The sequence below is a fragment of the Salvelinus fontinalis genome, unplaced genomic scaffold (assembly GCF_029448725.1).
Source record: "Salvelinus fontinalis isolate EN_2023a unplaced genomic scaffold, ASM2944872v1 scaffold_0225, whole genome shotgun sequence".
In the NCBI taxonomy this organism is placed as follows: Eukaryota; Metazoa; Chordata; class Actinopteri; order Salmoniformes; family Salmonidae; genus Salvelinus; species Salvelinus fontinalis.
This window is the reverse complement of record NW_026600434.1, coordinates 202561-273493: the sequence shown is the minus strand read 5'-3', so window position 1 is coordinate 273493 and position 70933 is coordinate 202561. Positions and strand designations below refer to the sequence as shown.

The following is a 70933-nucleotide window of genomic DNA, read 5'->3' as shown; positions in this document are numbered from 1 at the left end:
CCGTATGTAAATCTCAGGTTCTTTAAATTAGAATGAATGGCCAATGATACACAGAAATTAGGCTCTTTAATCAGCTGAAAGAACTGAAGACAGGTCAATCTGACTGGATGCAGTGCTTTTTCAACTTGGGCTTTTTAGTGCTATTGATTCCTCCAGGAAATGGCAACAGGAGTCCTGCTCTGGGAGCCATTTGGGTGTCTGAGAAATCACTTAGAACATGGGTTGAGAGCTGGAATCAATGTGGGCTCTCCTCCACTGCAGGGCCCAGGGTGAGGGAGCTAATGGCTGAGTGTGGGGCCCATCGGGGTGGAGCAGAGTTTAGGATGGAACATCACACTCACAGACAGATGGTAGGGAAATATTAAGCTGTAAATGAGAAATAGACAGGCTAGATGACTCGTAAGAACTTGGTTTATGTCCTATGGAGGAATATAGGTTTGTTTGATGGGGGTTATTTTATGCGTGGGTTCTACTTGGAACCAAATTTGGTTCTAACTTGAACCAAAAAGGGTTTTCCTATGGGGACAGCTGAAGAACCCGTTTGGAACTGTTTTTTCTAAGAGTGTATAGCCTATAGCCTTTGGATTGGATAGAGGACACTGCAGTTATGATGTCAAACTGCTGCACTTTCCCTGCAACGCCTAGTGCAAAGGCAGGCTGGCGGCCATTTTCTGTTTCGAACAGGGACTGTGTTGCATAGCCCAGAAACCCATGGGTGACCGTGAGACCCATTGACTGGCTGTCAACACACACAGACCGTTGTCTCTGTTGTGGACAGAGGGCACTGCAGCGTCCTGAGCTTGGCGGCACACTCACCATAAAGGACTATGCTCATTGCCTTATAAAGGAATCTATGCATGATAACATTATGCTGGAGGTTTTCTCTTTATAAATCGATTACCGCTGCAATATGTATGTTGTTTGTCTGTGCTTTATAGTCAAGGGAAAGGTTTTAAGTGTGCTGGTATCATAGAACAGTAGGCTATTTAGAAATAAGGGCCTATTTGGCACAATGGAAAGGGAAAGGGGGATACCTAGTCAGTTGTACAACTGAATGCATTCAACTGAGATGTGTCTTCTGCATTTAACCCAACCCCTCTGAATCAGAGAGGTGCGGGGGGCTGCCATAATCGACATCCACGTCTTCGGCGCCCGGGGAACAATGGGTTAACTGCCTTGTTCAGGGGCAGAACGACAGATTTTTACCTTGTCAGGTCGGGGATTCGATCCAGCAACGCAGGATGTTAGGGAGTCAGGGACATCGTCTGTTTTCCGGATCTTTCCATTGCAGCCATGTGTCTCTAGTGTAAAAGCTGGTGCAACAACAACCTTGATGAAAACAGTTGCAGTTTGGCAGGGCACAACAGCTCCCGTGGATGTCATCCACAATATTGTTCTATTTTGAATTTTGGTTTAATCTGTGAAGATTAAATGATGGAAATATTTTAGCTGCTGGGCAGAACAGTCAGTTCCTAAAAGAGGCCTGTAAGCCTCTATGGATGATACATTTGCCTTCTCTCTGGCCTGCCTGTGCAAAGACCCTAATGTGTCAATGTATCAATGGGTAATCTATCTGCCAGGCCAGTATAGCCAATTAAGATGTCAGTTGGAGGGCGTCATACCGGACGATATTAGCATTTCTCTGACAGAAGAGAGTAGGGGAACAGAGGTAGATGTAAAGAGATCACCTAGCAACCAAGGGTCGTGTTCATTAGGGTCCTCAGGACCACTGCTGTCACAACCAGGGTCGTGTTCATTAGGGCACGTGGTGCCAGGTAGTCCCTCCCTTTTCCAGTACATTTTCTTCCATTTTGTGCTTAATGAGCATGACCCACCCTTAAACTTGAGGGAAAAAGGCTTATAGGTAAATGTTGGATGCTTCTAAGACGGGCTCTTTCTCAATGAGTCTCCATGCAGACGGTAATCGTCTAGATTCAGGTGGAAGACTTCAGGTTACTTCAGGGTTTGGTGCTACTGCCATGCTATTTGGATAACCGAATGTTGGGCCATTGACACCCTTTGGAAGGTTAGAATGGTGGTTAGTGTGAGAGGATGACTGGCATATTCTGTGTCCTTATTAATAGTTTTATGTTGTGCCATCTTTTTCACTTGCGGTGTTATTAGGTGAAGATGGTGTTATAAGTCGTTCTGAAGGTCGTTCCCACTGGGCACAGATGTCATCAGTTCAATGTCTAGTTTTGATTTACATTTGGTTGAGATGTCAACTAACGTGAATTCAACGTGAAATCAACATAAACATTTACCATGTCATTGGATTTAGGTTAAAAGTTGGGTTAAAAAAATACCAAATTCCCTTACTTTGAAGACAAATCAAATTTCCATGTTGATTCAACTTCATCACATGACTTTTTGTGGTTGACATGGAAACAATGTTGATTCAGCCAGGTTTTTGCCCAGTTGGTTTTGTGTTTCTGTATCCTGTGGTTGTATAATGATGCCTTGTTATATCAATGTGTTATAACAGCGTAATATATATATTTTTTAATGCTAAGGATATTAAGACCCCAAAACAAATCCCAGACATCTAATAAAGATGGGTGAATACTGATGTTGAACAGCCTTTTACAACATTTACAAGATGACTAGCTTTGGCCAAGGACCATCTGGCATCTTTACCAAAGGGCTGGGGTAATCTCGTAGTCCTCTTCATACGTTGTGTAAAAGTACTGCATATCTTCCAGCTAAATTGAAAATATTCAAACTAAAGATGCCGGTTTTGTAACAAATGATTGACACAAGAAATGCCCTGTTTTCAAACTTACAACTCAAGTGAATGAAGTGTGCTGTAACATCTCGGAAACAGTGAGATTTATGTTATGAATGGATTACACATTATTACACATTTACCTCTTCACTGCACTAAATGTAGTGACTGTGTGATCACTCGCTCTGTTGCTCACACACAATTGCCAGAATTGCCAATATCACACAGCCTTTCCCAGAAATCCAAAGATGGCAGCTCAGGGCGATTAGCGGGGAGGAATTAGTCGTGGCGGTCTACTATCCCAGGAAGTGGACTTACGGTCAGTCTCACATCTCCAAGGCATGCTGACCATCCATTTATTTCCTCGAACGCCATTCCATCCACTGCAGCAGGGCTTCTTTGGCTAAGCTGCGTCACTCCATTCAGGTGGGAAAAACATTGAGTTTTGGAATGTTGCCACCTTTCTCTCACTCGGTTTACATCTCTCTTTCTACAGTCTCCTCTCACCTGTCTCCCTCCCTCCTCACATTTTCTCTCTGTCTCTCTTCAGTGTTCTTCTTCTTCCCTCTCTCTCTCCTGTGGTCTCTCGTTTCCTGCAGAATTTGGCTTTACAGGGCTGGCTGACTGGCTGGCTGGCTGGCTGGTTCTCTTATATGTGTTGGGGTGATGATGACTCCTGTTCTGTGTATGGCACTGGTAGAATTCACTGTGAAAGCACACTATCAGTGAATTACCATAGGGCCATAAACAGAGCAGAGAAAGAACCACTGGATGACGCCCGTCCATTCCCAGAGCTAACTAAACTCTCCCTTGTCTTCTTCTGCTTGGGGTGAATGTGATGTCTCTGTTTCGGGTGGTATGAGTACTGCTATGGATCTTTGATTGGGTACCTTTGGGCCTTTGGGATCTTTGTGGGTCAATCGAGCTTTGGTGCGTCCCTCACGACAACCGCATCGACTTACATTGGGACGTCTCCGCCTCTGCTTTTCTTCTTCGCCCATTTTGGCACTAGCACATTTTTGCTTCTGTATATATGCTTTGAGCAATCATGTGTAGTGCCAATATAGGACAAGATAGATTGACGTCGTTTTTTGGGGGGGAATTCAACATTCACTGTGTACTAATACTACCTTGTCTTGTCTCCTGCATTGACCATTGTAGGACTTTGACTTGATTGATCTGTCTTCTCCCTGCTCCCCTGTCCTGTGTAGGTCATTTTCTATTCTCAGTACAATGGAATCTGAGCCTCATTATCTGAATGGATCAACAGAAAATTCAATAGACCAATGGACCACTTTCAAAATATTTTCTGCTGACTGCAAGTGTGTGGGAGTCTCGCATGCCATCCCCTCTGAAACCATTCCTTTTAGCATTGGCAATGATGAAGATGAAAGTCATGGGTTTTTATTGCCTAAACTCAAAAATATGTATTAAATATAATAGCAGAGTGGAATGTTGCATGACAGCAGATAGGAGCAGATTGATTATTGCCTGTACCTTCTTCCCCCTGTAATAGCCGTGGTTTTAGAGACAATGCTAGACGCAACCTTAAACCATCCATGTCCCATCCATCGGAGGTACTGGTTCGCTTTTCGGACGGACAGGCCTGGATTGGCCAGGCAGCTCTCTGGCGGTGTTTGGCAATGGTAGAACTCACACTGGTGAGGTAGCTGGATCCGGTGGTTCTAGACTTGCCAACTACTGCTCCAGAGCTTCAGCTCAGCCCATCGAGACCGGTGAAGACATCAAGGCACTCTCTATGGTGTAACTCTTCAATGTTTCTATAACGTATCTCAACATTCTCCAAATGAAGACACCTTCTGGATGGCTAGGATAGGGATAGCTTCCTCCCTGAGTGAGTGGCTGTTGGTGGTGAAGGGTGGGGTGAGTCTTCTGTATTCCTCCCCTCCACACCCCAGTCTCACAGCTCCATTGAACCAACCTTACAGGCAAGTCTCAGAGCTCCATTGAACCAACCCTACAGGCAACAGTCTCAGAGCTCCATTGAACCAACCGTACAGGTAACAGTCTCAGAGCTCCATTGAACCAACCGTACAGACAACAGTCTCAGAGCTCCATTGAACCAACCGTACAGGTAACAGTCTCAGAGCTCCATTGAACCAACCATACAAGCAACAGTCTCAGAGCTCCATTGAACCAACCACACAGACAACAGTCTCAGAGTTACATTGAACCAAACATACAGACAACAGTCTCAGAGCTCCATTGAACCAACCAGACAGACAACAGTCTCAGAGCTCCATTGAACCAACCATACAGACAACAGTCTCAGAGCTCCATTGAACCAACCATACAGACAACAGTCTCAGAGCTCCATTGAACCAACCATACAGACAACAGTCTCAGAGCTCCATTGAACCAACCAGACAGACAACAGTCTCAGAGCTCCATTGAACCAACCATACAGACAACAGTCTCAGAGCTCTATTGAACCAACCAGACAGACGACAGTCTCAGAGCTCCATTGAACCAACCATACAGGAAACAGTCTCAGAGCTCCATTGAACCAACCATACAGACAACAGTCTCAGAGCTCCATTGAACCAACCAGACAGACAACAGTCTCAGAGCTCCATTGAACCAACCATACAGACAACAGTCTCAGAGCTCCATTGATCCAACCATACAGGCAACAGTCTCAGAGGAAAAGAGGGTTTGTGTTCCAACTACAGGAATATCAGTCAGGAAATGTGACAAGATCTGGTCTCTCCTCCGTTGGACGTGACTGTGTATGTAATGCACCCAGACTTTTCTTGAGTAGTTATGCTAGTAAAAAATAGCTTTTGAATAGAGAATGTTATTTGTCATGCCTGCTGGTATTTCACTGTGAAGTCTGTGTATTTGTATATCGCTGTGTGTTTAGAATGAGTAAGTACTGTTTTCTTGCTGTTGCACTTAACCTTGCTTTACTAGCCTGGTCCCATATCAGCTTGTGCTGTTTTGCCAACCCCAATGGCCCTTGTCATGCCAAACAACCATAAGACGGCAAGACAGCAGAAACAGATCTAGTGCCAGGCTATAGCTCCATCATAGTTGAATAGAATGCGAGTCCAGTTCCCAAGTCTGTATAATGAGCCCCCTGTCTGTTCTGCCCATGGCCAGCCAACAGGGGGCCATGCCTCCCTCTCTGGAGTCCCAGACAGAATTAGCAAACTGTGTGGTGTCGTCTTACAATCTCTTTCAATGCACCTCTTTTTCCTTCCCATCCCAACCTGCTTGAGAAAAGAGTGAGAGAGTAGGAGTCTGTATTTTCAGAGAGAGAATGACTTTGGTTGTTAGAGAAGCCCGTAGCCAGAAAGCTAGTGCAGTGCTCTGCTCAGTAGATCAGGGTCAGGGTATCTGCTAGTGTAGGTGACAGGGGGATTGGGGGGGGGGGGGGGGGGGGGGTTAAAACCCTTCATCTGCTTTTGCATAAATCCTTGCTATACACTTCAGCGTCGGCTTATATGATTTGTATCGTCACTCATTCAGCCGGGGGCTGTGTCTGTTCTGTGAGCATGCTGTCATTTGACCTGCACCGCGGTGGTTTTAGCTTTGTGTTTGAAAGCCATTCAAATTTTAAAAGAAGGGAAGTGGTAAGATTGTGGTCGAGAGACAGCCAGTAAGCCTCGAGAGACAGCCAGTAAGCCTCGATAGACAGCCAGTAAGCCTTAATAGACAGCCAGTAAGCCTTAATAGACAGCCAGTAAGCCTCGATAGACAGCCAGTAAGCCTTAATAGACAGCCAGTAAGCCTTAATAGACAGCCAGTAAGCCTCGATAGACAGTCAGTATGCTTCAATACAGCCAGTATGCCTCGATAGACAGCCAGTATGCCTTGATAGACAGCCAGTATGCCTTAATAGACAGCCAGTAAGCCTCGAGAGACAGCCAGTACGCCTCGATAGACAGCCAGTATGCTTCAATACAGCCAGTATGCCCTTAATAGACAGCCAGTAAGCCTCGATAGACAGCCAGTAAGCCTTAATAGACAGCCAGTATGCCTCGATAGACAGCCAGTAAGCCTCGATAGACAGCCAGTATGCCCTTAATAGACAGCCAGTAAGCCTTAATAGACAGCCAGTAAGCCTTAATAGACAGCCAGTAAGCCTTAATAGACAGCCAGTAAGCCTTAATAGACAGCCAGTAAGCCTCGATAGACAGCCAGTATGCCTCGATAGACAGCCAGTAAGCCTTAATAGACAGTCAGTAAGCCTCGATAGACAGCCAGTATGCTTCAATACAGCCAGTATGCCCTTAATAGACAGCCAGTAAGCCTCGATAGACAGCCAGTAAGCCTTAATAGACAGCCAGTATGCCTCGATAGACAGCCAGTAAGCCTCGATAGACAGCCAGTAAGCCTCGATAGACAGCCAGTAAGCCTCGATAGACAGCCAGTAAGCCTTAATAGACAGCCAGTATGCCTCGATAGACAGCCAGTAAGCCTCGATAGACAGCCAGTAAGCCTTAATAGACAGCCAGTAAGCCTTGATAGATAGCCAGTATGCCTCGATAGACAGTCAGTAAGCCTCGATAGACAGCCAGTAAGCCTTAATAGACAGCCAGTAAGCCTTGATAGATAGCCAGTATGCCTCGATAGACAGCCAGTAAGCCTTAATAGACAGCCAGTAAGCCTCGATAGACAGCCAGTAAGCCTCGATAGACAGCCAGTAAGCCTCGATAGACAGCCAGTAAGCCTTAATAGACAGCCAGTACGCCTCGATAGACAGCCAGTAAGCCTTAATAGACAGCCAGTAAGCCTTGATAGATAGCCAGTATGCCTCGATAGACAGTCAGTAAGCCTTAATAGACAGCCAGTAAGCCTTGATAGATAGCCAGTATGCCTCGATAGACAGTCAGTAAGCCTCGATAGACAGCCAGTAAGCCTTGATAGACAGCCAGTAAGCCTCGATAGACAGCCAGTAAGCCTCGATAGACAGCCAGTAAGCCTCGATAGACAGCCAGTAAGCCTCGATAGACAGCCAGTATGCTTCAATACAGCCAGTAAGCCTCGATAGACAGCCAGTAAGCCTCGATAGACAGCCAGTATGCCTCGATAGACAGCCAGTAAGCCTCGATAGACAGCCAGTAAGCCTCGATAGACAGCCAGTAAGCCTCGATAGACAGTCAGTAAGCCTCGATAGACAGCCAGTATGCTTCAATACAGCCAGTATGCCTCGATAGACAGCCAGTATGCCTCGATAGACAGCCAGTATGCCCTTAATAGACAGTCAGTAAGCCTCGATAGACAGCCAGTACGCCTCGATAGACAGCCAGTATGCCTCGATAGACAGCCAGTAAGCCTCGATAGACAGCCAGTAAGCCTCGATAGACAGCCAGTACGCCTCGATAGACAGCCAGTAAGCCTCGATAGACAAATCTCTGGTGAGTGGTGTAACCTGTTTTCTGCTTGACTAACAGATTCAGATTCACTTGACTCTATTTTAGTCTCATATTGCCGAACTTAACATGCATGGGCGACATGTTCATTATTAAGGAAAATGCATTTTTATCTCTTGATAATGTGATGATTATGTGACTTGTGAAACCCAGTCCTGACTTTGTAATGTAAGTGCACCTGTTGACATTCTAGCTTTTACATTTTTCCTCCATAGAAAATCACAGTCTCTCTCATGCAAATAATAAACTTATTCAAAAGACTAGCCCATTGTCTCAGACTCCTGTAACGATTTTCTCTGGTGTAGTATAGTGCATTGTGGGAAAGTCATCGTCAATGCAGGGGCCTTCTCCAGATGGGCTGCACCTCTCAGGTTACACCACATTTTTCAGCCCCCTTTCTCTCTCTCTCTCTCTCTCTCTCTCTCTTTCTCTCTCTCTGTATCTCTTTCTCTCTCTCACTCTGTCTCTGTCTCTCTCTCTTTCTCTCTCTCTCTGTGTCTCTCTCTTTCTCTCTCTCTCTGTGTCTCTCTCTACCACCAGCCCCCCACCCCGGCCCTTCTCAATCTCCGTCTCTCTCTCTGTCTCTCTCTCTGTCTCTCTCGCTCTGTTGCTCTCTGTCTCTCTCTCTCCCTCAGAGGCGTGATGAGTGGTGCTCAGGGTTAGATTGGGAGAGTTGGGCTGAGGGCAGAGACAGCCGTGCCTGTACTCCTCTAATGCACCCAGGGGCATTAGTGAAATGAGATTAGGACCCATCGTTCTTACGCCAGTGTCTGGGCCGGAGGGAGGGTAACAGAGGTGGTGTGAGTTAGTAGTGTTGCTGGGGAAGGTGTGGAGGCCATTATTGGGGCGTGAAGGGAGACTAGAGGATGCAGCATCAGCACATGCTGATTGGCTGTCAATATCTTTGGGTGATCTTAAGGAGAGGTTAGAGAATAGATGAAATGTGTTACACGTTGGTGCAATTAATTCAACCCAATTCAAAGTTTATACAGCTGTACGTTAAGCAAAATATGCCTTTCCATTGAAATATTTAGTCTAATCTATGATGAAACAGGTAGAGCATATGCTAACTATCATAGTTATAACCCACTATGTGACAGAGTAGAGCACTTAGCATACTGATAGTAAATGTTGCTATAATTCAGAATTATTCCCTGGTTCATCCAACACATTGTGTGTGTGTAGAAGTGTGGACAGTGGAGTCTTGTTCAGCCCCTCCCCGTCTCCCCCTATCTCCACCCACTCTCTCCCACATTCTATCAGCCCTACCCCCTCTCCCCCATCTCCTATCAGCCCCACCCCCTCTCCCATCTCCTATCAGCCCCACCCCCTCTCCCCCATCTCCTATCAGCCCCACCCCATCTCCTATCAGCCCCATCCCCTCTCCCCATCTCATATCAGCCCCACCCCATCTCTCCCATCTCCTATCAGCCCCACCCCCTCTCCCCCATCCCCTATCAGCCCCACCCACTCTCCCACATCTTCTATCAGCCCCACCCCCCCTCCCCATCTCCTATCAGCCCCACCCCCTCTCCTATCAACCCCACCCCCTCTCCCCATCTCCTATCAGCCTCACCCCCTCTCCCCTCAGCCCCACCCCCTCTCCCCCATCTCCTATCAGCCTCTCCCCATCTCCTATCAGCCCCACCTCCTCTCCCCATCGCCTATCAGCCTCACCCCCTCTCCCCTCAGCCCCACCCCCTCTCCCCCATCCCCTATCAGCCCCACCCCCTCTCCCACATCTTCTATCAGCCTCACCCCCTCTCCTATCAGCCCCACCACTCTCCCCCTACCCTATCAGCCCCACCGCCTCATCTCCTATCAGCCCCACCCCCTCTCCCCCATCTCCTATCAGCCGACCCCTTCTTCCCCCTGCCCTATCAGCCCCACCCCCTCATCTCCTAAGGCTGGTGCTGGGACGAGGGGAGGGAGTGGAGATTATCCCCTGTGCTGGAGTATTAAGAAACGATTAGTGGAGATTAAAGGCCTGCCCCAGAGTCTGCACGACTCCAGGCAACAAGAATGGAGCTGGCTCAGCCAGAGAGAATCAATATCAATACGCCTCCTACTACTACTACTGTGTGTGTAGGTACTGTGTAGGTACTGTGTACAACTGAGTACCAGCACACACAGCCAATGATGTCATATGTAATAAAATGATATGCTATTGATATTACAAGGCTTGACTGCAGTGTATTGTCCTGAGTGGTATTCCCTTGGACAGAGTAGCTTAGTGCTGAAACATAACTGGGTCGTGTTCAGTTGTCACGAAAAGGCAAAAAAACGGTCAGAAACAGAGGTAAACAGGGAGGTACTATCTGAATCCAATAAGAAATGCACGTTTTTGCTTTCCGTTGCAAATCACTTTATTACGGTGTGTCCTTTTGAAAAAGACCTTGGTTTCCGGGGGCATGTAGAGCAGTCAGGATTGGTGGACAGGTGATTTGTCACCACAGATGCCCCCTTCTCTTCAGCCTTTACAGGTCAGGTCACACACCTCACCGCATCACCGAGCCCCCCGACAGGCATCCGCGTGGATCCATCTGCTGCCACCATTAGCTGATTACATCACCAGCACCCACCTCACTGATTGACCGGCTTACCACAGAACCTTTCATCAGTGAGCCTGCCTTCATCAGACCCTGGACATGAAACAGTTAACATGAAGGCTGCGTCCTAAATGGCTCCCTATTATAGTGCATCACTTTTGACCAGGGAACATCCACTATAGGGAATAAGGTGCTGTTTGGGACGCAGGGTGCTGAGAGGTGTTAGGTGTATGTCAGGGCGCGTACACTGCTGCTCATGTTGAGTTACTATGTGCACTTAGTGGTTACTTCCTGCTACTTTGTTAATTCCTATTTTGTAGTGGATACTTCATTCTATAAATCCCAAGAATATGTTTGGATGGACAAAACAACAAACAGGCATGGTAAGAATCAATCTCCACACGCAGAACCAAATCTGGTGTCTGCCACTGGCCGGCTACTCCATTAGAGTCCATTCATTTATGTAGCAGTATGTCATGAGAGACGAGGTAAGAACGAATGTGGCTTTAAATTCCCTGTATAGGTGGATATTTTCGAGAGAGAGGGCAAGGCCTGTTTCTCAGAAAGCATTCTGAGGCTTTTTTAATCTGGTGCTACAGGGTGATGCACACGTGTCACGCTCCTACCATCCCAGTGGCCAGCTGCCCTCTAACCCACAACATCACCCACCCACATTAACACAAACACCATTTAGACATCCTCTCAAAATTATCTCCTTAAAATGTCTCATAAACAAGCGCTTCAATACAGAGAAGACAGCAAAGCAGGAAACAGGACATGGTGTATCTTTCCATCCATGAGGTTGTAACCTGCTTCCTCTGCTGTAATCTGGGAGGCAGAATGGGATGTGCGTTGACGTCTGACGGATTAGGGCCCGAACCAACGTCTCTCTCTCCCACTCCGCAACAGAAGGACCCAGCTAGCAAATCCCAGGCTTTAACCACGGGGAGGGCTGCACAGTGCAATACAGCTTATGATGTAACCAGGACCCTGACCGTCCGTCACGACAGGCTCTGAGTGTGTGTGGCGGGTAGGGGGATGACAGTGGAGTGTATAGAGGTCATGGAGTTTTCATGGCAGGGTAACTACATCGGTAAACCATGTAGAAAAAGAGGGGCATGGACCAACAAGTCCCACAACAACCAATATAGTGTATGATGTGAAGAATAATAGTAGGGTTTTGGAAAGGAAGTATTTCACCTTCAGAGTTCAATGATGACACTGGCTAGTGTGACCGGTGAACAGTAGTCACTTTATTGGGCGATCACATGGACTGCATGCTTGGTGTAATTCAGTCACCTCATGTATTTCCTAAATCATTAATTCTACGGAGAGGATTCTCTGTAATGAGCTGAATTTATTCATACCGTCATATCAAACCAGACAAATGCACACGTATTCTGTACAAATACAAAAGTCATCGAATGCTCTGTAGTATACAGTACAGTCCCCCTCAATTTATAAAATTATTTAGAATACGTTCCTACCACTGACATCAAAAGGAGCGTCTTTGTTTAAAATTTAAAAAAAAACACTCAAAGGGACAGCTACTCATGCATTAGAGACACCAATTGTGATATTCTCTGGAGTCAAAATGGCTGCCTAGCCAGGTCGTCAAATATCCAGCACAAAAAAATACCTTACTAATAAATCCTGAGTCTTCACAAATCCCAGTATGTGTGTGGAGTGGACTACAGTACAATAAACCACACAACAACAGGTAACATATTTCATAAGTAATGTTTCATTGGAATCATTCTAGGCAGTGAAGTGTCTTACAGTGGACAGTTGATAATTGGGATGCTTCGTAGACATCCAGGGTACAAGAGGAACATTGACTAATATAGCAGGGGGTGGAATTAGTGGAAAGGTTCCAGGGTTTCAGCACAACCTGATTGCATATGAAGTCCATGACAACAGAGCAGAGAGTGATTGTGATTTGGTAACCGCATTCTATAACAAACATGGAATAACACTCACACACATCGTACCAAAACATCATTAATGGGACTGTGATATAGGTTCAGAATGAAAGGTGAATTGGTGGTGGTGGTGGCGTCCTCCTTGGCTTTTTGGTTATTCTTTAAGTAAATGTTAAGGTGTGCAGAAATAAATACTAAATACTCTCTAACCCATGTCACACAATGCTCAACATCAAAGCTAAAAATGGACATTCAAACAAAAAACATCTCCTACTATATACACACACATAGTAAACAATGCATTGATAAATCCGTCACTTTTTATTCCCCTGCAGATGTACATAAAAAATATATTTTTTTACATTGTACAGAGCGCAGCATGTGGAAACCATAGAGAATGATAGAGGCCTCTACTGGCCAAAAGGCTGTATTAGCATGGGCAGCGCCATTTAGGGCTTCCACCATTTTAATGCAGTCAACTGGTGGGGGACTTCCAACTTCATTGGCTGATCCTCCACTGACGGAGTAATGTCAAACCGGGTTATCAGGAGGGATCAGTCAATTGTGAAGAGGAAAATGGAGTAATTCAAAATGGAGATGGCCTCAATGGCACTGCCCATGCTGTCATAGACGCTATAATGGCACAGATACAAAGATGAGCCCTCTATCTATCTCTATGGTGAAAACGGACTATCCCTCCCTCAGCTCCCGGCGGCGGCCATTTTGGGACTTTGTTCCAGTGGAACACACCTGCCAAGGGAGGATTCAGTGTCACTGCTCCAGAGTCACTACCTCTACTGCCTGGCCGTCCAGTGTGACCGTGTTGTCGATGCGTGTGGCCACGGGCGCCATGGCCACTTGTACGGGCCGGTTCCCCTGGGCTAGGCTGGTAACCACCGTCTGGTACATGCTGACTGGGATCTGCACCAGGCCTGGAGAGAGACAGACGGGGGGGATACAGGCTTAGACACGTTTAAATAGTAAAAAGTAGCACTTCTGTTCTCCATCGACCTAAATGTCTTTTTATTCCATTTATTAACCAGGTAGGCCAGTTGAGAACAAGTTCTCATTTACAACTGAGACCTGGCCAAGATAAAGCAAAGCAGTGCGACAAAAACAACAACACAGAGTTACACATGGAATAAACAAAAGTACAGTCATTAACACTATAGAAAAGTCTATATACAGTGTGTGCAAATGTAGTAAGATTAGGGAGGATGTGCAGAATATGAATGTGCAAGTGGAGATACCGGGGTGAAAAGGACCAAAAAAATAAATATGAGGAAGTTGGGTGGGCTATTTACAGATGGGCTATGTACAGGTGCAGTGATCGGTAAGCTGCTCTGACAGCTGATGCTTAAAGTTAGTGAGGGAGATAGAAAACTCCAGCGTTAGCGATTTTTGCAATTCGTTCCAGTCATTGGCTGCAGAGAATTGTAAGGAAAGGCGGCCAAAGTAGGAGTTGGCTTTGGGGATGACCAGTGAAATATACCTGTTGGAGCGCGTGCTACAGGTGGGTGCTGCTATGGTGGCCAGTGAGCTGAGATAAGGCGTGGGTTTGGTGACGAATATGAAGCGATGGCCAGCCAACGAGAGCATACAGGTCACAGTGGTGGGTAGTATGTGGGGCTTTGGTGACAAAACAGATGGCACTGTGATTGACTGCATCCAGTTTGCTGAGTAGAGTGTTGGAGGCCATTTTGTAAATAACATCGCCGAAGTCAAGGATCGGTAGGATGGTCAGTTTTACGAGGGTATGTTTGGCAGCATGAGTGAAGGATACTTTGTTGCGAAATAGGAAGCCGATTCTAGATTTAATTTTGGATTGGAGATGTTTAATGTGAGTCTGGAAGGAGAGTTTACATTCTAACAGGACGCCCAGGTATTTGTAGTTGTCCATGTATTGTAAGTCAGAGCCGTCCAGAGTAGTGATGCTGGACAGGCGGGCAGGTGCGGGCAGCGAACGGTTGAAGAGCATGCATTTAGTTTTACTTGCATTTAAGAGCAGTTGGAGGCCATGGAAGGAGTGTTGTATGGCATTGAAGCTCGTCTGGAGGTTTGTTAACACAGTGTCCAAAGAAGGGCCAGAAGTATACAGAATGGTGTCGTCTGGGTACAGTTGGATCAGAATCTCTAGCAGGAAGAGCGACATCATTGATGTATACTGAGAAAAGAGTCTGCTCGAGAACTAAACCCTGTGGAACCCCCATAGAGACTGCCAGGCCCTCCAATTTGACACACTGAACTCTGAGAAGTAGTTGGTGAACCAGGCGAGGCAGGCATTTGAGAAACCAAGGCTGTTGAGTCTGCCGATAAGAATGTGGTGATTGACAGAGTCGAAAGCCTTGGCCAGGTCGATTAAGACGGCTGCACAGTATTGTCTTTTATCGATGGCGGTTATGATATTGTTTAGGACCTTGAGCGTGGCTGAGGTGCACCCATGACCAGCTCGGAAACCAGATTGCATAGCGGAGAAGGTACGGTGGGATTCGAAGTGGTCGGTGATCTGTTTGTTAACTTTGCTTTCGAAGACCTTAGAAAGGCAGGGTAGGATAGATATAGGTCTGTAGCAGTTTGGGTCTAGAGTGTCTCCCCCTTTGAAGAGGGGGATGACCGCGGCAGCTTTTCAATCTTTAGGGATCTCAGACGATATGAAAGAGAGGTCGTTCAATGCAGTACGCTCAACCAGCCTCACAACCGCAGACCACGTGTAGTAACCATGCCAGCCAAGGACCTCTACAATGTTTAATGTCGTTAATTGTAATTGTTTGAACATTTATTTTTAGTTATGTGTCAGACCCCAGGAAGACCAGCTGACATCATGGCGTCAGCTAATGGGGATCCTAATAAACATTTATATTCCATATTTTCTTGTCTGATGTTATAAATGTAATTCTTGAAGTGAAATATTCATTTCCCAGAATGAGAGGACAATCCATTTTTCTATGCTATTCTATATTTTGGCCACACATACAATGCAGTATTGACAAAGGGACTGATGAAATGGATAAATGGCCATTTTAGTTCTGCTGTATTGTGCCTTGGTCCATGAGGGTCTTTAAGGTGGGGTTAGGGCCTGAGAGAGAGCCATGCTAGAGTCAAACCGCGTTAGGCAGCCATTTTAGAGGCTGCATTGCAGAACAATGGTCCAATTGAGCCTGACTGCCTCTCCTCCCTGCCCAGCTGTGTGTGAGTGTGTGTGTGTGAGAGAGACTCTGCCTGGGGATTACTACTGCAGTCACGTGGGTCTCTGCCCAGCCCCACAAGCTGTCACAGTGTCACAGGCTAGGGGAAGGAGGTCATAGCTGGGTATGGTGGCGGGCGGATGCTCGTGGTCATTCCACATTTTAGTGACACACTGGCATAATGATAACTAATGCGGGCATTTTGAAAATGATGCATAAATGTGATCAACAATATGATAACCCACACCTCTTTACCTTATCCACCAGGTCCAGACCCCTCCTCCATAACATGTGTTTAAACACCACATTTTAGTGTTAAAATGTAACGTTAGAAACTCAATTTAAACAATGTCTGTCTAGACACATTAATAAAGTCTCAATTATGTTTCATTTACAAAATCACTAAATGTAATGCCAAGTAAATCCATTTGGTCGACTCGTATGATGCTCTCTCTAAATGAGGCCACAGGTCCCCCTCTGTAGTAGTCTAATAAGCCCCCTCGGTCCAGCTACGTGACAGAATCAAGTTGTGTTGATTGACTGGCTGTGATGATTGTATAGTAGCAGGGCAATACAATACGGTGGTGGGGGCAGTCTGGCATAGTAAGTTTACCATGTCTTGACTGATTTCAAGTCAATGCTAATATGGCACAATTAGCTAGCTAGCTGACCAACAACTGTAACACTGTATTTGAGAGACAAGCGCTCATTGTGCAAATGTAATTGTTTTCAATAAACATTTGGAGACTAATATAGTTTACATGTTGTCAATATGCGGCAGGTAGCCTGGCATTCAGAGAGAGCCCGGTGCTTACTGAGTCAAGTACCAGGCCAAGCCGCTCACACTTCACTTACTGTGACATTGAGGGCCATGGTCGACGAGTGTGTGCGAGTGTGTATGTGTGCTAGGTACAAAGCTAGCCAATCAGGCAGCACTTCAAACAGTGGCCCCTCCACTCCTCCATTACGGTGATTAGGTAAAGGTCAACAGGCTCAGGAGAGGAGCAGTACTGGGCCAACAGGTGAAGGGGCTGGTTGTTAGCTGAGTGGGGCCTGCTGCTAGCTAACAGACTAAGGATGTGTTCCAAATGGCATTCTATTCCCTATACAGTGAACTACTTGTGACCGCTTTGGACAAAAGTAGTGAAATATATAGGGGATAGGTTGCCATTTGGGATGCACCCTAACAGCAGAAGCTACAAGGGAGGGAGGTTTAGCGCTGTGGCTTCTACCAACTGGCTAAAATAACCCACTTGTAGAATGATGGGGCACGGAAGGGGCTCCAGCTATCCCACAATGCCTTTTCCTTTTCCAGTCTCCTGGGTTCTGCTGCCTCCCTCCCTGTCCATTCACCAAACAGAGTTTTTGATGGCTCACAAAAAGCCACAACAGATGGGGTTTCACTAGATAACACAGCCACAAAGTCTAAATGGTGTTTTTGGTCTTAAAGTTAGGTTTAAAATCAGATTTGATGAGGATACATTGCAGAAAGGGGTGGGTTTAGCCATAATTACGACGTTGTGGCTGTGTTAACTAGTGACGACCCAACAGATGGGCATCTTAAAAAGGGTAGCCATTTTGCAAATGACAGTATGATGCATGTCCAAATCGGAACATGTTTTTCGTGTGTCATACTGTCGGTCACTCCTGTGAAACATACCACATCCAATAGGGACAGCTTTAACTTCACTTAGTTAACTTCACAGAGAAAAGCATTAGATTCTCATTGCAATGCAATGCAGCGACTGTAAAATGATGGGCAGGCACATTGTGGGGGGGAAAGAAGGCTTCCCGATGTCCATTTCTTTAAATGTAGTTGTAATGCTTGCTAATCAGCTTTGGGTGTTTAAAGACACGCCTTTGCTAGTGGCCTTCTTCCTAATGCAGCCTGTGGGCAGTGGTAGAGGAGGGGACAGTGTGTGTGTCACCATGAGGCCGGTTGCTGTCCGGTCCCAGGGCGATGACAGCTGGCCCAGTGATTAGACTATAGACTGATAATGGAGTGGATCAAAGCCTCTTTAGCAAGAGCACTTCAGGGAGATGACAACGCCCCCGTGCCTGGGGGGAAGGGGGTAGGGATTGTCACCAGCAGGGGCATGGCCCACTGTAGGACAGGGGAGTGACGTGAAGAGACAGGAAACTAGCCCTGAAGGCAGAGAGGGCTGGCTGAAGGATGGGAGTTGGGTTGAGGGATGGAGTTTCTGGAATGATGGAGGTGGAATGTTACGTGGATAAAAGCTGCTGCTGAGATCATGATGTAACCATCAGCTGATGAGAGCTGGTATCATACGAACTGAAATAATTTAAATAACTAATCAGTATGTATTGTAAATGTGCATCTACAGTATGAACGGTCTGCTGCAGAGTTGTAGAGACATACTCATATGGGTCTCTCGTGCCCACGCCCACCATCTGTGGCATCAACACAGAGTGGACTAGAATAGAGAAGCTCACTGGCAGCTCCTGTCCTATTCCCTCACATACTGACCAGACCTGGGTTTAAATACATATGCCTATTTAACTATTTGAAATACTTATTTTCTTGTTTTGAGTACGAGCCACACACACAAACAGCACAACTGGGGAACCTGGGTTATCCTAGCGAGAGCAGGGGGACAGGTGTGTGTTTGTATGTGCTGTTTCACCTGTAGCTGACACTCCAGACAGGTCATCATGATATGGGAGGATTATGTTCAACTGAGTGATGTAGTCGTTTTGTATGCATGGCGTATATGAAACAACGCGTGGGTTCAAACGCTAGGGCTGCGTGGGCTCAAACGCTAGGGCTGCGTGGGCTCAAACGCTAGGGCTGCGTGGGCTCAAACGCTAGGGCTGCGTGGGTTCAAACGCTAGGGCTGCGTAGGTTCAAACGCTAGGGCTGCGTGGGTTCAAACGCTAGGGCTGCGTGGGTTCAAACGCTAGGGCTGCGTGGGTTCAAACGCTAGGGCTGCGTGGGTTCAAACGCTAGGGCTGCGTGGGCTCAAACGCTAGGGCTGCGTAGGTTCAAACGCTAGGGCTGCGTGGGCTCAAACGCTAGGGCTGCGTAGGTTCAAACGCTAGGGCTGCGTGGGCTCAAACGCTAGGGCTGCGTGGGCTCAAACGCTAGGGCTGCGTGGGCTCAAACGCTAGGGCTGCGTGGGCTCAAACGCCAGGGCTGCGTGGGCTCAAACGCCAGGGCTGCGTGGGCTCAAACGCCAGGGCTGCGTGGGTTCAAACGCCAGGGCTGCGTGGGCTCAAACGCCAGGGCTGCGTGGGTTCAAACGCTAGGGCTGCGTGGGTTCAATGTTAGGGCTGCGTGGGTTCAAACGCTAGGGCTGCGTGGGCTCAAACGCTAGGGCTGCGTGGGTTCAATGTTAGGGCTGCGTGGGTTCAATGTTAGGGCTGCGTGGGTTCAATGTTAGGGCTGCGTGGGTTCAATGTTAGGGCTGCGTGGGTTCAATGTTAGGGCTGCGTGGGTTCAATGTTAGGGATGCGTGGGTTCAATGTTAGGGCTGCGTGGGCTCAATGTTAGGGCTGCGTGGGCTCAATGTTAGGGCTGCGTGGGCTCAATGTTAGGGCTGCATCGGTTCAATGTTAGGGCTGCATCGGTTCAATGTTAGGGCTGTTGTTTGAATTGACATTTAAGCCATTTAGCAGACACTCTTATCCAGTGCAACTTACTGTTGCATTTATCTTCAGATAGCTAGGTGAGACAACCACATATCACAGTAAGTACATTCTCCATCAATTAAGTAGCTATCAGCAAAGTCAGAGCTAGAAAGGGGGGGTGCCAGTGTTAGTTCACAAAAGGCATGATTATTATTTTATGTTAGGGGTGCGTTGTAACGTTAGGGGTGCGTTGTAACGTTAGGGGTGCGTTGTAACGTTAGGGGTGCGTTGTAACGTTAGGGGTGCGTTGTAACGTTAGGGGTGCGTTGTAACGTTAGGGGTGCGTTGTAACGTTAGGGGTGCGTTGTAACGTTAGGGGTGCGTTGTAACGTTAGGGGTGCGTTGTAACGTTAGGGGTGCGTTGTAACGTTAGGGGTGCGTTGTAACGTTAGGGGTGCGTTGTAACGTTAGGGGTGCGTTGTAACGTTAGGGGTGCGTTGTAACGTTAGGGGTGTGTTTGAATGATATGAGGAGTGTCAGTGGTCTATTTCACATTGATTTATACAGGTGAGTATATTACCTGACAATAGTTGTTGAGGGGTTGTGTGGTACGTACCGCTGCCATCTTGCACTCCAGTCAGTGCTCCTACAGCAGCCGCCGTTTCCCCGGCCAGAACGATTTGACCTCCTCCCTGTAGGGTGGCCTCAGCCAGCGTCGCCACTGCATGGGCCGCAGCCTCACTGCAACACAATCACACACACCTTAGAGATGGAAAGGAGGCGATGCGTGGCTATTTGTCCACCCTACGCATCCAAACAACGTTGACAGACTGGTGGACATTGACAATTATAGGGAGAGGGGACAACAACCCAAGCCCCAACCCTGACTGTGTGGTGGTGCCAGAGGCCCAACATTAGCCTACAGTTGACTGTATGGTGGTGCCAGAGGCCCAACATTAGCCTACAGTTGACTGTATGGTGGTGCCAGAGGCCCAACATTAGCCTACAGTTGACTGTATGGTGGTGCCAGAGGCCCAACATTAGCCTACAGTTGGCTGTATGGTGGTACCAGAGGCCCAACATTAGCCTACAGTTGACTGTATGGTGGTACCAGAGGCCCAACATTAGCCTACAGTTGGCTGTATGGTGGTACCAGAGGCCCAACACTCTCACCCAAACACCCACGTCAACTCCCCACATCTGAAGGTGAGTAGGCAGCGCACCATTGCACATATTTGGCTCTGCCTTGGGAGACTCTTTAAAACAATACACCCATCCCCCCCTCATGCTCACATGAGGTAACCAGGAGGGAAGAGGACTCCTGTAACAAGCCCCAATGGGAACTCCAAGACACTGGAGGAAATGACTCCAAACTACCGCAGTGTCGACGAGTGCACCGCCAGCATCTACCGTAGTGTCGCCGAGTGCACCGCCAGCATCTACCGTAGTGTTAACAAGTGCACCGCCAGCATCTTCACACTTAGTACACACAATAGTTCCAAAAAAGCAAATTACTTTAAACCAGTTTTACTGTTTAGTTCAAACACCCGTTACCACACTTTTGTGAAAAGCGCAATCTCATTCAGCAGTGGTTTTATGAGGAATAAATGTAGTGGCTGATTGGTTGGTTCGCAACCACTTAACACTCCCAGAAACCAGGCGAGGCAGTTGAGTACAAAGGTAACGGCTAATTAATTAACTAAAATGAAACACTGAAATGGGAGAAAAAAGCAGCTGACCCCATGTCCCTATGGAACCCTTAGTTTCCTGCTCCAACCGTCCCCTCTTTCTGACATCACAGGTGTAACACAACTACCTATGCAATTAGAGACTATGGGAATAACACTTCAGCCTAGTTGCCTGCCCCTCCCTTGTTACGGCTCAGACCCCAGGGCCTTGTGTCAGCACTTGCTGATATGAATACACCTAGATGCATTTTGTTCACGCTGCAAGATGCCTCATTGCCAATGCAAGCACTGTCCTTAAAGGCCCAATGCAGCTGTTTTTATCTCAAATGTTATCCAGAAATGATTTGATATTAAGTACCTTACATGATTGTTTTCAATTAAAACGGTTTAAACTAAAATAACTTCTTAATAAAGGACAATTTCTCAAGCAAGAACTTTGCTAGGACTGTCAGAGTGGTCTGAGTGGGCAGGGGAAAATGTTAATTCAGCTGTTATTGGCAGATGTTAGGAAGCCTCTTTCTTATTGGTCTATTAACCAATTTACTGCATGGCGAAATTTCAGGTAGTCTTTTCAAACAGCTCCAAAACTAAAATGGCATTATCATCATTTATACAATTTCACAGTATTATTCCAACCTCAGTGTGGAAATACATAAAACACTGGAAAATCACCCGTTTGACTGCACTGGGCTTTTAACCATCAGTGGGGGACATGCTACACTGACCCAAAATCAGCCTCTATGGGCAACTTCATCCTACTCCGTTATAAACAGAGAGGAGAGAGCATTTGGGCGGTGACCATACCTCAATCCCACTGCGGCATTCTGGGACAGCAGGATTCTGACTCCACACCCTTGTACCAGCCTCCTGCATTAAGCTCACAGAGAGCCCCACCCCTAAGCAGTGCAGCAGGAGATGTGTGCATTGTGCACGTTGTTTACAGAATTAGATTTCTCCCAATCTCAAAATGTTTCTGCAGGTTTCATTCAGTTTGGATGGTTTTAGATTGACACAGTGTGTTAGGTAATGACATTCTGTAACATTGTACCATGATTACAGAGTTTTTATTTAATTTAACATTTAAATATACAGTTTAGTCTCACTGACATCAAATCTATTTCACAAGAGAGATCTGTTAGAGATGACAGCAGTCACTGATGACAGTCAGTAGCTCAAAACATACACACTGATGACAGTCAGTAGCTCAAAACATACACACTGATGACTGTCAGTAACTCAAAACATACACACTGATGACAGTCAGTAGCTCAAAACATACACACTGATGACTGTCAGTAACTCAAAACATACACACTGATGACTGTCAGTAGCTCAAAACATACACACTGATGACTGTCAGTAACTCAAAACATACACACTGATGACTGTCAGTAGCTCAAAACATACACACTGATGACTGTCAGTAACTCAAAACATACACACTGATGACTGTCAGTAACTCAAAACATACACACTGATGACTGTCAGTAACTCAAAACATACACACTGATGACTGTCAGTAACTCAAAACATACACACTGATGACTGTCAGTAACTCAAAACATACACACTGATGACTGTCAGTAACTCAAAACATACACACTGATGACTGTCAGTAACTCAAAACATACACACTAATGACTGTCAGTAACTCAAAACATACACACTGATGACTGTCAGTAACTCAAAACATACACACTGATGACTGTCAGTAACTCAAAACATACACACTGATGACTGTCAGTAACTCAAAACATACACACTGATGACTGTCAGTAACTCTTGGGTAAAACACAGTATTGACAAAGGAAGGCCGCTGTCCTGCAGTCCTTGCCAGTGAGTATCTTTACTCTCAGTATTCAGCTAATGGGTCCACAGGTCATGAGGACATCATTCACCAACTAGCCTACAGTAGTCGAACCAATAGCAGTCCGCTGTGGAGCCTGGGGGAATTGAGATGGTTTATAAGTACCAGGGGCACAGCCCACTGGTCACCTGACCAACAGGGCTCTGCCTTGTCCTATCAGAAGGTCTGTATGAGGTTGTGCATTACGTCATGAAGCCAGGCCCAGTTGGTCATATTTTTGACTGCACTAGGCCTTTAAGTAAACATGGATGGGTCATCCAATGGTTGTGGTATCTGTGTGTTGTCCTTATGAAGGCTGGTCCCCCAGACTAAGTACTCACAATAGTCACCTACTCCCAGAGTCAGTGCAGATACAGCATTTGGCCTGATTGTCCACAATGCTGTTGAGTTGCACATTTTCTTCACCTGGCTGGACGACCCTGCTTGTCCCTTGAGACCAACCCCCAACCCTCCTGAACACGCCCTACCCGTTAAGTGCCATGGTGACGATGTGCCCTAATGAACACTCCCTACCCAATTAAATGCCATGGTGACGATGTGCCCTAATGAACACGCCCTACCCGTTAAGTGCCATGGTGACGGTGGCTCCCTGCTGCATCTCCTGGGAGGCGGCGACAGCGGCCTCGGCGAGGGACGCGACCGCCTGATTGGCCTCGGACGCCTGTGTGGTCTGTATGGTCATCTCCCCACCCTGCAGAGTCGCCCAGTTCTGCTCAACCTGGCCAGTAAGGAGGGATGGAGGGGGGAGGGAATAGGGCAAGAGAGGGAGGGATGGAGGGGGAAAGAAGAGGGAGGGATGGAGGAGGGAGGGATGGAGGAAGGAGGGATGGAGGAAGGAGGAAGGAAAGGGAGGAAGGAGGAGAGGGAGGGAAATATGATAGAAGGAAGAGGGTAAGAGAGAGGGAGAGAAAAAAGATGGTAAGAGGTGGAGAGAGGGGGATGAGAGCAAGTGAGAGATGGAGAGAGGAAGTTGTAAGAGAGATGAGAGAGGAAGAGAGGGGGAAAGGGACAGAGAGAGGCAGAGTTAGGGTGTTTCTACACTACGACAAACAAAAACAAGTATGATTGTGATCCTTCGACAAACATTTGTCGTAGTCAATTAACATAACATGTGACGTATATCTGCCACTTACAATAAACTGTGGCGACACCTCCATCGGTAATGTGCGACACACCGACATATTCTGGTGAAGAGTAGAGAGAACGTGGTATTCAGCAATGATATTGAAACAGAGTATGAAGTTGCATTTCAGGGTTACAGAACAGTAAATATGACATGTTCCTCAACAAGAGAGGAAGGCATAGTGATTTATGACAATCCTACAAATACCACATCATGCACATTTCAATAAAAAATGTTTTGTTGGCTAACATATTCAGACAACACATAAAAGCATTTTTTTGTTGTTGATTAAAAGCTTTTTTTCTCCCCAATTTCGTGATATCCAATTGGTAGTTAGCCTTGTCCCATCGCTGCAACTCCGCTATGGACTCGGGAGCGGCGAAGGTCGAGAGCCATGCGTCCTCCGAAACACGACCCTGCCAAGCCACACTGCTACTTGACACACTGCTCGCTTAACCCGGAAGCCAGCCGCACCAAATGTGTCGGAGGAAACACAGTACAACTGGCGACCGAAGTCAGCATGCATGCGCCCGGCCCGCCACAAGGAGTCGCTAGTGCGCTATGGGACAAGGACATCCCGGGCCGGCCAAACCCTCCCTTAACTCGGACAACGCTGGGCCAATTGTGCGCCGCCTCATGGGTCTCCCGGTCGCGGCCGGCTGCGACACAGCCCGGGTTCGAACCCGAGTCTGTAGGGAACGCCTCTAGCACTGCGATGCAGTGTTTTAGACCGCTGCGCACCTGGTAGGCCGGAACGCACTAAAGTTTTGAGTAATATAAAATTCTGTTTAAAACCAAAGCCTTGTATTGATCATCTCTTGAAAATGAAATAGGACTATAAACCAACAGGATGATTCATCCATGCGTGCACATCTATGGCTAGCAGTATCGCCGGATCCCAGAGTGTAAAGTACACCACAGAGTGTTGCATGTTCCACAACACTTAACATAATGAAACAAAAACAAGACTGATTTCTATGGCGCTTTTTACATCAGCGCAGGGTTTTTTCTGGATCAAAAAAGGGCTTAGGTGGTGGGCGTGGCAACGGGCGCGGCAACGGGCGCAGTCAGCCCGTAGGCGCAGCTGAATTTAAGAGGCCCTCATCTTGATGGTGTACAGTATTATTTGCATTTTAAGCCAATTTCCCGCAGTTCTACACATTTCTCCATGGAGCCGAGATCATTTTCAGGAGGTTTTAAAAGTTAATTTCCTGCAGTGCTCGCTCACATTTCTCCATGGAGCGGAGATCATTTTCAGGGGGTTTTAAAAGTTAATTTTCTGCAGTTCTACATATTTCTCCATGGAGCTGAGAGAAGATTTTGCAGTTTTAAAGCAAATTTCCTGCAGTTCTGCCATGGCTAATGCGGTGTTATTTTGTTCAAGCATAATAACAAAATCAATACTGCTAAATTTATTGTTTTTACTTTGGTGATTGTTAGTTCTCAAAGATCATATTCTAATATATATATGTATATTTGTCTTTTCTACATCCTATATATCTGTCGTTTCAGTTTACACTGAAAAGTGTTTTTCCATCCCGAAAATCTATAAAAAAACGTTTTTCTCCCTCACTGTATGGACTTAGGTGACCCGATAAAGCGTTTAGGCGGCCCGCCCAAGGATTTCAATGGCAGAAAAATCCCTGTCAGCGCTTTAAATAGTAAGGGGGAAATCACCTCATCCATGACCAATGTGTAGAACCCACCTGGGTGTGGTCTGGACTGCCCCTTTGCGCCAGAAAGCTCACCACACATCAACTATTGCCGAGGAGAGGTGAGGAATGATATATGCCAATTAGGAATCAGGAGATGGTTAACATTAGCATCTCAAAAAGAGGAAACGCTGTCCGCACACTGCAGAAAAACAACCTTCAGGCTTAAAACGCCATCAAAATCGCTTTGTATTTATTTATTATAAAAGTGTTAGGGTGTAAAGGGGCATATTGCCTAAAAGTGTGTAATGGAGCCAGTTAGAGAAACCTTTCAGCTACACGCTATGTTCACTACTCTGGAGATTTAACAGTAACATCTAACACTCCTCACAGAATAGTAGTAACACACCTTACACACAGGAGGGACTGCCATTACAACCGCATACAGTCATCAGATAGGAGAATCAGGTGTCTCTACAAGTGTGTGTATTTGTAAGTGTGTGTGTGTTCTGAGAGACTGATGAGGTGTGTGGTGTGTGTACCTCTCCGTCGTTCACAGTGTAGTTGACCTGGGCCACGGTCACTGTGCCTGGCAGCTCCGAAGCGTCGGCCAGAGTGGCCACCGTCTGCCCTGTGCCCACCTGATGTGTAGAGATGGAAAAAGAGATGGACAGACAGAAGATGGTGGAGAGAGAGAGAGAGAGGGGAAAGGGAGATTACAATGGGCAGCCTGGCTTGAGTACAAAACAGCCAAATCCTTCCCATGGATTATATCCCTCCAAATCATCATCCAGGGCATCTTTTAATCACCGCCTAGAGAGAGGGGGGGGGGCCTGTAGGCCGCCTAGAGAGGGGAGGGGGGGGCCTGCGGCCGCCTAGAGACGGGGAGGCCTGTAGGCCGCCTAGAGAGGGGTGGGGGGGGCCTGCGGCCGCCTAGAGACGGGGAGGCCTGCGGCCGCCTAGCGAGGGGGAGGCCTGCGGCCGTCTAGAGACGGGGAGGCCTGCGGCCGTCTAGAGACGGGGAGGCCTGCGGCCGTCTAGAGACGGGGAGGCCTGCGGCCGTCTAGAGACGGGGAGGCCTGCGGCCGTCTAGAGACGGGGAGGCCTGCGGCCGTCTAGCGAGGGGGAGGCCTGCGGCCGTCTAGCGAGGGGGAGGCCTGCGGCCGTCTAGCGAGGGGGAGGCCTGCGGCCGTCTAGAGACGGGGAGGCCTGCGGCCGTCTAGCGAGGGGGAGGCCTGCGGCCGTCCAGAGACGGGGAGGCCTGCGGCCGCCTAGCGAGGGGGAGGCCTGCAGCCGTCTAGAGACGGGGAGGCCTGCGGCCGTCTAGCGAGGGGGAGGCCTGCGGACGTCCATAGACGGGGAGGCCTGCGGCCGTCTAGCGCGGGGGAGGCCAGCGGCCGTCTAGAGACGGGGAGGCCAGCGGCCGTCTAGAGACGGGGAGGCCTGCGGCCGTCTAGAGACGGGGAGGCCTGCGGCCGCCTAGCGAGGGGGAGGCCTGCGGCCGCCTAGCGAGGGGGAGGCCTGCGGCCGCCTAGCGAGGGGGAGGCCTGCGGCCGCCTAGCGAGGGGGAGGCCTGCGGCCGCCTAGCGAGGGGGAGGCCTGCGGCCGCCTAGCGAGGGGGAGGCCTGCGGCCGCCTAGAGACGGGGAGGCCTGCGGCCGCCTAGCGAGGGGGAGGCCTGCGGCCGTCTAGCGAGGGGGAGGCCTGCGGCCGTCTAGAGACGGGGAGGCCTGCGGCCGTCTAGCGAGGGGGAGGCCTGCGGCCGCCTAGCGAGGGGGAGGCCTGCGGCCGCCTAGCGAGGGGGAGGCCTGCGGCCGTCTAGAGACGGGGAGGCCTGCGGCCGCCTAGAGACGGGGAGGCCTGCGGCCGCCTAGAGACGGGGAGGCCTGCGGCCGCCTAGCGAGGGGGAGGCCTGCGGCCGCCTAGCGAGGGGGAGGCCTGCGGCCGCCTAGCGAGGGGGAGGCCTGCGGCCGCCTAGCGAGGGGGAGGCCTGCGGCCGCCTAGCGAGGGGGAGGCCTGCGGCCGCCTAGCGAGGGGGAGGCCTGCGGCCGCCTAGCAAGGGGGAGGCCTGCGGCCGCCTAGAGACGGGGAGGCCTGCGGCCGCCTAGAGACGGGGAGGCCTGCGGCCGCCTAGCGAGGGGGAGGCCTGCGGCCGCCTAGCGAGGGGGAGGCCTGCGGCCGCCTAGAGACGGGGAGGCCTGCGGCCGCCTAGAGACGGGGAGGCCTGCGGCCGTCTAGAGACGGGGAGGCCTGCGGCCGTCTAGAGACGGGGAGGCCTGCGGCCGTCTAGAGACGGGGAGGCCTGCGGCCGTCTAGAGACGGGGAGGCCTGCGGCCGTCTAGCGAGGTGGAGGCCTGCGGCCGTCTAGCGAGGGGGAGGCCTGCGGCCGTCTAGCGAGGGGGAGGCCTGCGGCCGTCTAGCGAGGGGGAGGCCTGCGGCCGTCTAGCGAGGGGGAGGCCTGCGGCCGTCTAGCGAGGGGGAGGCCTGCGTCCGCCTAGAGACGGGGAGGCCTGCGGCCGTCTAGCGAGGGGGAGGCCTGCGGCCGTCTAGCGAGGGGGAGGCCTGCGGCCGTCTAGCGAGGGGGAGGCCTGCGGCCGTCTAGCGAGGGGGAGGCCTGCGGCCGTCTAGCGAGGGGGAGGCCTGCGGCCGTCTAGCGAGGGGGAGGCCTGCGTCCGCCTAGAGACGGGGAGGCCTGCGGCCGCCTAGCGAGGGGGAGGCCTGCGGCCGCCTAGCGAGGGGGAGGCCTGCGGCCGTCTAGCGAGGGGGAGGCCTGCGGCCGTCTAGCGAGGGGGAGGCCTGCGTCCGCCTAGAGACGGGGAGGCCTGCGGCCGCCTAGAGACGGGGAGGCCTGCGGCCGCCTAGAGACGGGGAGGCCTGCGGCCGCCTAGCGAGGGGGAGGCCTGCGGCCGTCTAGCGAGGGGGAGGCCTGCGGCCGTCTAGCGAGGGGGAGGCCTGCGTCCGTCTAGAGACGGGGAGGCCTGCGGCCGTCTAGAGACGGGGAGGCCTGCGGCCGCCTAGAGACGGGGAGGCCTGCGGCCGCCTAGAGACGGGGAGGCCTGCGGCCGCCTAGCGAGGGGGAGGCCTGCGGCCGTCTAGCGAGGGGGAGGCCTGCGGCCGTCTAGCGAGGGGGAGGCCTGCGGCCGTCTAGAGACGGGGAGGCCTGCGGCCGTCTAGAGACGGGGAGGCCTGCGGCCGTCTAGAGACGGGGAGGCCTGCGGCCGTCTAGAGACGGGGAGGCCTGCGGCCGTCTAGAGACGGGGAGGCCTGCGGCCGTCTAGAGACGGGGAGGCCTGCGGCCGTCTAGAGACGGGGAGGCCTGCGGCCGTCTAGAGACGGGGAGGCCTGCGGCCGTCTAGAGACGGGGAGGCCTGCGGCCGTCTAGCGAGGGGGAGGCCTGCGGCCGTCTAGCGAGGGGGAGGCCTGCGGCCGTCTAGCGAGGGGGAGGCCTGCGGCCGCCTAGCGAGGGGGGGGGCCTGTGGCCGCCTAGCGAGGGGGAGGCCTGCGGCCGCCTAGCGAGGTGGAGGCCTGCGGCCGTCTAGCGAGGGGGAGGACTGTGCCATCTGGATCCTTAGTAGGGTTGCAAAATTCCGGAAACACACCCAAAGTTCCCAGGTCTTTCCAAAATCCCGGTTGGAGGACTCCCAGTTTGATAAGTCCCTCACAGCTTATTCCCTTCTGATTCCGGGAATCCTCCAATCGGGATTTCTGAAAAACCTGGGAACTTTGCGAACGTTCCCGGAATGTTGGGACCCTAATCTTGACTCTGCGTTTAGGTGACCTCTGATCTGTGGAGTAGGGTTAAGTTGCCCCTAGACGCTGAACTTGGGTCAGTTTAGCATTACCCCACTAAAAAATAAGCTGATCTGTTCCTAGGGGAAACTTTACCCCGGAGCTTGACCAAATATTGGTTAAGGGAGATCCTAGATCTGTACCTATGGGAAACCTGACCTGTATGAGGGAGACGGTGCCGTCGGGGTTGCTGATGGTCTGCACCACGGTCTGGGAGGGCACCAGGTGGGTGATGCTGTGGGTGGCTGTGGTCATGGCCGTGTGCTGTGGCACCTGGTCCTCAAAGGCGTACAGCAGGTCCTCGCGCCCATGCTGCTTGTAGCAGTTCTTCACGATGGTCCGCAGCGCCTGCGTCCACGACACCTAGCAAGGGGCGCCACAGCAAAAGGAGATGTTATACAAGGGGACTGGAAGATTGGTTTGTGTTGTTTCCTGTACTCTTGAAACCCAGACAGAATTTCACTACGTTTCACTATAGTTTAACTTTACTAATTGATAGAAGAGTGAAACTGAGCTGAATTCAGTCTGGGCTTTAGTTGCAATACATAAGTCATTTGAATAAGTTATTTCCTTGCAATGATATTCTGATGGTAACGTTCCGCTAGCGGAACCCCTAGCCGTAAAAGGCTAACTGTCTCCACTCAAAGACCCTTTGACCTCCACAACATCCTACCTCTCTACCATGTTCAACATTGTAATGATACCAGGGAGGCAATCCTCCTACCTCTCTACCATATTCAACATTGTAATGATACCAGGGAGGCAATCCTCCTACCTCTCTACCATATTCAACATTGTAATGATACCAGGGAGGCAATCCTCCTACCTCTCTACCATATTCAACATTGTAATGATATCAGGGAGGCAATCCTCCTACCTCTCTACCATGTTCAACATTGTAATGATACCAGGGAGGCAATCCTCCTACCATATTCAACATTGTAATGATGCCAGGGAGGCAATCCTCCTACCATGTTCAACATTGTAATGATGCCAGGGAGGCAATCCTCCTACCATGTTCAACATTGTAATGATACCAGGGAGGCAATCCTCCTACCTCTCTACCATGTTCAACATTGTAATGATACCAGGGAGGCAATCCTCCTACCATGTTCAACATTGTAATGATGCCAGGGAGGCAATCCTCCTACCATGTTCAACATTGTAATGATACCAGGGAGGCAATCCTCCTACCTCTCTACCATGTTCAACATTGTAATGATGCCAGGGAGGCAATCCTCCTACCATGTTCAACATTGTAATGATACCAGGGAGGCAATCCTCCTACCTCTCTACCATGTTCAACATTGTAATGATATCAGGGAGGCAATCCTCCTACCTCTCTACCATGTTCAACATTGTAATGATATCAGGGAGGCAATCCTCCTACCTCTCTACCATGTTCAACATTGTAATGATACCAGGGAGGCAATCCTCCTACCTCTCTACCATGTTCAACATTGTAATGATACCAGGGAGGCAATCCTCCTACCTCTCTACCATGTTCAACATTGTAATGATACCAGGGAGGCAATCCTCCTACCTCTCTACCATGTTCAACATTGTAATGATACCAGGGAGGCAATCCTCCTACCTCTCTACCATGTTCAACATTGTAATGATACCAGGGAGGCGATTCACAGGGAAAGTGTGTTTTCAACCTCACCCTCTGTTTCTGTTCCTCAGTGCGCACGTCGCTGCGCACGTTGGCCCAGGGGATGTCTTCTGGCCACCAGATGGGCTTGCAGCTCTCCTTGCCCCAGCCAGGCTTGCCCCTGCCCGTCGAATACTTCAGCATCTCTGGGATGAACGCTCGCAGCTGGGCCTGACCAGAGGAAACAAGATACAGGGGGGTGAGTGGTACACATGCACGTGCCCTTGACTAGGGGGAGGAAAGAGGTATTGATTACATACCTGCAGCTTGCTGAGGTGGACAGGGCCCAGAAATATGATTTCTAAAAAGGAGCAGTCTGTTAACATGTTATTGAAGTAGTAGGTGGCTGATGTTTCATTCATTCTCCCTACTGTTTAAGTGGTTTGCTGTACTCTGTACTGTACTCTGAACATTTAGGATTGACGGCTAACCACAATGAAGCCTGATTGCTTGGACTCATCCAACCTATTGCACAAGAGGCCTCCTCATTTATTTATTCTGATTTGCCCCCTCTTCCTGGGAGACTAAGGGGGTGGAACACACACACCTCCGCGCGCCTTACCAGTCCCATGTGGCATGTTTAGCCCTGTGTGTGTGTCTTCCCCAGCTGGGGTGGGTTTAGTCCCCATGTCCTCAGTGTCCCTGGTAATACTGGGGCCGGGGTAGGGATGGGGCCACTGCAGCATCTACCCACATTGACATCACTGAGTAAATTTAGCTAAAAATAGAATCACCACACAGCTATCCAGTTTGCTCTGTGTTCTGAGAGAGTAGACAAAATGGCAGTGCCTTGGCTGGCTCTGGATAGTCTGAAACATGGATGGGTAACCTCTGGTGATAACATAATCATACTATAAAAATGTTTTGAGAAAGCCATTCTGACCCGTCTTCGTCCTGCTGTAGTTGCAGCCAGTGAATTAGCGTTTGGAGAAACCCTCTCAAAAACAACAGAAACACACATTTGTCAGAGTTTATAAAATGGAGACCGACAAAGACTAGTTTACTAATGTAGCAGGTAGCAACAGCTATAGTAAGCTCCTCAGTGCCTCTGTCTCTCCACCTGTAGCTGGTTTATTGGGGGGGGATTGGGGGACAGATGGCCTAATTACAGTGACTGTGTGTGGCGTTAACCCCCTCCCTTTGGTCTAATCCGGCAGGCTATCAGCCAATCAGCAGCCAGCCACTCCAAACCCAAAGAGCTGTAATTATGGGCTGGCTGCCTGTCTCCTGGCACAACCATGTCTTCCACTCCACTACTATATTTAACCTTACATGTATACAGGTTTGTCTCATTGAGATCATCTCTTTTGAAAGAGACACCTATTCAGCAGAGTAGCAGTCGACAGACTACATCTCCACAAAGCCCACACTCTCCCGTCACTCTGGCCCTAGTCAGGTGAGTGTCCTGGGATACTGCTTTTACCTGGCTCTCCAGAACCCCCCCCCCCCCCCCCCCCCCCCCCATTGCAAAACCTGGACACATACAAATCAGCTGGGCGAGACAACCTGGACCCTCTCTAAAATGATCCGCCGCCATTGTTGCAACCCCTATTACCAGTCTGTTCAATATCTCTTTCGTATCGTCCGAGATCCCTAAAGATTGGAAAGCTGCCGCCGTCATCCCCAAAGGGGGAGACCCCCTAGACCCAAACTGTTAGACCTATATCTATACTACCCTGCCTTTCTAAAGTCTTCAAAAGCCAAGTTAACAAACAGGTCACTGACTATTTCGAATCCCACCGTACCTTCTCCGCTGTGCAATCTGGTTTCCAAGGTACTAAACGATATCATAACCGCCATCGATAAAAGACAGTGCTGTGCAGCAGTCTTCATCGACCTGGCCAAGGCTTTCGACTCTGTCAATCACCACATTCTTATCGGTAGACTCAACAGCCTTGGTTTCTCAAATGACTGCCTTGCCTGGTTCACCAACTACTTCTCAGAGTTCAGTGTGCTAAATCGGAGGGCCTGTTGTCCGGGACCTCTGGCAGTCTCTATGGGGGTACCACAGGGTTCAATTCTCAGGCCGACAATTCTCAGGCTTACATCAACGATGTCGCTCTTGCTGCGGGTGATTGCCTGATCCACCTGTACGCAGACGACACCCTTCTGTATACACCTGGCCCTTCTTTGGACACTGTGTTAACAAACCTCCAAACGAGCTTCAATGCCATACAACACTCCTTCCGTGGCCTCCAGCTGCTCTTAAACGCTAGTAAAACTAAATGCATGTTTTTCAACCGTTTGCTGCCCGCACCCACCCGCCCGACTAGCATCACTACTCTGGACGGTTCTGACTAGAATATGTGGAACTCTACAAATACCTAGGTGTCTGGCTAATGTAAACTTTCCTTCCAGACTCAAATTAAACATCGCCAATCCAAAATTAATCAGCTTCCAACTTCGCAACAAAGCCTCCTTCACTCACGCTGCCAAACATACCCTCGTAAAACTGACTATCCTACTGATCCTTGACTTCGGCGATGTCATTTACAAAATAGCCTCCAACACTCTACTCAGCAAACTGAATGCAGTCTATCACAGTGCCATCAGTTTTATCACCAAAGCCCCATATTCCACCCACCACTTCGACCTATATGCTCTCGTCTGCTGGCCCTCGCTACATATTTGTCGCCAGACCCACTGGCTCCAGGTCATCTATAAGTCTTTGCTAGGTAAAGCCCCGCCTTATCTCAGCTCACTGGTCACCATAACACCCACCCGTAGCACGCGCTCCAGCAGGTATATCTCACTGGTCATCCCCAAAGCCAACACCTCCTTTGGCTGACCTTTCTTTCCAGTTTTCTGCTGCCAACGACTGGAACAAATCTCAAATTTTTGAGACTGATATATCCCTCACTAACTTTAAACATCAGCTGTACATAGCTCATCTGTAAATAGCCCAACCAATCTACCTACCATATCCCCATATTGTTTTAATGTACTTTTCTGCACACCAGTATTTCTACTTGCACATCATCTGCACATCAATCACACCAGTGTTAATTTGCTAAATTGTAATTACTTCGCTACTATGGCCTATTAATTGCCTGACCTCCTCACGCCATTTGCACACACTGTATATACTTTGTTTCCCCCCCTTTTTTCTCTATTGTGTTATTGACTGTATGTTTGTTTATCCCATGTGTAACTCTGTGTTGTTTGTGTCGCACTGCTTTGCTTTATCTTGGCCAGGTCGCAGTTGTAAATGAGAACTTGTTCTCAACTGGCCTACCTGGTTAAATAAAAAAATAAAAACACACCTTCCGTAACCCCATTGCCAACCAGCTTAGGCAGAGTGAAGTAAGGCAACAGATCCTCCTCTCCTCAACTCATAAAAAACACACAAAAAAAACAACCGCCGAGATTCTTCCTGGTTCTATCATGCCTGCCCCAGAGGAGACAGGATTGGCCGCTCCTCTCCCGGTGGGCCCTGTGATTGGCTGTTTCTATCCCTGTGGGCTCAGTGATTGGCTGCCTCTGTCCCCTCCCTCTCCCTGGGGTAGTGTCTCTGAGGGCGATCCATGGTACCAAGTCTCTGATGATGACGATCCAATGACTGTGTCAGCAGTGAAGTAAACAAGCTGGCGCCACTTGGGATGAAGACTGCTCTGTGAGCCATCTCTGGGTTGTGTTCATTAGGGCACAACGAAGCAAAACACTTTGGAATGGAAAAACAAAAATGAGTGCCTCTTACTTTTTGGATAAGTTCAGATAGCACCTCCCCGTTTCAGTCCGCTTCGTGCCTACAGAACAGGACTCTAGTGTGGACCAGGACACAGCATTCACTCTACTTTCTCTTACATACTGACTGGCACCACACCCTGACAGCAAGGTGGAGGATATCTGCATCTTAAAACGATACGGGCATATCGGAAAGCCTTGTTTGGCTCATTATGGATTCCAAATCTGTCTCATGAAGACATTAGACTACTACATCAAATAGGATCTATAGTTCTAACGAGCAACTCATGCTGGATAAACTAGTGGCAACTATCATGAGAACAGGTGACAACCTTGACGAAATTGACCTAAAAGGGACATTTGTCCTTGAAGCATGTCATTTTCTAGCATAGCCAACGCATGAAACCATAGTCTGAGCAGAAAGGGATTTATAACCAACTGGCTCCATCTGCTGGCCAGACGAGGGTTCTCATCTCACCCATAAACATGAATAAATATAGCTGTGTGTGTCAGTGTATCATCTCTCTATGGGCTCACCTGTGTCATCTTGTCCACAGAGACGGGGATGCCGTCAATGGTGAGGGGGGGCAGCTCAGAGGTTAGTTCCCCCCCGGGGGGTGCGTGCTCGGCCAGGGCATTCTCCAGGTCCTCCAGGATCATGCCCTTGTACTTCCTCACCTGCAGGGAGAAGGAGGGGTAGGAAAAACATGGGTTAGTGGACGACCCAGAGTAGGGGGCAAAGATCAAGTTATCCCTAACCCTGTAAAAGCAGTCTGAGAACCAAACATTGTGACATAGTGAGGTACTCTGCAGTCTAGGGCTGGGCGATATGGCCAAAACCTCATATCCTGACATAGGCCAATTCATATCCTGATAACGATACAATTAATAAATAGTTGATATAAAATGACCACATGTAACGGCCTATTTCTTATTACATTTTGAATTAAACTCAACAAATAAAAAAGATACCTACTTATATTTTATTATTTTAATTTAGAACCTTTGTGCAAATTTAACAAAATATAAAATATTAATGCATAAAATCTAAAAAAAAAAAAAAGGTAAATAGAAGACACTTCAACTATAGTTGCAAACAAAATAAATATAGGCCTAAAATATAGGCCGTCATTGAAAATAAGAATTTGTTCTTAACTGACTTGCCCAGTTAAATAGGCAAAAAATATCAATTTGCTTTTGGTACCTTGGGTCAAATGTTAGCACCAACTCATGAAACCCCTGTTTCTCGACCGTGTAAATTGGGGTCATGTCTTTGCAGATAGATGTAAGTTGTAACGGCAGCTGTTACCTCCTTCCATCTTCGTGATTCTTTGCCATATGGTGTGCTATGGACAAAGGCCTCTTGCAACGTCTGAGTCAGGGGTTTGTTTGAGCACCCGACTGTACTTTTTGGGGTCTTATCCGTAAACTCTCTCCGTACGGTTTCACATGATTCTTGCGTAGATGGTAAGAGAGGTTAGTGGTGTTTGAGCCTGTTGTCGGGACCGGCCTGCGGCATATTTTGCAGAGGTCGGTTTTCTGGTCCGTGTCAGACTTCATACCCAAACCACGCCCATCTGACAGAAGTAGCCCCTCTTTTAGGTACAAGCTCTGTGTCACGTTCACGCTCCTCCATGTTTGTTAGTGTTGCACATTTCCTTCCGCAAAGCGTCGTCCAATTGATAAAAATATTGCCGTACAGAGTGTGATTTGGGGACAAGGAAATAAACGATAAGAGCATAATATGAAACGATAGACGTTTTTTCTATCGTCACACGATATAGATGGTCATATCGCCCAGCCCTACTGCAGGGCATAGAGTCAGTATGCATTGAGACTACTGTTGGTAGGATGTTGACACTGCGACTTGAATGGCCAATGCAATGGATGTTCTGGATAAAAGTTGACTCTAGGCACAAATCTCAGGTCAGAAGACAACCCCTTAAATTGTAACCTTAACCACTAGGAGGAAAAACGTGTAGGTGTAACTATCTGTCGACGCGGACATTTTCAAGATGCATCCTTCTTTTCCTTGAAGTAAGGAAAGGAAAAGCCCTCGTCGAGGGAAGACGATGTTTCAGTCTACTGCTTTCACCAATCACAGATCAGCGTTTACTTCAACCAATGAAGGACAGAAGAGCGGATGCACTGAGAAAAGTTGAACTGGGCCATTGATTTAACCCCAATGTAAGGCAGGAACAGTGAACAAACACTCCTTATATGAAACTAACTCCTTTTTCTTCTGTGTTACAGATTCAGCCAATCATTATGAGGCGGCAACACATCCTCCGTCTGTGTGGGTGACGTGTGGCAGACATGTTTGCACTCACCACATTCTCCAGCGGCGCAGCACCAAACACCTTGAACAAAGCATTGGGTTTGGAGGGAGAGATGCACAGAACGATGGCCTGTTGGCCAACTCTGGTGGTGTACTCATCCAGGGTGGCTCGCAGTTTCCTACAGACACAAAAACACCACGAAAATCACTCAAACGTGCTCTTTCTAGTCACGGGGACTATAAAAACAAATAGCTGTGATAAATGACTGTCATTATAAATAAAACTAAATGAAGTAGGATACAAATAGGATATTGTTCAGAATGACAAGAGAAAGAGGCAGGAAAACAGTGCCCTGGGTGAGTTCTGGAAGATTTTGGGGTCATAGACACTCCTGGGACGCTCACCTCAGAAGGCGTGTCTGTTGTCTCTTGCGGATGGACGGGTTGGACTCGAAGATGTGGGGCCTCTTGCGTTTCTTGCCCGTTGCTACGGCAGCAGCTGCAGCCATGCCTACTGGGCCTGTGAATAGAAACAAGACAGTTAAAATGGAGCAGTTAGCATTAGTGGTCTGACAGCACCATCTGCTGGCCAGTTATGTACATTACACCATGCATATGAAAAATGATCTATGGATAGGAAAGACAACCACTCTTTTAGGTGAGTGGATCAGTTCAAAGACTTGTCAATGTCATGTCTGAAATAAGTAGTTGGGGAAAAGATTCAGAAGAGTGTAGAACCCGAAAACTCAACTTTGGACCTGGAATCAAGGTCCACTGCATTTTCTTTCACTGTTCCCCTCTAATCAGGGACTGATTTAGACCTGGGATACCAGGTGTGTCCTCAATTAATGATGAGGTAGAAGAGAAAACCAGCAGGCTCCGGACCTCATCGGGTCAGAGTTGAGTACCCCTGGTGTATATAGACATGTTATGTACAGAGCTGGTTATGATTGCCTACTCTACATGACAGGCAACCATGTCTTTCTGTTCAACACAGCATTCTGTCATGTTCCTAATGCGTGACCCTGATACAAGGGCCCCATGACCTGGCTTTGGCAGAGCAGATCCTGAATACAGTAACCTCTCCAAGACAGAGACCAAAGCGCTCATTTCACTCTGCTACTATGAATAATAGACTGTCCATCATGCCAAAGACCCCTCCTCTCATTGGCCAGGCCTCACCTGCGGCTGCCAGGTGCGCGGTCATCTCGTCATTGCCGGCCGAGTGAAGGATGTCTGAGTCATCATAGACGTCGTCGTCAGGGGATGAGGGCGAGTCCTCGTCGGCGCTCAGCATGCTGTGATCTGTGTACGTGGCCACATGTACCTGCTGCACGGCGTGCTCCTCGATGGTGGTCATGTGCTCGGTCTGGTGAACGTTGTGGTCCTCCATGGCGTGGTGCTAGCCTCAAACACTAACTGAAGAGAATAGAAAATAACTTATTCCATTTGCATGGAATAATTGATTTTTTTGCTGTCTCAGTATATAACAACCTGACACCACACACAACAGGCTGGGACCACACAACACAACAGGCTGGGACCACACAACACAACAGGCTGGGACCACACAACACAACAGGCTGGGACCACACAACACAACAGGCTGGGACCACACAACACAACAGGCTGGGACCACACAACACAACAGGCTGGGACCACACAACACAACAGGCTGGGACCACACAACACACCAGGCTGGGACCACACAACACACCAGGCTGGGACCACACAACACACCAGGCTGGGACCACACAACACACCAGGCTGGGACCACACAACACACCAGGCTGGGACCACACAACACACCAGGCTGGGACCACACAATACAACAGGCTGGGACCACACAACACACCAGGCTGGGACCACACAATACAACAGGCTGGGACCACACACACAACAGGCTGGGACCACACAACACAACAGGCTGGGACCACACAACACAACAGGCTGGGACCACACAACACAACAGACTGGGACCACACACACAACAGGCTGGGACCACACACACAACAGGCTGGGACCACACACACAACAGACTGGGACCACACACACACAACAGACTGGGACCACACAATACAACAGGCTGGGACCACACACACAACAGGCTGGGACCACACACACAACAGGCTGGGACCACACAACACAACAGGCTGGGACCACACACACAACAGACTGGGACCACACACACAACAGGCTGGGACCACACACCACAACAGGCTGGGACCACACACCACAACAGGCTGGGACCACACACCACAACAGGCTGGGACCACACACCACAACAGGCTGGGACCACACACCACAACAGGCTGGGACCACACACCACAACAGGCTGGGACCACACACCACAACAGGCTGGGACCACACACCACAACAGGCTGGGACCACACACCACAACAGGCTGGGACCACACACCACAACAGGCTGGGACCACACACCACAACAGGCTGGGACCACACACCACAACAGGCTGGGACCACACACCACAACAGGCTGGGACCACACAACACAACATGCTGGGACAGCCATAGTGAAGCGCTCCTGCCTCCTGGAGCAGAGTTGGTGTTTATGTGCTTTATGGCAATAATTAGTACATGGGATATTGATGCAAGCAACCCGGCACACACACGTGTCATTCAGGGGTGTGTATAGGCCCCCGCCCACTTCTACCGTGATACTATCCCAGAAGTATGTTAACAGGGCTCAATGAAATAAAGCTTGTTGTGTCTAGGGGCTATATATGAAAATGTGTACTAGCTAAATGTGTGATACATGACATAGCTAATGCATTTGGATCTTCCAGTAGTAATATTGTCAGTGTAGATACATTGATGCAGTGCTTCTGTACTTATGTTCAATAAATGTAAATAGCATGTATAATGGTTGAGGTTGACTATATTCCAAATATGTTCATTCAAGAGGCATGTATTACTTTTACTACTCAAAAGGCTAATTGAGTATTGCACTGGGTGACCAATTAATGATATTTCAGAAAAGATTTGGGGGTGGGGGGGAGACAGGAAATGCAAAAATTGAAAGGCTTGCATGATGCATCTTTATAAACTGTTATATAGCCCTACTGTGAATTATTTGAGGGGGGAGAGAGACAGCGAGATAGACAGGGGCAGGAATGGGCTGGCTAGCCAACCAGTTAGTCTTGACAAATTATCAATTGACATCGAGATTGTCTAGCTAACAGTAACTCAAAATTAGGTTGCACTGATAAGCATTCTCTGTCTGCTATTAAATACTCGCGAAAGATGAGACGTATGCGAGCTATATTGACAACAGACCATAACTACTAGCTAGCTAACGCTACCCAACCTGCCATTCAATGGCGGTGTAGACCACAACAAGCTAGTTGGTTAGTGGCTAAGTTAAATGTGTTTCGCTAACACTGTTTAACAGCGTTTCTGATCAAATGTTATGGTTATTTTACTAGCCATATAGTTAGCTAGGTTAATGTTAGTTAGGTCCGACAATGCTTTTAGATATGACAAGAACCCAAATAAACCTCTCGTTAACGTTAGCAAGCAAGTCAACCATGAAAACGCAGTTGGCTAGCAAATGTCCAAGACACATTTCGCTAGAGAATTAGCTGGCCAGACAGCTGTATTTAGCGACATACTGGACAATTGTGTAAAAACTATAACAATTATTGGAATCAGAATCCAAAATATTGCATGCTAACCAAGCATCGCATGCGATTACATGTGCTGTGCACTGTTAAGCTAAAATAACGCGACTACTGTAGTACCGAACCCGCCATCTCGAGCTACAACTGTAACACAATACATTACAGGCCTAGCGGCCTACATCAACACCAACGCTATTGCTGCATTATCTCGACTTATTCTCAGTGTGCGCAGAGTGTATTGTCGTCAAAACCGCCAAATATTCGTTTTTTTCGTTTTCTCATCGGTATCTAAAACAATCTGCATGTTTTCGCCCCTATGCTGCCGGGTTTGTTGGTGCGGCTGCGCCGGGGCTGAAATAGCTGGAGATTGCGCGGTAGGGCACTAACCTCAGAGCGGCTGCGCTACTTCGGGCCTGCGCCGTACGATGGGCCTGGGAATCCGAGCTCTAATGGAGGACAAAGAACAGCCAGCCCGAAAACACACCGAAGCTGAAGCTCGGCGGTCCCACTGATCTACAAGAAGACCGGGCTAACCACGCCCCTTTTCAGTTAAAGATCACCACACGGCAAAAGTAGATTTCTCTTATTTGATACAAAGTTAAACATATGGCAAATATTGTTCAGTATTCATTCAATATAATCCATATAGCTATGTTTATTTTGTCCGCAAAAAAATTATACAGTATCGCCAACCCCCCCCTGAAATAAGTAGTTGTTTTTATAAACATCGCTAGCAAAAACAATACACGCAATTTGAATTACATACCTACTGTACAAAATAGGATAATATCTTCTTTCTAATGATGTCAACTTTAAACAGCTGCTCTTATCGAAAATGTGTTTAGAGTTACCTTTTTAGCTAATAGTCTATATTATAGTTTACTTCTTCCAATTATAGTGTGGGAGGTAATGGAAAAACTATCTACCAAATCTATGTTGATTACTTCTTGCGATTATCATTCACCTGATGATAAGACAAGACATGTGGAAAACATTTTTGCTAAGATATTGTAACGACCCTGGGTTTATAAACGCGGATATTCCAGTATGTTTAGTTACCGGTTTGCCTGGAAGGGGGGGGGGGTCCCTGGGCAAGAAAAGGTTGAAGACCCTGGCCTTGAATAATGTTATATTTTGGGAGGTCCAAACGGGATGACGCCATTTCAATCTGATACAGGTTTGTCAGAGTCATTATTCTTCTTTAAACATTTGACTTTGCCTAAAGTGGGGTTATTTGAATCAAATTGCATTGTTTTATCTTGTTGACAACATTGATTTGTGAACAATCATTGTTTATTCTCTATGCATAGTCACTTTACTCCTATCTACATGTACAAATGACCTCGACTGACCTGTACCCCCGCACATTGACTCGGTACCGATACCCCTTGTATATAGCCTCGGTATTGTTATTTTATTGTGTTACTTAATTTATTTTTTATTTTTTACTTTTGTAAATGTAGTAAATATTTTCTTAACTCTATTTTTTTAACTGCATTGTTGGTAAAGGGCTTGTAAGTAAGCATTTCACGGTAAGGTCTACATCTGTTGTATTTGGCGCATGTGACAAATACAATTTTATTTTATTTGATGGGAACATGAGTCTGCTTGTAGTCTAATTCAATACAATGACGCTTTTGACAACAAAATTGTCAAAAAAATAAAAAAGCCTGATTCAAAGGGGAATGTAACAGTAGCCCTGTTTATCAAGGGGAAATTAAATACAACTAGGGTAAAGCCAAGCACATATCAAAAGGCCTCCTGCTGCTATTACTGTTAATATGGTACAAAACCTATGCTTGCTGCTACTACAGTTAATATGGTACAAAACCTACTTCTTCTGCTATTACAGTTAATATGGTACATTACCTACCCTGCTGCTACTACAGTTAATATGGTACATTACCTACCCTGCTGCTACTACAGTTAAAATGGTACATAACCTACTTCTGCTGCTATTACAGTTAAAATGGTACATAACCTACTTCTGCTGCTATTACAGTTGATATAGCACATAGCCTACTGCTGCTGCTACAGTTAATATGGTACATTACGTACCCTGCTGCTACTACAGTTAATATGGTACATTACCTACCCTGCTGCTACTACAGTTAATATGGTACATTACCTACCCTGCTGCTACTACAGTTAAAATGGTACATAACCTACTTCTGCTGCTATTATAGTTGATATAGTGCATAAACTACTGCTACTGCTACAGTTAATATGGTACATCACCTACCCTGCTGCTACTACAGTTAATATAGTACATATTCTACTGCTGCTGCTACAGTTAATATGGTACATTACCTACCCTGCTGCTACTACAGTTAATATGGTACATTACCTACCCTGCTGCTACTACAGTTAATATGGTACATTACCTACCCTGCTGCTACTACAGTTAATATGGTACATTACCTACCCTGCTGCTACTACAGTTAAAATGGTACATAACCTACTTCTGCTGCTATTATAGTTGATATAGTGCATAAACTACTGCTGCTGCTACAGTTAATATGGTACATTACCTACCCTGCTGCTACTACAGTTAATATAGTACATATTCTACTGCTGCTGCTACAGCTAATATGGTACCATACCTACCCTGCTGCTACTACAGTTAATATGGTACATTACCTACCCTGCTGCTACTACAGTTAATATAGTACATATTCTACTGCTGCTGCTACAGTTAATATGGTACATTACCTACCCTGCTGCTACTACAGTTAATATGGTACATTACCTACCCTGCTGCTACTACAGTTAATATGGTACATTACCTACCCTGCTGCTACTACAGTTAATATGGTACATTACCTACCCTGCTGCTACTACAGTTAATATAGTACATATTCTACTGCTGCTACTACAGTTAATATGGTACATTACCTACCCTGCTGCTACTACATTTAATATGGTACATTACCTACCCTGCTGCTACTACAGTTAATATGGTACATTACCTACCCTGCTGCTACTACAGTTAATATAGTACATATTCTACTGCTGCTACTACAGTTAATATGGTACCATACCTACCCTGCTGCTACTACAGTTAATATGGTACATTACCTACCCTGCTGCTACTACAGTTAATATGGTACATTACCTACCCTGCTGCTACTACAGTTAATATGGTACCATACCTACCCTGCTGCTACTACAGTTAATATGGTACATTACCTACCCTGCTGCTACTACAGTTAATATGGTACATTACCTACCCTGCTGCTACTACAGTTAATATAGTACATTTTCTACTGCTGCTACTACAGTTAATATGGTACCATACCTACCCTGCTGCTACTACAGTTGATATGGTACATTACCTACCCTGCTGCTACTACAGTTAATATGGTACATTACCTACCCTGCTGCTACTACAGTTAATATGGTACATTACCTACCCTGCTGCTACTACAGTTAATATGGTACATTACCTACCCTGCTGCTACTACAGTTAATATGGTACATTACCTACCCTGCTGCTACTACAGTTAATATGGTACATTACCTACCCTGCTGCTACTACAGTTAATATGGTACATTACCTACCCTGCTGCTACTACAGTTAATATGGTACATTACCTACCCTGCTGCTACTACAGTTAATATGGTACACAACCTTCTCCTGCTTCTATTCTTTATTTTACACGAGTTATTCCCCAATGAAGGCAAATGGTACTTGCCTAAAAATGCCTAGAAACTAGGTTACTGTACATGTAAAAATAGGCTTACCAGAAACGTTGGCTCAACTTAACTCTAACTTTACTCTTTTACTTCTTTACAAATTTAGTTTGACAAATTTAGTCTCAACATGCTAAAACCAATAACTGCCATGAATTTGAACCCACTGAAGAGATCAACTTTTTCACTGTCCCAAAGCAGCCTCACAACTGAGCGTTGCTATTCTTTACCATGCCCACAAAAGGGCAGTGTTGCATCACTAATCACATCATGAGTCCAGCATCTCCACTTCACAATAACAGGAGATGGCAGTAAAGGACCATTGGACCTTTCTCTCCGCAGGTGCCTTGGCATCCATTCCAGATGATGGATGTTTTACATTAGTATGTGATGACAACAGCGTATGTTTGTGTCTCACTAAATGTCAGCAAGTATCATATTCAAAAGCCGATGCAGGCCTCATAGTTTGTCTCAACGTTTCACAGCCCCCATGCTGTGACCTTCGCACATCTTCGCCCCCTCCCCATCTCACATCACAGTAGTAGACCTATAGGGACACATGTACAGTAGGTTATTCAGGACTGGAAATAAATGGCATACTCAGTTGAAACCTAAGTAGTGTAAGAGATACTGTCAAATGTGTATGTGTACAATATGACACTAAAAATCCATTACAACTTTTCGACTGAGATCAGCCAACACAGAAATTCGGGCACACAGTGTTTGTCTGTCATAGCTCAACGTCACACCTGAAGTGAAGGTATGACACTTAAGAATGAGCCATGTCCTCGTCAATACCCATTCTGTCCCTGTACCCATCCCCTTCCGCTGGGCTGTGGTGATGAGGTGTAGATAAGCCCTGCAGCCTGGGGGGCTAGGATCAATAAGAGCTGTAATTGCTTAGCTGGAAGTGAGGATAATTGTAGGTAATTGTGTGGGCCAGTAGCCGAGCAGGGGCGAGGTGAGGAGGGGGAGGACGGAGAAAGGAGAGGCTTTGGGGTTAATGGGTCCTAGGCTAGCCCATGTTTACATTTACATTTACATACATTTAAGTCATTTAGCAGACGCTCTTATCCAGAGCGACTTACAAATTGGTGCATTCACCTTATGATATCCAGTGGAACAACCACTTTACAATAGTGCATCTAACTCTTTTAAGGGGGGGGGGGGGTTAGAAGGATTACTTTATCCTATCCTAGGTATTCCTTAAAGAGGTGGGGTTTCAGGTGTCTCCGGAAGGTGGTGATTGACTCCGCTGACCTGGCGTCGTGAGGGAGTTTGTTCCACCATTGGGGTGCCAGAGCAGCGAACAGTTTTGACTGGGCTGAGCGGGAACTGTACTTCCTCAGAGGTAGGGAGGCGAGCAGGCCAGAGGTGGATGACCGCAGTGCCCTTGTTTGGGTGTAGGGCCTGATCAGAGCCTGAAGGTACGGAGGTGCCGTTCCCCTCACAGCTCCGTAGGCAAGCACCATGGTCTTGTAACGGATGCGAGCTTCAACTGGAAGCCAGTGGAGAGAGCGGAGGAGCGGGGTGACGTGAGAGAACTTGGGAAAGTTGAACACCAGACGGGCTGCGGCGTTCTGGATGAGTTGTAGGGGTTTAATGGCACAGGCAGGGAGCCCAGCCAACAGCGAGTTGCAGTAATCCAGACGGGAGATGACAAGTGCCTGGATTAGGACCTGCGCCGCTTCCTGCGTGAGGCAGGGTCGTACTCTGCGAATGTTGTAGAGCATGAACCTACAGGAACGGGTCATCGCCTTGATGTTAGTTGAGAACGACAGGGTGTTGTCCAGGATCACGCCAAGGTTCTTAGCACTCTGGGAGGAGGACACAATGGAGTTGTCAACCGTGATGGCGAGATCATGGAACGGGCAGTCCTTCCCCGGGAGGAAGAGCAGCTCCGTCTTGCCGAGGTTCAGCTTGAGGTGGTGATCCGTCATCCACACTGATATGTCTGCCAGACATGCAGAGATGCGATTCACCACCTGGTTATCAGAGGGGGGAAAGGAGAAGATTAATTGTGTGTCGTCTGCATAGCAATGATAGGAGAGACCATGTGAGGATATGACAGAGCCAAGTGACTTGGTGTATAGCGAGAATAGGAGAGGGCCTAGAACAGAGCCCTGGGGGACACCAGTGGTGAGAGCACGTGGTGCGGAGACAGATTCTCGCCACGCCACCTGGTAGGAGCGACCTGTCAGGTAGGACGCAATCCAAGCGTGGGCCGCGCCGGAGATGCCCAGCTCGGAGAGGGTGGAGAGGAGGATCTGATGGTTCACAGTATCAAAGGCAGCCGATAGGTCTAGAAGGATGAGAGCAGAGGAGAGAGAGTTAGCTTTAGCAGTGCGGAGCGCCTCCGTGACACAGAGAAGAGCAGTCTCAGTTGAATGACTAGTCTTGAAACCTGACTGATTTGGATCAAGAAGGTCATTCTGAGAGAGATAGCAGGAGAGCTGGCCAAGGACGGCACGTTCAAGAGTTTTGGAGAGAAAAGAAAGAAGGGATACTGGTCTGTAGTTGTTGACATCGGAGGGATCGAGTGTAGGTTTTTTCAGAAGGGGTGCAACTCTCGCTCTCTTGAAGACGGAAGGGACGTAGCCAGCGGTCAAGGATGAGTTGATGAGCGAGGTGAGGTAAGGGAGAAGGTCTCCGGAAATGGTCTGGAGAAGAGAGGAGGGGATAGGGTCAAGCGGGCAGGTTGTTGGGCGGCCGGCCGTCACAAGACGCGAGATTTCATCTGGAGAGAGAGGGGAGAAAGAGGTCAAAGCACAGGGTAGGGCAGTGTGAGCAGAACCAGCGGTGTCGTTTGACTTAGCAAACGAGGATCGGATGTCGTCGACCTTCTTTTCAAAATGGTTGACGAAGTCATCAGCAGAGAGGGAGGAGGGGGGAGGAGGGGGAGGAGGATTCAGGAGGGAGGAGAAGGTGGCAAAGAGCTTCCTAGGGTTAGAGGCAGATGCTTGGAATTTAGAGTGGTAGAAATTGGCTTTAGCAGCAGAGACAGAAGAGGAGAATGTAGAGAGGAGGGAGTGAAAGGATGCCAGGTCCGCAGGGAGGCGAGTTTTCCTCCATTTCCGCTCGGCTGCCCGGAGCCCTGTTCTGTGAGCTCGCAATGAGTCGTCGAGCCACGGAGCAGGAGGGGAGGACCGAGCCGGCCTGGAGGATAGGGGACATAGAGAGTCAAAGGATGCAGAAAGGGAGGAGAGGAGGGTTGAGGAGGCAGAATCAGGAGATAGGTTGGAGAAGGTTTGAGCAGAGGGAAGAGATGATAGGATGGAAGAGGAGAGAGTAGCGGGGGAGAGAGAGCGAAGGTTGGGACGGCGCGATACCATCCGAGTAGGGGCAGTGTGGGAAGTGTTGGATGAGAGCGAGAGGGAAAAGGATACAAGGTAGTGGTCAGAGACTTGGAGGGGAGTTGCAATGAGATTAGTGGAAGAACAGCATCTAGTAAAGATGAGGTCAAGCGTATTGCCTGCCTTGTGAGTAGGGGGGGAAGGTGAGAGGGTGAGGTCAAAAGAGGAGAGGAGTGGAAAGAAGGAGGCAGAGAGGAATGAGTCAAAGGTAGACGTGGGGAGGTTAAAGTCACCCAGAACTGTGAGAGGTGAGCCATCCTCAGGAAAGGAACTTATCAGGGCGTCAAGCTCATTGATGAACTCTCCAAGGGAACCTGGAGGGCGATAAATGATAAGGATGTTAAGCTTGAAAGGGCTGGTAACTGTGACAGCATGGAATTCAAAGGAGGCGATAGACAGATGGGTCAGGGGAGAAAGAGAGAATGTCCACTTGGGAGAGATGAGGATCCCAGTGCCACCACCCCGCTGACCAGAAGCTCTCGGGGTGTGTGAGAACACGTGGGCAGACGAGGAGAGAGCAGTAGGAGTAGCAGTGTTATCAGTGGTAATCCATGTTTCCGTCAGTGCCAAGAAGTCGAGGGACTGGAGGGAAGCATAGGCTGAGATGAACTCTGCCTTGTTGGCCGCAGATCGGCAGTTCCAGAGGCTGCCTGAGACCTGGAACTCCACGTGGGTCGTGCGCGCTGGGACCACCAGGTTAGAGTAGCAGCGGCCACGCGGTGTGAAGCGTTTGTATGGTCTGTGCAGAGAGGAGAGAACAGGGATAGACAGACACATAGTTGACAGGCTACAGAAGAGGCTACGCTAATGCAAAGGAGATTGGAATGACAAGTGGACTACACGTCTCGAATGTTCAGAAAGTTAAGCTTACGTTGCAAAAAATCTTATTGACTAAAATTATATAGTACTGCTGGCTGGTGAAATAGGCTAGCTAGCAGTGGCTGCGTTGTTGACTTTGTTTGAAAGTGTAGCTGGCTAGGTAACCTCTAACTGGCTAGGTAACCTCGACAATTACTCTAGACTACACAATTATCTTGGATACAAAGACGGCTATGTAGCCAGCTAAGATCAAACAAATCAAACTGTTGTACTGTAATGAAATGAAATGTAATACTACCTGTAATACTACCTGTGGAGCAAAGCGGAATGCAACTACTCGCTCCAAACCAAACCGGGAGTGCGTATCGTAGAGGGAGAGGCAATAGAAGTGTTGTTTCTTGTATTATTGTCTTTTGTGTCTTTAGAGGACTGCTTCACCTTAATGTCCCCTTTCCCTTTTCTTCTGTCCTTATTTTGTCCCACTTTGTCCCTTCTTTGTCCCTTCTTCTCTTCTGCCAACTAGACACTCCTTGTTAGCTAGCTAGCTTCTTTCAGGAATGTCCCTAGCAACTGCCTAGCAACAGGTAAACAACTTAGCTAGCTAAGAAAACGGTATAATTTTATGAAAAATTGTTACTTTTTCAAAAGCCTTTCTTCTTTGTTTGCTGCTTGTTTGGTCTCCTATTCAGTTTGCAGTTTTCTTTTGATTTTTTTTCGATGTACTTTACTCTAAAAAAACATTTAAATTTCAATATTTGTAGGAGCTCATCTTTTCAGCTGCTGCTGCTTAATTTGGAACTCCGGAACTAACGTAAACTCTAACGTAAACTCGTAAACTCCATGTCTCTGTCTGTCTGTCTCTGTCTGTGTCTGGCTTCTTGTCTGTCTCTGTCTGTGTGTCTGGCTGTCTGTCTATCTGTCTGTCTGGCCGTGTGGCTGAATGTTTGTCTGTCTGGCTGCTTGTCTGTGTGTCTGTATGTGTGGCTGGCTGGCCGTCTGGCTCTGTCCATCTGTCTGTCTTACTATCTGTTTGAGGCTCGCCCAGTGGGGGTTGAATGTCCACAGGAGTTATAGCCTCTGAAATCTCTGTCTCTCAGTTTCTCTCACTGACCACATGAACACGTTTTCATGAGCACACTATTCCGGATAGTAGCTCATATCCCACTTAAGGTCTTATTCGGGATAAGCTGTTTACATGCATCTTTGATATCCCACTCACGAGTATCCATGTAACCATGAATAAACAGAATATTGTTAATTTAAGTTCATATGGGTTAAATGGAATAGTAACTGAAATGTGGACACTAACTGTTAGCCTATAAACTCTTACAGCTTAATATAATATTAACTCTTGCAGAATTATGCCTTTCTTGCAGTAAAATGATACAACAAAGGTTAATTTTGTCTTGGGATCAGGTGTGGAGAAATATGATTTCTTTCTTTCAGCATCTCTTGACAACATGCGAATGTGTTATCTTTGACACTTTTATGCAAGCAGACAGTCTTATCAGAAACGTGTTTTATCGTTTTGTCAACTTTTAATTTCCTTACAATAGTCAAATTGATGGTCCTGTGTAAAATGTCAACCTTTCCACTGTTTTGGAGTTATTGCCTTTTCTCCCTCGTACATAAAATAAAAATTAACATTTAGCAGTGTTAAATAGATTACCAATGCATTCATTCTACCAATGTAAGACATTATTCTGGTGAGCACTACTTTATTTAGTCATCAGGCAACAAGTTATGACAGAAGAGAAGCTGCATGTATCTAACTATAGTTCACAAACAAAATGGCCTACCAAATGTCGGAAAATAATATGTTCTACCAAATGTCGGAAATTATAATATGGCCTACCAAATGTCGGAAATTATAATATGGCCTACCAAATGTCGGAAATTATAATATGGCCTACCAAATGTTGGAAATTATAATATGGCCTACCAAATGTCGGAAATTATAATATGGCCTACCAAATGTTGGAAATTATAATATGGCCTAGCAAATGTCGGAAATTAAAATATGGTCTACCAAATGTCGGAAATTATAATATGCTCTACCAAATGTCGGAAATTATAATATGCTCTACCAAATGTCGGAAATTATAATATGTCCTACCAAATGTCGGAAATTATAATATGCTCTACCAAATGTCGGAAATTATAATATGGCCTACCAAATGTCGGAAATTATAATATGGCCTACCAAATGTCGGAAGTGTCTAAATCTGGGGTGAAAGTAGCCAGTAGGCTATACAGTCCAGTACGGTCTACCAGCAAAATAAATGTGTATGGAATTACGTTGGAACGAACTGCGCAGGTCTACTTTTTTGACAATCAGATGAAAACATCATCACACAGCACCCATGATATGCGAAACTGAGCCTGCGCAGACTGTGAAAAACAACAGTAAATGGGATAAGATGTTTACATGCCACAGTATCCCGTCTATGATCAGCATGTCCCAGGCATCTTATTCGGGTTTATCATAACCGACATACAAGCTTTTTCGGGTTATAGTAAATGGCATATGATGTTTACATGTGTCAACTAAAAAACAGAATACTTGAGTATCCCGAATAATAACGGGAGATTGGTGTGCATGCAAACGTGGTCACTGTCTCTGTCGGTCTCTGTCTCGTCGCAATAACCATATGCTTATAGGATTTATTAGATAATAGCCTTACCATATGAATCGTACAGTATCTAACCTACCTACGAGCCTACTGACTCCCGGGTGGTGCAGGGGTATAAGGCACTGCATATCAGTGCTAAAGGCGTCACTACAGACCCTGTTTCGATTCTAGGCTGTATTGGGAGTCCCATAGAGCGACGCACAAATGGCCCATCATTGTTAGGGTTTGGCCAGGGTAGACCGTCATTGTAAATATTAATTTGTTCTTAACTGACTTGCCTGGTTACATTAAAAAAAGAGTTATTGATTAATATGAAGGCATTGTAGGGCATCTCTTCTATGAGTAGGCCCTGTATCAGGTTGTCTGCCCAGGAAATATAAAAAAAACAAGCAGGATCACAACTAGTTGACCATCTATGCAGTCTTCCAATAGCACCTCCCAGGACCTTGGATGAGATTCAAAGTCAAGTTAGATTCCCACGGCTTTCGAGGAGCAGGTGCAATGTCATCCCCTTGATGAACAACAGGGGGCAGTAAAGCACCACATATAAAACTAAATAAAATGCTGAGTGGGAACAACTGAAATAGCATCTCTAAAGAGTCATACTGACTTATTTGAAACACGAATATTTGCGTGCAATTTTACTTTGAGAATAATTACAGATTGTTGTAATCCTTGTCTAGGTCATTGTGACCATGTTCGAGGAGTTGTATTGCATTGCAAACAGAACTTATTGTTGGATCTTGCAGAATGTACGGCGTCTGTACTGAGTGACTTTCCTTTGTTGCATAACTTTTCACCTTCTATTTGATCTATCTGTTGCCCATAAGCAGGGCGTTCTTAACACATCCACGGTGTAACTGTTCAAAATAAAGATATCCAATCAATAGGATGGGCTATTCTGGATAGGCAAATGGCACAATGTATTTCGGCTGTAGTTTATCCACTCTACATCAGTTTGCATGGGTTTTACATTGTAGCTTGAGGTATATTGTTATAGTGTTACATCACATTATTATTGAGCTTTTTTCATGTTATTTTATTTCAGATGGTCCAGCATCATCCTCAGACAATTGCTTTCATTTTTGGTCTAATTCCTGTTTCTTGAAAAAAAAAGGCTTAAAATAAAGGTTAAAATCCAGGTCATGTGACATGATTAACCCAAACATTGGAAATCCAGGTCATGTGACATCATTAACCAAAACATGAAATCCAGGTCATGTGACATGATTAACCCAAACATAGGAAATCCAGATCATGTGACATGATTAACCCAAACACAAGAAATACAGGTCATGTGACATGATTAACCCAAACACAAGAAATCCAGGTCATGTAACCTGATTAACCCAAACACAAGAAATACAGGTCATTTTACATGATTAACCCAAACATAGGGCCCTGTACATTCTGCTCTATGTAACAGCTGTGAACATGGACAAGAGTGAATGAAAGGTGAGGCCACGGTCATGAGTCTTAACTCTTGAACTTATACCACTGCATCAGCCAGCATCCTCATCTGTCCATGATTTTGATCATTGAGGAACATGAGTAGATGGATGGATGAGTGGATGAGACAGTTGAATGGGAGATAGGATGGGTCGAGGGAGAGGTGAACACATGGTGGATAGATGGACACACCGATAGACAGATGAGTGGATGGAGGATGGATATGCCATTGATCATCCTCTGCACCAGGGACAGCGTTTCCAGACGGCTGCTCCATTTCAAAGTGTTCCTACCTGCCGCCGTTGTATCTCAGAGATGAAAGACAAACTCTATTTAACTATCAACTTTGTCTCCTTTAACCCTACGTGGACACCTGTAACATGTCTATGTTGATGTCTAACATATAACGATATAATGACGGATGTAGCCGTTCACGAGTGGCCATGGAATTTGAGTCGTCAGAATAGAAACACAATGTTCCCCCGTGAAATTAGCTATCACTATGAGTGAGGAAGGGAGAAATAGCTGCATCAAATAATCTAATGTTATTGTTTTCTGTGGTAACCTCTTGTTAGGAGAGATTCATTTCTGTCATCATCTCTAATCTCCATGTCTCTTTTTTTCTTTCTCTGTTTCACGTCTCCTTCCTCACTCAGACAGAAGTCCTTGGCATGGAACACATGGAGGAAATATTTTTCCAATCAGAAAGGACGAGCGAGAGAGAGAGCTGGAGAGAGGTTTGTATCTCATGTATTTGTTATGCACTACCAAGTCAAAGCCCTGCCTTTATCCGCCACAAACACACACCTCCTGTTGTCAATGGAAACAGGGAGGACTGGAAGAGAGGGAGCTGGACATGGAAATAGAGAGAAAGAGAGAAATGGAGAGAGAGAGAGGGGATGAAGGAGAGGGACAAACAGCTATTAAGTGCATATATAGCCCTCTGTTAGGGTTTACATCCTTCAGGCGATGTTCTCCTGTTTAATGGCAATGTCATGTAGAGAATGAACCCCACTTACAGATTCATGATAGTATTTATCAGAGGCAGGTCTTGTAGATGGTGGATGGAGGGAGGGATGGAGGGAAGAAAGCCAGTATGCCATGATCCCATGTATACTGAACAACAATCTAAACGCAACATGCAACAATTTCAAAGATTTGACTGAGTTACAGTTCACATAAGGAAATCAGTCAATTGAAATATATTAATCAGGCCCTAATCTATGGATAACACGTGACTGGGCAGGGGTGCAGCTATGGGTGGGCCTTGGAGGGCAAAGGCCCGCCCACTTGGCAGCCAGGCCCACTCACTGGGGAGCCAGACCCAGCCAATCAGAATGAATTTATCCACAAAAAAGGGCTTTATTACAGACAAAAATACTCCTCAGCAAAAAAAAAAAACGACAATCCCGCAGGTGAAGAAGCTGGATGTGGAGGTCCTGGGCTGGCGTGGTCTGCGGTTGTGAGGCTGGTTGGACGTACTGCCAAATTCTCTAAAACAACTTTGAAGGCAGCTTATGGTAGAGAAATTAACATTGAATTCTCTGGCAACAGCTCTGGTGGACATTCTTGCAGTCAGCATGCCAATTACACGCTCCCTCAAAACTTGAGACATCTGTGGCATTGTGTGACAAAACTGCACATTTTAGAGTGGCCTTTTATTGGCCAGAGCACAAGGTGCACTTGTATAATCAGCTACTTGATATGCCACACCTGTCATGTGGATGGATTATCTTGGCAAAGGAGAAATGCTCACTAACAGGAATTTAAAGAAATTTGTGCACATACTTTGAGAGAAATACGCTTTTTATGTGTATGGAATATTTCTGGGATCTTTTATTTCAGCTCATGGAACATGGGACCAACACTTTACATGTTGCGTTTATATTTTTGTTCAGTTTAGTTTTCCAAAAACACCTTGCAGGTTTTACTTAGATGTTAAGGGCAAGGAGCAGGGAGGTGGTCTGGAGGGAGAGGGGGATGGCGGAATAGAGAGGGAAAAGAGAGACAGATTGCCGTGATGCCATTTTCCAAAAACACCTCCCAGATGTTCCCACCTGGCACCTGCTCCAAAATGTCTGGCCGCCAAACAAGTGCTTTCGACGGAGCTGAAAGAGGCACGCTCTGTCTCCACAGTGAACTCTTAATTTAACGCCTTGGAGAGGGGACCAGAGCGCCCCTGACACGAGTGTCACTGCTGCGACCATTGCTCAAGAGGGTGACATTTCAGCTCTGCAGGTGTAATGACCGAGCACGGTGCAAAGTGACAAACTAACCAGGGGAGTAACAGAAAGAAAGGAGGAGGGAGATAGGGGAACACTCTGATAGCAACTAACAGACTGTAGATGCCAACACCTCGCTCTCTCACACACCTATCCCAGCCTGCTCTCCTCTCCTTCAGTGGCTGACACTAACAATCCAAGTGGTTTATGGGGCTCTGCTCCTGTCTCAGCGGGCGACTTTGGGATGAGACCACTCATCCCCCCCATCCCTCCATTCCCATAAAGAGATTGAGGGGATAATCCGGTAGTGGGGATACTTTTTTGCTGCATGTGTGTTCAACTTACATCATCACCCAGATACGTTTTAAACTTGTTGTGTTAACAACCTCTAACGTGTTTGAGATGCTCAAAAAGTTTAGTAAGCCTTGTAAGGCATCCTCTTATATACCGATTAACTCTCAGAAAATGTTATTAGTCACAAACTACACAGGCACATGCACTGTGACCTTGGCTCTCATCATTGAATAATGCATAATAACAGCCCGATAATAGATTTACCTGCCAACTCCTATTTTGACTCAAGTTTTGACTCGAGTGTCGCATCATTTTAGATGTAGAAGAAACTGTTGTTTTGACACCCATGGCTCCTCGTTGCTTAACGGAGAAATATTTTGCAGTTTGACTTAATGAGCTTCATTAAATTATGACTCATACGTCTATGAGGTTGAATGGCTCTTATTTCCATATTTTCCCCTCTTTTTTTACGCTGGTAATCCATCTTCTCTGTTTTTCAGAGTTCTGACAGTGTCTGGCCAAACCCTTTAAAAAATAAACGGTGTTTGATAGTGTTAGTTATTTTAATAAACACATGATTCAACACAAAGGCTCCATGGTACGGCAAGTATCCTAGTGGTTAGATTGGTGAGCCAGCAACCGGAGGTTTGCCAGTTTGAATCCTGGGTCTGACTGTAAGAATCTGTTGGGAAGTGAGCTGGTAACTGCCCAGTGTGGCTGGTAACTGCACAGTGTGGCTGGTAACTGCCCAGTGTGCCCAGTGTGGCTGGTAACTGCCCAGTGTGGCTGGTAACTGTCCAGTGTGGCTGGTAACTGCCCAGTGTGCCCAGTGTGGCTGGTAGCTGCCCAGTGTGCCCAGTGAGGCTGGTAACTGCCCAGTGTGCCCAGTGTGGCTGGTAACTGCCCAGTGTGGCTGGTAACTGCCCAGTGTGGCTGGTAACTGCCCAGTGTGCCCAGTGTGGCTGGAAACTGCCCAGTGTGCCCAGTGTGTCTGGTAACTGCCCAGTGTGCCCAGTGTGGCTGGTAACTGCCCAGTGTGGCTGGTAACTGCCCAATGTGGCTGGTAACTGTCCAGTGTGCCCAGTGTGGCTGGTAACTGCCCAGTGTGCCCAGTGTGGCTGGTAACTGCCCAGTGTGGGATGAGCCCAGTGTGCCCAGTGTGGCTGGTAACTGCCCAGTGTGGCTGGTAACTGTCCAGTGTGCCCAGTGTGGCTGGTAACTGCCCAGTGTGCCCAGTGTGGCTGGTAACTGGCCAGTGTGGCAGCCCCCTGCACCTCTAGAGAACACGCTATATACACTGAGTGTACAAAACTTTAGGAACACCTTCCCAATATTGAGTTGCACCCCCTTTTGCCCTCGGAAAAGCCTCAATTCGTTAGGGCAGGGATTCTAGGTGTCAAAAGCATTCCACAGGGATGCTGACCCATGTTGACTCCAATGTTTTCCACAGTTGTGTCAAGTGGGATGAATGTCCTTTGGGTGGTGGACCATTCTTGATACACATGGGAAACTGTTGAGTGTGAAAAACCCAGCAGCGTTGCAGTTCTTGACACACTCAAACCAGTGTTACTGGATGGAAACTACCAGTGTAATGGCTGTGCTCAATGTAATGGCACTTATACATGTAGATCCTTTAAACTCCCCCAAACAGGGCAACACATCCCAATCAAAGGTGTTATCACATGCTCCACTAAGGCAGTTATTTATCGTATAACTTGTCCTTGTAGTAAACATTATGTGGGTAAAACAAAGCGCAAATTAAAAGAACGAATTTTGGAGCGTCGTAGCATCATTAGGTGCAAAAACTCGACTTACCCCGTTGCGGCCCACCTTTTGGAAGCAAACCACTCGATTTCATCCCTACGTTATATCGACATCGAACATGTCACCCTCCCTAGGAGATGGGGTGACCTCGACAATTTATTGTTAAAACGAGAGGCTGGCTTTGATCTGAAGCCATTATTGTGATTGTTGTGATTTTGCTATTGTAAATGTTTGTAGGCCTATGCAGCCAAATTGTATCTATGATCGTATGCTATCCATTCATATTTTTGGCATGTTATTTTTATATCTGAAGATTAACCAATGATATCAGGCCACACCCGGCCATGATTACAGACACCTGTGTGTGTCCTTTGACACTATATAAACTAGTCACCCCGCAGTGTTTGTCATTATATCCTGATGAAGACAGCTTGTCTGTCGAAACGTTGGTTATTAAATGATTACGTCTGAGCTCCTAGAGTGTGCGGCTCTCCTTTAACTTTTCAGGTGTTCTACTCCGCTAGCCAGCACCTCGTCTGAATAGGTGTTCTACTCCGCTAGCCAGCACCTCGTCTGAATAGGTGTTCTACTCCGCTAGCCAGCACCTCGTCTGAATAGGTGTTCTACTCCGCTAGCCAGCACCTCGTCTGAATAGGTGTTCTACTCCTCTAGCCAGCACCTCGTCTGAATAGGTGTTCTACTCCGCTAGCCAGCACCTCGTCTGAATAGGTGTTCTACTCCTCTAGCCAGCACCTCGTCTGAATAGGTGTTCTACTCCGCTAGCCAGCACCTCGTCTGAATAGGTGTTCTACTCCGCTAGCCAGCACCTCGTCTGAATAGGTGTTCTACTCCGCTAGCCAGCACCTCGTCTGAATAGGTGTTCTACTCCGCTAGCCAGCACCTCGTCTGAATAGGTGTTCTACTCCTCTAGCCAGCACCTCGTCTGAATAGGTGTTCTACTCCGCTAGCCAGCACCTCATCTGAATAGGTGTTCTACTCCGCTAGCCAGCACCTCGTCTGAATAGGTGTTCTACTCCGCTAGCCAGCACCTCGTCTGAATAGGTGTTCTACTCCGCTAGCCAGCACCTCGTCTGAATAGGTGTTCTACTCCGCTAGCCAGCACCTCGTCTGAATAGGTGTTCTACTCCACTAGCCAGCACCTCGTCTGAATAGGTGTTCTACTCCGCTAGCCAGCACCTCGTCTGAATAGGTGTGCGTTTCTGTTTGTGCTGTAGGACATGACAATGACCATAAGAGTTGGCAACACAGTGCAAGCAGATCTGGGACCAGGCTACCTGATTTCAAGATGGCTCCAGCCTCTTCTCCCTCAGTCATGTTCATGTGCAGCACACACTGTTTCTAGTTCGGCCCCCGAGATGCAATTGTGATGCGGGAGAAAATAGCTGACGAGAGGGGGAAAAAAGTATGACCGGCTCTTGTTTTTAAAGGTCAGGACGTAGAAGAGGTGTGTTTGCTGCTGTCCTTTCTCTAATTGTCTGTCCGGGGCCTACGTGTTCTGCTTGACTAAAACGTCCATTGATTCGCAGTCATTTGCACACCAGGGTTATTGCTTCGCTTGTAGCTTCCACTCTGCCTAGGTGTAGTGCTGCGATGGAGGGATGGGGAGAGAGGGAGAGAAGGAAGCTGCGATGGAGGGATGGGGAGAGAGGGAGAGAAGGATAGGGAGGGGTGTGTTCTGGCATGCCACCCTGTCTCACTACGACACCTGAGATGATGTTCTGATAGTCAATGGAAAGTGTTTGCATTATAGATCAAGTACAGCATGTAGTGCAGTACAGATACTTACTCAAGCACCTGACTTCCTTTATGAATCCATATGAGCCAACATGTAGATTGCTGTAATGAAATGGTAATGATTCCCATTTTGATCGTTGTTATCCATAGTTGGCTTACATTACAGTGTAAAATGTTCAGTGTCTCTTGAATATCATATGAAATACTTGTGATCCAGGCAGAAGGTTCATGCTACGTAATGTGCAGTATGTGTCTATCAAAGACAGACCACAACCTCTAGAATATGTCATATGATCCAGTGATGCTCAAGCAGCAAATGTATTACATGGAAATGAAACATCTAGAAGACATTGTAGATTCAACTTATCAACAGTCATTATGCACAACTAGTTGGAGTGCAGGACATGACTTTGATACTTGAGAACTCAGAACATAAGACAAACGTTCTGTTATGGTGTCCTTCAACATTGGAATGCAGCCAGATACTCAGTAGGTTTGATGACCTCTCCCGCTAATGTTATACGACCCTTGACCTCTCATCCTCAAGGACCTTCCTTAACGAGGCACACTTTCTCCCCCTGGGCCGAGCAGGTTGTCGGGGTCCGTGGGAGGTGTGGTCTGGAGACCCTGAAGGCGAGGGCCCAGTCCAGTCAGCAGAACCTAGAGGTACAACATGTGAGTGTCCGCGTCCACCAGCAACTTCATCATTGTTGTTGTAGTTGTCATATTTATCATCATCACCATCACCACCACCATCATCACCAACCCCACCACCATCATCACCAACCCCACCACCATCATCATCATCATCATCATCATCATCATCATCATCATCATCATCATCATCATCATCATCACCATCATCACCATCCCCACCACCATCATCATCATCATCATCATCATCATCACTATCATCACCACCACCATCATCATCATCATCATCATCACCACCATCATCATCATCATCATCATCATCATCATCATCACCATCACCAACCCCATCATCATCATCATCATCATCACCATCACCACCACCACCACCATCATCATCATCATCATCATCATCATCATCATCATCATCATCATCATCATCATCATCATCATCATCATCATCATCATCATCATCATCATCACTATCATCATCACCACCATCATCATGATCATCATCATCACCACCATCATCATCATCATCATCACCAACCTCATCATCATCATCATCATCATCATCATCATCATCATCATCATCATCACTATCACCATCACCATCATCATCATCATCATCATCATCATCATCATCATCATCATCATCACCATCATCACCATCATCACCATCACCATCACCGCCACCGCCACCAACCCCATCATCATTACCATCACCACCACCACCATCACCAACCCCATCATCATCACCATCACCATCATCATCATCACCACCACCACCACAATCATCATCACCATCACCAACCCCATCATCATCATCATCACCATCACCAACCCCATCATCATCAACATCGCCATCGGCGCCATCACCAACCCCATCATCACCATCACCAACCCCATCATCATCAACATCGCCATCGGCGCCATCACCAACCCCATCATCATCATCATCATCATCATCATCATCATCATCATCATCATCATCATCATCATCACCATCACCATCACCATCACCAACCCCATCATCATCATCATCATCATCATCATCATCATCATCATCATCATCATCATCATCATCATCATCGTCGTTGTCGTAATCCTCATCATAAACCATCAACCATCATCATCCCCATCAGAGGGTTTCTCAATTAGAGCCTCTGTCTCTGAAAGTGCTGTCTGTCTGTAACTGTGTCTCCAGGAGGAGGGCCTACTGCCCATCGTTAGGAGAATGTCTACATTTATGGGTCCATGTGACATGGTGACAGCTCATTTTTGCCGTGGCCTGGAAGAGGAGGTTGAGTCTGTGACTTAGGTTATGTAAACTGCCTAATGTATGTTGGCAGTCTTCATTTGCCTGCTTGCTTCTCAACATCATAAGTGATTATAATCATTTTGCTTTGGTGCAGATGCATGCCAAGTGTGTGTGTGTGTGTGTGTGTGTGTGTGTGTGTGTGTGTGTGTGTGTGTGTGTGAGGCTCTATGTGAGTTAGTGGGAAAGTGAGTGTGTGTGTGTATGTGTGTGTGCCAGCATGCATGCCGTGTGTGCTCAGGAAGGTGCCTGTAATAACTGGAGTGTAATACATGTGAATTCCCCCTCGCCTCCATGATTGATGTCACCACAACCCCCTCTCTCATATACCAGTCTGGCTTTGCATCAGTATTCACACACTGACTAATGGACAGTTTGTACAGACCATCTGCATTCATGGCAGCATAACTTTCAGCCAAAGAAACGAACGTATCTCCTGACATCTCTCTTATTCTCCTTGTAATACACACACGTATATATCCCCGCCTACCATAAATCTCCTATAAGCACCTGCTGTATTCTGAAAAGCACTTTATAATTAAAAACACGCCTAGTCAAAAATCCAGACGCTGAAATATTAAGATCCACTGTGTGCATCGATCCCCCATTTTCTGTAACCCCGGTTTGTTCTACAGAGCCAAACTCTGTGAATCATTACATTTTTAATGTCGACTTATTTCCAGATGCATTATTTATTAGGCGGTGGGCAGGGTGAGTCACAAGCCATCTGATTGTCTGTGAGTCCAGTGCCCGGGTGGGATTGACCCAACTGACGTGTGTGTAAGTGTGTGTGTGGTGTGTCACAGCAGATTGTGTTTTCTGTGTGTCTGTGTTTGTGTGTGTCTGTGTTTGTGTGTGTGTGTGTGTGTGGGCATCAACTGGAGGATAGATGGATCATGGCTGAATTCAACAGTGCAGTGTGGCAGGGATTGGTGGTGTTGGAAGCACAACTGATCTGATGACCCTCATCAACTGGCCCAGGAATAAAACACTCACATCCACTGTATTCATACTAGGTCTACGTCCCAACTGGCAACCTATATCCCTATTTAGTGCACGACATGGGGAATAGTGTGCGGTTTGGGACACACCTTATAGCTCCATAGGATTTACACAGTATGGTTATGTGGTTTAAAGTGGTCTGGGCTGTGGAATCAGATCTTCGACACTCGATTTTAATAGCCTATTCCGTTAGAAGCGCTGCCATTTATGAGAACTGAAATTGTGACCCGCAAGATAATCACCATCACTGAGACATGGTGGGATATCGAGGGGTCAAGCTTTCTGAATTATGCAATGTGTCATCATGTAAGGTGTAAAAAAGCTGTAAACTCTTCTATTGCTGCAGCTGCTTCCCTTCGTCCTCCGGGTAAGTTAGAGACGTGCTTTTCTCCCCCCTCCACCCATTCTCCCTCCTTTATTCATTTGTTTTATTGCATTACAGAATTATGTAAATATGTGCATTGCCGATTCTTGAGGGAGAGCGCCGAGCGCAGGGCCGGGGCCCGAGAGCATCCGCAAGGGCAATTTGATCGTTTGCGATGAATGCTCGCTAACATATGTCGGCTTGTCACACATACAAATGGACATTAATACGATCACGGAATGAACCCATCTGCAGAGGGGTGACATGGTAAGGGGCGTCCTGGTGTCTAATTTGCAAACTGAACCGTGAATTGTGGGATACATGAGGCCTGTGAATGGGTATTATAAATGGATATCTGTCTTACACACACACACACACACACACACACACACACACACACACACACACACACACACACACACACACACACACACACACACACACACACACACACACACACACACACACACACACACACACACACACACACACACACACACACACACACACACACACACACACAGGGCTGTCTATATGGCTGCTTAGTGGCTGACCCTCAGTCAATGTGAATAACAAAGGCAGTGGGATCATTAGCCCTCCCACCTGGGGGCATCTTTAATCGGGTTTGCGTAATGAAGGCAGCTGCCGCAAACTGCTGCATATCCATAATGTGCCGGCGACGTCGCCGTAATGTTGTATTAGTGTTGCATCGTCCGGGAGTGTGTGTGTGTGTGTGTGTGTGTGTGTGTGTGTGTGTGTGTGTGTGTGTGTGTGTGTGTGTGTGTGTGTGTGTGTGTGTGTGTGTGTGTGTGTGTGTGTAATTGGGTCTGTGAAATGATGTCCACAATCATATCCCGCAGACGTTTGCGGTAGTTCCAGCATTGCTCAGGCTTTGTGACAGTGTTATGACAAGGCCTGAAGGCCACACCGATGATGTCAGATGGAGCGATGATCTCAGATGGAACGATGATCTCAGATGGAGCGATGATGTCAGATGGAGCGATGATCTCAGATGGAGCGATGATCTCAGATGGAGCGATGATGTCAGATGGAGCGATGATGTCAGATGGAGCGATGATGTCAGATGGAGCGATGATGTCAGATGGAGCGATGATGTCAGATGGAGCGATGATGTTAGATGGAGCATATGAAATGAAGGTGCACTATACTGTCTTGTACTGTCTGCATGACGCAAGAGCATCTGATTGGTTGGGCTCTGGACTGAGGGACAAAAATGACAACCAATGAACCAATGATGCCCTCTTGTCTCAGGGCCTGGGTAACAACCATAACTCTCCTAAACTCTCTTACAGTGACTCTATCTCCTAACAGTGATGTCATCTAGATACAGTACATTATGTTGAGTAATCCCTTATTGTGGGCACATCAGTTAAGCCTTAATGTTCTTCCTCGTGGGAAAGTGTGTTTCTAAAATGAAAAACTGCTCCGGAAAGTGAGACGAGTCGCTCTCTTTCCCACCCTCTGACATAGGCCCTACAGAGTAATGACAGAATCTGGAGCCCACTCTGACACAGCTGAGCCACTCTGCACTGTAAAGAGCTAACTCCTCCAGCAAGGGGTAATGTGTTTGCTGTGCCCAAACCCCCATGACTCTCTGTACATGCAAACACACACACACATGCACGCATGCACGCACGCACGCACACACACACACACACACACACACACACACACACACACACACACACACACACACACACACACACACACACACACACACACACACACACACACACACACACACACACACACACACACACACACACACACACCGCCCAGTCATGTCCCACTAATACCACATCCCTTTTAAAAACGACAAGATCTGTATCTTAATGAGGGGGTCAACCAATGAGGTTTGTTTGTTTTGAGTCAATCTGAACAATCTGTGTGATCATTTGCCAAATAAGTGACCCTTTTTGTTTGTGTTCCTCTGAGGTGCCCGCGTTGCCAAGTCTAGGCTGATTTCCCAGCTGTTTGGCCCTAATTAATTGGTATGGCGAGCAGCGTGCCACTCTCATGTGTTTTTGATGTCAGCGACCACGCTCCTGCCTTTGTACGGTCCTAGCAACAGTGCAGGGGTCTTAACCAGCGCCAAGTTGTTGTCTTATCTAAATTAAAACTATGCTAATCTCTGTATTATCCCCACCCCATAGAGCTGCACACTCCATCAAGACCCCTCTCTCTCTTTCTCTCTCTCTCTCTCTCTCTCTCTCTCTCTCTCTCTCTCTCTCTCTCTCTCTCTCTCTCTCTCTCTCAGTCTGTACCTCTCGTCTCTCTCTCTCTCTCTCTCTCTCACTCTCTCAGTCTGTACCTCTCATCTCTCTCTCTCGCTCTCTCTCACTCTCTCAGTCTGTACCTCTCGTCTCTCTCTCTGTACCTCTCTCTGTTCCTCTCTCTCTCTCGCTCCCTCACTCTGTACATTTCGTCTCTCTCTCTCTCTCTCTCTCTCTCTCTCTCTCTCTCTCAGTCTGTACCTCTCGTCTCTCTCTCTCTCTCTCTCTCTCTCTCTCTCTCTCACTCTCTCAGTCTGTACCTCTCGTCTCTCTCTCTCTCTCTCTCTCTCACTCTCTCAGTCTGTACCTCTCGTCTCTCTCTCTCTCTCTCTCTCACTCTCTCAGTCTGTACCTCTCGTCTCTCTCTCTCTCGCTCTCTCTCACTCTCTCAGTCTGTACCTCTCGTCTCTCTCTCTGTACCTCTCTCTGTTCCTCTCTCTCTCTCTCGCTCCCTCACTCTGTACATCTCGTCTCTCTCGTCTCATCTCTCTCCCTCTCTATGTATCTCTCTCTCTCCCCCCCTTCTCTCTCGCTCGCTCTCTCATTTCCTGAACGTATTTGATCAGCAGTCAGATACAGCAGTCAGTGCTGTGCGCCGGGGGAATAATAGCTATTGAACGCCCCACTTTAATTGCATACATTTGTTTTTACAACCATTGTTTTTTATCCTGCCGCTTTGAGGTAATTACGAGTCTGTTGTAAGGCTGCCAGGATACATGGTGTCCCCTGGTGTCTCCTGCAAAGGCACGTAGGGATAGATCCCCTGAAGGAGATGACTAGCTGAATAAAAAAACTCAGGGGTTGGGGCATCTGTCCCAAATCCTGACCTCCCTTACTGTCCCACCATTGGTTGTTTATGTTCCCTGAAGGGGTTGACTTAATGAGGCACATTTTTGTTTTCATGAACCACTGAACTCCTCAGGAGCAAGTCCCATTCCAAACCCCCTCCATCTGTCCTACGCATAGAAATACAATTACGCAATTCTATTCTACTTCATTCTAGTTATTATATTTCTATGGTTCTATCACAGGACAGAAGGAGGGGATTTAGGACAGGCCCCGGTCACGCAGGCTGTTTACGAAAGGAGACACAAGGCGTGTAGCCTAGTGGTTAGCGCATTGGACTAGTAACTGGAAGGTTGCAAGATCAAATCCCCGAGCTGACAAGTGTCGTTCTGCCCCTGAACAAGGCAGTGTTCCTAGGCCGTCATTGAAAATAAGAATTTGTTCTTAACTGACTTGCCTAGTTAAATAAAGGTAAAAAACGAGGCACCATTTACAAATGCAAAGGATGAGTTGTTTTTAAAGAAGGGAAACCTCTCCTGTCGGTGAATAAAGAGAGGGACTGAATACATATGAGGAATGCCTTCATGATCTGATTTAATAGTCTATTTTACTGGGGAGAAGTGTCCAAGAGTGAGTCCTAAATCACTCTGGTCAAAAGTAGTGCACTATATAGGGAATAGTGTGCCATTCGGGAGTCAAACCCAAAGTTCTTCTTCATAAAGCAGCCCAATCCTCCGCTCGTCAAATGCCAGTCGCAAGACCGATAAAAAGCAAAATCCATTTGAGAGGGTTTGTCCGAGTGTGCACATCCCTGGCTTTTTATTTCTCATGGTTTTTTCCAGAGGGATGATCTGATGGAAAGTGCCTTAAGGGATATAAATGTTTTTTTTGTCTGTCTCTTTCAAAATACGCAAGGGGCAACTTTGCCTCTCAGCAATTGAGGGATTCTCTTCGGTCTGTCTGAATCGGCCTAATTCAAGACTGAAGTAAAAGGGTTTTGAGTGCCACGCTTTTGGCAGCCCCTACGTGAAGAGAATCCATTGCTGCAATCAAGGTCTGATTTATATTATTGTAAATGGCTGTTGAGTTGCAGGGGCCCACTGTAAACTGTACTGTACTATCCAACCACTACTCCTCCTAATGTAGGAGTTGAGAGGCATGTTTATCCATTGCCAAGCCAAAGGCACACCACAGTGGAAGCAGACCTTTCAGTCACAATGGCTTTATTACAATGTAATCATTCCATGATAAAATATTGGTAATGAACTGTAGATGTAATATCCACACAAACACACACATCCCCACCACCGCCCACCAGATACACATGTTCCTTGGCTTCCTGAAGTAAGCAAACCTTGGCTCAGCTTTGTAGTTGCAGGAGAGGTTGCACAGAGTTAGGTGAACTAAGGGAAGAGGATCTTTCTGTTTAGGACTTTAGTTTTCCTGTCACATTCTGAACGGGAAGATAAGATTCCATTAGCGGTGGGCGACAGACTGTGTCATTTCGACACAAGATTCTCAAACAAAGCCTTCCTCTCTCCACCTTATTAACCTCCCAGGGATCTCTCTTCACAGAGAAGCCAGTCCCCTCGCCCACCTTATCTCAATAATAAATCCATTCCAGCACACCGCCGCGGCTTTATCATTTATTATTCATATTACTTTTCTGCTGCCGTTTAATCTGAGGACAGATCATTAGAACGGCAACACACAGGGAAATGTCACTGCTGAGAGGGAGGCTGTGGCTCTCTCCTCTCCTGGATTATTTTTTACTAGAACGTGGAGAGGAGACACAATAGGACTTGACTTTACGGAGTTAGGGACTGGGATAAGTTTTCCCGAGAATTAGGTAAACCCAAAAGAGGGTGTATATTTTGACAAAGGCAGGAAATATGCAAATAGAAGTGTGTGTGTGTGCGTGCGTGCGTGAGTGCATGTCAGATATCTCTTTCATAGACCTCTTAGATATCATGACAGTAATTCCACTCATGGTGTAGTGATACTGAAGATGACAGTTTCACTGTTTGATATCATGATCGTCATACAACTCACGCCAGGAAAGTTATATGTCCCATTTCCTTTTTATTTCTAATTTGTGTCAGTGTTAAACAACACACAGGTTTGACATTAATTGCTGCTATTTACCGAGCAGAACCATGAGACTCCGTCAGGTTAATGGAGGCTGAGAAACCCAGGTTTGAAAAGTCTATTATAATGTCCCTCAGTCTTGTCTGTTGCATTTTATAGATGCAACACTTTCACTGTCTCACTGTTCTGAGAATGCCACTTCTTCAAGGTAGGTGTAAAGTTATGTAATGAGTGGATGATGTGTATAGTGGATAGGTAGTGGATGATATGAATAGTAGATAGGTAGTGGATGATATGAATAGTAGATAGGTAGTGGATGATGTGGATAGTAGATAGGTAGTGGGTTATGTGGATAGGTAGTGGATGATGTAGATAGGTAGTGGATGATGTGGATAGTAGATAGTTAGTGGATGATTTGGATAGGTAGTGGATGATGTGGATAGTAGATAGGTAGTCGATTATGTGGATAGTAGATAGGTAAGGGATTATGTGGATAGTAGATAGGTAGTGGATGATTTGGATAGGTAGTGGATGATGTAGATGGGTAGTGGATGATTTTTATAGTAGATAGGTAGTGGATGATTTGGATAGGTAGTGGATGATGTGGATATGTGGTGGATGATGTGGATAATAGATAGGTAGTAGATTATGTTTACAGTGGATAGGTAGTGGATGATGTAGATAGGTAGTGGATGATGTGGATAGTAGATAGGTAGTGGATGATGTGGATAGCAGATAGGTAGTGGGTTATGTGGATAGGTAGTGGATGATGTGGATAGTAGATAGGTAGTGGGTGATGTGGATAGTAGATAGGTAGTGGATGATGTGGATAGTAGATAGGTAGTGGATGATGTGGATAGTAGATAGGTAGTGGATAATGTGGATAGTATGTAGGTAGTGGATGATGCTGATAGTAGATATGTAGTGGGTTATATGGATAGGTAGTGGATGATGTGGATAGTAGATAGGTAGTGGATGATGTGGATAGTAGATAGGTAGTGGGTGATGCTGATAGTATATAGGTAGTGGATGATGTGGATAGTAGATAGGTTGTGGATGATGTGGATAGTGGATAGGTAGTGGATTATGTGGACAGTAGATAGGTAGTGGGTGATGCTGATAGTATATAGGTAGTGGATGATGTGGATAATAGATAGGTAGTGGATGATGTGGATAGTGGATAGGTAGTGGATGATGTGGATAGGTAGTGGATGATGTGGATAGTAGGTAGGTAGTGGATGATGTGGATAGTAGATAGGTAGTGGGTGATGCTGATAGTATATAGGTAGTGGATGATGTGGATAGTAGATAGGTTGTGGATGATGTGGATAGGTAGTGGGTGATGCTGATAGTATATAGGTAGTGGATGATGTGGATAGTAGATAGGTTGTGGAGGATGTGGATAGTGGATAGGTAGTGGATGATGTGGACAGTAGATAGGTAGTGGATGATGTGGATGGTAGATAGGTAGTGGATAATGTGGATAGTAGATAGGTAGTGGATGATGTGGATGGTAGATAGGTAGTGGATAGTGGATAGGTAGTGGATGATGTGGATAGTAGATAGGTAGTGGATGATGTGGATAGCAGATAGGTAGTGGGTTATGTGGATAGGTAGTGGATGATGTGGATAGTAGATAGGTAGTGGGTGATGTGGATAGTAGATAGGTAGTGGATGATGTGGATAGTAGATAGGTAGTGGATGATGTGGATAGTAGATAGGTAGTGGATAGTGGATAGGTAGTGGTTGATGTGGATAGTAGATAGGTAGTGGATGATGTGGATAGCAGATAGGTAGTGGGTGATGTGGATGATGTGGATAGTAGATAGGTAGTGGATTATGTGGATAGTAGATAGGTAGTGGGTTATGTGGATAGGTAGTGGATGATGTGGATAGAGGATAGGTAGTGGGTGATGTGGATAGAGGATAGGTAGTGGGTGATGTGGATAGTAGACAGGTAGTGGGTGATGTGGATGATGTGGATAGTAGATAGGTAGTGGGTGATGTGGATAGAGGATAGGTAGTGGGTGATGTGGATAGTAGACAGGTAGTGGGTGATGTGGATGATGTGGATAGTAGATAGGTAGTGGATTATGTGGATAGTAGATAGGTAGTGGATTATGTGGATAGTAGATAGGTAGTGGATTATGTGGATAGTAGATAGGTAGTGGATTATGTGGATAGTAGATAGGAAGTGGATGATGTGGATAGTGGATAGGTAGTGGATGATGTGGATGATGTGGACAGGTAGTGGATGATGTGGATAGTGGATAGTTAGTGGATGATGTGGATAGATTATAGGTAGTGGATGATGTGGATAGTAGACAGGTAGTGGATGATGTGGATAGTAGATAGGTATTGGGTTATGTGGAGAGGTAGTGGATGATGTGGATAGAGGATAGGTAGTGGATGATGTGGATAGTAGACAGGTAGTGGGTGATGTGGATGATGTGGATAGTAGATAGGTAGTGGATTATGTGGATAGTATGTAGGTAGTGGATGATGTGTATAGTAGATATGTAGTGGATTATGTGGATAGTAGATATGTAGTGGGTGATGTGGATAGCAGATAGGTATTGGGTTATGTGGATAGGTAGTGGATGATGTGGATAGTAGATAGGTAGTGGATGATGTAGATAGGTAGTGGATGATGTGGATAGTAGATAGGTAGTGGATGATGTGGATAGTAGATAGGTATTGGGTGATGTAGATAGGTAGTGGGTGATGTGGATAGTGGATAGGTAGTGGATGATGTGGATAGCAGATAGGTAGTGGATTATGTGGATAGGTAGTGGATGATGTGGATAGAGGATAGGTAGTGGATGATGTGGATAGAGGATATGTAGTGGGTGATGTGGATAGTGGATAGGTAAGGGTGATGTGGATAGGTAGTGGATGATAGTAGGTTGTGTTTGTTTATGTATGAACTAGAGACGGTCTTCTCTAGTTGAATTTGACATGCTTTCATGTAGGAAATTGGTAAAGTGGTCTGTGTAAAAATACCATGTGAGAGATATGTCAAAATGTCTTGTGTTTGATTGTCAAGTCTTCGTGTGAGGGATAAGTCATATCGTGTGAATATATCACCTCACGTGCTGTGTGTGGAAGCCAGGGTATACTGTAAAAATGACATGTGTCCACATGGGGTAGGTAAATGTCATGTCTGTGTTTGGAAATAGGATGAACCGGAATGTACAAATGTCAAATATCTGTGTAATAGAGAGGCAGGGTCTACACTGCTGTATACGAACACGTTCTGTCTTGTGAGAGATACAGAGTGTGTGATGCATGTGTGATCTCAAGTACGTGCCAAGAGGATGATGGACAGGCTTAGGTAATTATGCATTATTCAATCATCTGCTGTCTAAAAATAAGCCCTGCCATCTGTTGAGTCCAAAACAAGTCACTACACTATTTATTTCAATATTAATATCGTGATCCAGAGAAAAGGTGAGGCGCTTTGTGCGATTGAATAATATCAGAGTATGTGGCTTGTCAACCAATCCAGAGCCTTGACCTTTCTGCAGTATTTCACGTGTCACAGTGTGCATGGGGGGAACTATGTGTGAAGGAATAGACGTGTGTGGTAGAGGTAGAGAACAATAGCGAGCGAGAGCAAGAGAAGGGCCACCTTTCACTTGGTCCTCATCCAGCTTCGTATCACTCGGCCTGTCAAGACTTTTCAAAGTCAATTTATTTTTAGATA

At 47.0% G+C, this 70933-nt stretch overlaps 1 protein-coding gene across 6 annotated transcripts; it reads right to left on the bottom strand.

The window, feature by feature from the left end:
• Positions 1-11906: 11906 nt before the first annotated feature.
• LOC129844768 (nuclear respiratory factor 1) lies at positions 11907-41255 on the bottom strand. 6 transcript variants are annotated; one of them, XM_055912868.1, is made up of 13 exons: positions 41130-41255; positions 38285-38521; positions 37508-37622; positions 37155-37281; positions 35362-35502; positions 31153-31311; positions 29646-29849; positions 26241-26339; positions 25724-25804; positions 24057-24107; positions 23484-23641; positions 19949-20109; positions 11907-13527 (listed from the first exon to the last, which is right to left on the bottom strand). In XM_055912868.1, the coding sequence occupies exons 2-13, from the start codon at positions 38493-38495 to the stop codon at positions 13367-13369; spliced, it is 1668 nt and encodes a 555-aa protein (XP_055768843.1). In that variant the 5' UTR covers positions 38496-38521; positions 41130-41255; the 3' UTR covers positions 11907-13366. The 6 variants fall into 6 exon arrangements, with proteins under 6 accessions (XP_055768843.1, XP_055768846.1, XP_055768844.1 ...); XM_055912871.1 differs by having other exon boundaries at positions 19985-20109; XM_055912869.1 differs by having other exon boundaries at positions 38285-38517.
• Between the last annotated feature and the right edge of the window lie 29678 nt (positions 41256-70933).

Bases quoted from the DNA above. Each gene is read 5' to 3' on its own strand.
- LOC129844768 (XM_055912868.1), bottom strand. From the start codon at position 38,495: ATGGAGGACCACAACGTTCACCAGACCGAGCACATGACCACCATCGAG. The intron at 31,312-35,361 runs GTGAGCCCATAG...TCCTCTGGTCAG, and splicing joins CTGTGGACAAGATGACACAG to GCCCAGCTGCGAGCGTTCAT. The intron at 26,340-29,645 runs GTCAGGTTTCCC...TCTACACATCAG, and splicing joins GCACCGTCTCCCTCATACAG to GTGGGCACAGGGCAGACGGT.